Below are 72089 nucleotides of genomic sequence, written 5' to 3'. Positions count from 1 at the left end.
GATGACATCGTCATACACCCTACGCACCCCAGCAGATCTGCCAGGACTCTTCGCCTTCCTCGAGACGGACCCAGTAGATGTCCCGAACTGGCTCATCATCTTACCCCGTCAGCCAAACCGACAGCCTTCTGGGCCACACCGGGGAGGCTTTCCCCCTCGCCAGCAGAGATCCACCAGGAGGGCTCGAGATTCGTCCTCCATTGAGGGGTCACGTGAGTCATAAGCGCCCGGGCGCTACCTTGCCATGATGTTCTGCACTGCACGGATCTATGTTATGAGCCCCCCCTCACTAGATAACTGTTTGCTGCCAGTTGGCACCTGTGTCCCTTACGGCATTGACGTTGGGGAGCGCCCCCCCCCCCCCCGCGAATGCCACCCTACCCCCCCACCCCCTATTCGTAGCCGCAATGGCGGTGAAGCTCCCGGACGTGTCACCTAGGCCCTGAATTGCCCGCCTTACGGGACCCTGATGAGTGCGGTCGTTAGACAAGAACCCTAACTTTGACCCCACATCTGTGCGCCCACCTAGGGAACTGCTGTCACTCTGGTACCGGAGACCCCCGCTCGGCGGCGGCCGTTGATGATGACCCACTTTGCTGCCGTATCCTGACTTGGTCGCAGACTTAGCTACGTTTTTACTCTGGCCCTCTAGTTCAGGCCTTCTGCCGGGATGAGGCGTTATATGGGGGACACTGGGAGGGGGTGGCGAGGGGAGGTGGGATACCCTGTATGAGACCCTTACTGCCTTGACAGCAACTCTATTCTGCCCCCCATGAGATTGGGGGTAACATGCTCATGAGCCTAGAGGGATGCTTAACGGGCAGCCCCATGCGGGAGGAGGGAGGGGGAGGTTCGGTCGAATCTGAATGTTTAAGGTTTGACTATTCAGTTTGAATCTGTGCATTACTATCGTTTAAATGTTTATATAGTAGTGCTGGACTGCGGTCAAAATGTTCTATGCATGCATGCTACCTATCTGATTTATGCTATTACAATTTTCCTTGTCTTAAACCACAAAAAGCCGGGAGGGCTGGGGGTGGCCGGTGGACCTCTTGCTGGCTATCTCTTTCCAATCCCCCACTTAGGACGACACTCTAATACCAGCTTCTGTCCTGGTGAGTGTTCAGGCACAGTTGTGCCACCCTTTTAGTACTTCACACCTACCCACTTTGTAGGTCCTTTGGCTATCCTAGCTCCCCTCTGGAAGAGGCGTCTGGGTTCTTAGCCAACTCCTCGCTTTCTCTTCCTACCTTTTCACCCCAACTCCTCTACCCCCCCCCCCCCCCCCTCTCTTACCCTCCCCCCCTCCTCACAGACAGGGCGATGGACTCCATACGAGTACTATCTCTGAATGCCAGAGGCTTGAACACGCCTGAGAAGAGGCGTATGCTTTTAAATGATTTGAAAGGGTCTCGCACAGACATCGCCTTTATCCAGGAGACGCACTTTAAGCATGACAAATTACCCATTTTAAAAAGTAGGCTATTCCCACTGACTTATCACTCCACCAACCCCACAGCCAAATCCAAGGGGGTGACTATTTTAATCTCCAACAAAGTGCCATGGAAATGCCAGGCGGAGTTAATAGATCCCGGGGGACGATTTGTCTTCCTGAAAGGTCTGGTGGGAACCACGTTACTCACCCTAGCGACAATATATGCCCCGAACGACCAACAGGCCAAATTCATATCTCACATCTTGGATAGGCTGTCGGACTTTTCGGAGGGCCAGCTGATCCTCGGCGGAGACTTTAACGCCCCCTTGATCCCGCCCGCTGACACCTCATCTGGGAGCTCGGCAATACCCCCGACGCAAAGAAAAAGAATAGCCACTGCCTTACACAAAGCACGTCTGATAGATGTTTGGCGCCTACACCACCCCACAGAACGGGATTACACATTCTTCTCCGCACCCCACAAACTATATTCCAGGATCGACTTTTTCTTAATCCCACACAATCAGCTACACGCAGTATCCGACTCGTCGATTGGTCACATCACCTGGTCAGATCACGCACCCATCCACCTGACGTACACCTTAGATGGGGGCGTCTCGACTAGACCCAAGTTCTGGCGTCTTAATGAGAGCCTCCTCCAGACCCCGGAGGTCCTGGCGGATGTCTTGAGAGAGCTCCCCTTGTACTTCCAAGAAAACGACACCCAAGACTGCGACCCTGGGTCCCTTTGGGAGGCCCATAAGGCCGTCATGAGGGGTCTTCTCATCAGACATGGAGCGCGTATCAAGAGAGAACGTAACGCTCAACTCGATGCACTGCTGTCTAAACTCCATGTAGCGGAATCCCGACACAAACATAGGCCCACACCTGATCTGGGGACAGAACTGGAAACTCTTCGCAAACAAATCACGGACCTACTCCTCTATAGAGCGAAAGCGGCGGTACAGATATGTCGGAAAATAGGCTATGAGTCGGGCAACAAGTGCGGTAGGACATTGGCCAGAGCGGTTAGGGAACAAAAATCAGCAGCGTATATCCCTCACATTGTCGGTAAGGAGGGGGGTAAGGTCACGATGCCACAACATATTTCACGGGAGTTCAAGGACTTCTACCATTCACTCTATAACCTGCCGAGTAGAGACCCGCCGCAGGCGGACATCGACGAATACATATTGACCTCACAAATGCCCACCCTCCCCCCGGAAGCCCTAGAAGATCTAGAGGCCCCAATCACGGTGGAGGAACTCCAGTTTGCTCTAGGATCCATGAAGCCGAATAAAGCCCCGGGCCCGGACGGCTTCACCGTCCAGTACTACAAATCCCTTCTCCCGATCCTGGGCTCGCGTATGGTTTCCTTCTTTAATGCAATAGGCACGGGTTCGCAGTTTCCCAGAGACACTTTAAAAGCTCATATCACACTGATTCATAAGGAGGGTAAGGACGCGGGATCGTGCGGGAGTTATAGGCCAATTTCCCTTTTAAATACCGATTTAAAATTATTCACCAAAATACTGTCCACCCGATTGGCGCAACACCTCCAATCTCTGTCCCACCTAGATCAGGTGGGTTTCATCCCCACAAGAGAGGCCAGGGACAACACCATCAAGGTACTCAATCTAGTCCACCTAGCGAACACGAGCCGTACCCCTTGCGTCTTTGTTAGTACAGACGCCGAAAAGGCGTTCGACAGAGTCAACTGGAACTTTATGTTCTCTGTCCTCCGCCACATCGGAGTGGAGGGGAGGATGCTGTCATGGATAGAGGGGATCTATTCCAACCCAACAGCTCAAGTAAAGGTAAACGGACTCCTGTCGGACCCATTTCCTATTACAAACGGCACGAGACAGGGCTGCCCGTTGTCCCCGCTCCTCTTTGCCCTCTCCTTAGAACCCTTTCTATGCAGAATCAGACTGAACCCCGACATACGGGGTCTCATGGCGGGGACCCTACAGTGTAAGGTCTCTGCATATGCAGATGACCTCCTTTTCTCCCTGACGAACCCAATGATTTCTCTGCCGAACCTACTGAAAGAATTCCATACATATGGAGCCATCTCCAACCTTAAAATAAATTACTCCAAGTCAGAGGCAATGGGGGTGGCTATCTCCCCACAGTGTATCTCTACCTTCCAAGCGAATTTCCCCTTCCAATGGACGAACACGGCCCTTAAATACTTAGGGACTCTGATTCCGCCGGACCTGTCCAGGGTGTTTACTCTCAACTTCCCTCCGTTATTAGTGACGGCCCGCTCCCTGCTCGACAGATGGCATAGAGGAATGCATTCCTGGTTCGGCAGATGCAATCTTATAAAGATGTGCATACTCCCCAAATTCCTATACCTGTTCCAGGCTCTCCCCATCCAGATTCCTGTCTCCTTCCTTAAACAAGTACAGGGCCTTTTTACACGTTTCATATGGGCACAGAAGAAACCCAGATTGAACAAAATCCAAATGTCCCTACCCAAGCAGAGTGGAGGACTGGCCGTACCCGACATCAGACGCTATCAACAAGCCGCCCATCTATGTAGAGTTATAGATTGGAGACGCAACGTAACACATAAATTGTGGACCCAAATAGAGCAGTCTCAAACAGTGATCCCTTTAAAAAGTGCACTGTGGTGCTTTGACGATGTTCCCCCGAGGCTGAAGTCTCACCCACTGATAGGGTCCACGCTAAGACTAGGCTCCCGGGTGGCTGTGGGGACTCACCTGACGACCGTGCCCTCACCGCTGTACCCGATTATTGGGCACCCGAACTTCTCGCCAGGACTCCACCCGGCGGAATATTCAGACCTGAGGGAGAGGGGTCGGGAGCAGGCGTCCGGGTTCGTGACATCGGGACGCTGGGCTTCATTGACTGAATTGACAGACCCCGCGGGTGAATACAGCCTAACCTTTTGGAAGGCGGTGCAATTGCACCACTTTCTCCACTCTATCCCTGACCCACAGAAGTTCTCACGCCCACTGACGACTTTCGAGGAGTGCTGCTCGGAGGCCGGGCCGGCGTCACAGACTCTTTCACAAATGTACTCTCTTTTAAACTCACCCCCCACACAGCCTAGCTTACGCTGCTTAGAGAGATGGGAGTCTGACCTTAACCGGACTTTCTCAGTAGTACAGAAACAACGTATCATCACATTAGCAATAAAGTCCTCATCCTGCACCAGACTACAGGAAACCAATTTTAAACTCTTCTCCAGGTGGTACCTCACGCCCACCAGACTACACAAATGTTTCCCTTCTACCTCGGACCGCTGCTGGCGGTGTGGAGTGGACGCGGGCTCTTTACTACACATTTTCTGGTCCTGCCCAGGACTGACTAGTTTCTGGGCGGAAGTTCGCCGCATCACACAAACGTTCACGGAATATGAGATCCCGGACGACGCGTCATTTTTTCTGCTACACCTGTCGACGATGTCAGTTAAGTCCTACAAAAAATCGTTGGTTTGCCATCTAGTGAATGCCGCTAAGGCATGCATCCCCCTCCGCTGGAAGCAGCAGAGCCCACCGACGGTTGGGTGCTGGCTGCGGAAGGTGGAGGAAACAAAACAAATGGAGGATTTAATTTTCACCGCGCAGCATAAACATGAAGCCTTCACGGAGGTATGGGGTATCTGGAATGTTTTTATTTTTTCAGATGAAGGTGCTTCCCTACTTGGACATTGATGTCGCCCTGGTCGGGTTCGGAGTTGACCGCTCCCCACCCTCGCCCTGTCTGTGCTCACCCCCATTCTCCCCTCCTCTTCCCCACCCTTCTCCCCCCCCCCCTTCCCTCCTCTTCGATCTCTCTATACTTCACCTGATTTCACTCTAACTCCTATTTAAGATAAAAATTAAGCACGGGGAGGTTCCTGCCCACTGCTGTTATTCATACCTGATTAGAATGCAATGTACATGTCGTTGTGCCCCCTTTTCGCGTGAGATTCTGTACAGGGTCATGTTACGGTACTGGCTGGAATGTATAGCGACTCCTCTGTACTTGTTTTTTGAGTTCATGTACGTTTCTGCTGTAATGTTGGAATTTCTCCGCATGTGCTTTCTCAATAAAAATATATTTGTAAAAAAAAAAATAAGGTAAATAAAATAAGTGAAATAAATAAAATAAGATCCCCTTTGTTCACAAACTCAGAAGCGCCAATGCGCTAGCAACCAATAGATGTGTGTAAAATATATACAAATGCAACAAAACTATAAACGATCTAGATATATAATATATATAATAGTCCGGTATATTTGTGCATTAATTCAAAGTCCTCAAAGCATGTTTCCAGTATGTGCAGAAATTTAGTGCCTTGCTGCAATGAAATTCGTGACTTTTCCACCTTATATGCAAGTGTCACCACCACCTCTTATTTGGCTATGCTCTCACCAGATCCAAAAAGATAAACAGCATGTAAACATATGATGTACGGATCCACTGCTGGTCCAACTCTCTATGGGTTATTTTTTTGCTCCCAGAGAAAGAAAAATCCCATATGGTGTAGTACGTTTTGAACATTTATTCATAAAACATTAAGAAAGCAATAAATACACTCACATTCTCTTGTGCCTAAAGCTGGCACTAGCCTGTCCAGCGTCACTGCTATCTCCCCGGCGTGCGCTCCAAGAGAATGAGCTAAAAGAATTCATTGACCATATCAACACCTCCATTGTGGATTATGTCACACAAACCGACATACTGATTGGCAGATTTATGGACAAATGATATGGAAGAACTAAACTTTAGATATATGCATTCCCGTTCGTACGAATGTTATTTTCGTACGAAAATGTTCATTTTCGTACCCGCAGAATAATGTGTACATACGAAAAAATTAAAGCACCAAAATACGAAAACGTCTGACCAAGTTTATGGGGCTTAACAATAGTTAATTTGGATGAGCCGCGTGTTGAAAGTGCCGCGAATCCCGCGATATATTTACGAAAGTACAAAATGACGAAAATTCACGAAAATTATTGTCTAACAAGTAACGAACATGAATTAAACAGAATAACGAACCATCCCGCATGTACGAAAATAAAACGGTAACCAAAATACGAAACGATCGGTATACGAAAAAATCGCGTCGTACGACAAACGAACGGGAACGAACAGGAAAACGTGCGTCTTACGAAAAACGAACGGAAACGAACCTACGTAACGATACGAAACAGAACAAAAAAAAACTAAAAAAAATTCTGTGCACATGTCTACTAAACTTGAGAAAACCAGAGATATAGTTGGATTAATGGACAGGTGTAAAATATTGGAAAATAAAGGGACAGAGGGATGAAAGAAAGAATGAACTATCCTTTATAACAGGGTTTAACACAGAATACAGAAAATTTGAACAAATTATACGGAAGTTTTGGCCAATAATCCTGGAGGATCCACATTTAAGAGATATTGTACCTAGTAAACCAAGGTTCCTGTACAGAAGGGCGAAAAGAATCAGGGACACCATCGTAAGAAATGTCCCAGACCCCCCGAGAAAGATATCAACATTCCTGGACCAAAAAGGTTTCTTTAGATGTGGAAGGTGCAAACCTTGCCGCACAGTGAAGGGCCCTAGAAAAACCACGGAATTTAAATCAAATATAACTAATGAAAAATACAAAATAAACAAACTAATAACTTGCAGTAGCACTCATGTGACGTATCTACTAGAGTGCGAATGCTGTTTACAGTACGTGGGCAGGACCACACGGAAATTATCGATAAGATTAGGAGAGCACATCCGGAATATCAAAAAAGGGTTCAAATACCACAGCGTCTCAATACATTTTAGGGAAAAGCATAACCGAGATCCGACAAAATTAAAGATTTATGCAATAGACAAAATAGAAAAAAATTGGAGAAACAGCAACCTAAAAAGAGAAATTAATAGTATTAATAGTAAGGGAGAAATTTTAAACACACAATTTTTAACTTGCATTTTATATTTGTAATAAAGTAATTTTAAAATATCTCAAAGCAGGAAAAGCTTATATATTGCACGGATGTAAAGTTTGTCCATAGTCACCGCTATACCACATTAAAAATGGCGGCAGCGGCACTTCCGGTACTGGCAAAAATATAGTTGCCGTTTACCATTACCAAGATGGCGATAGCAGTGCTTCCGGTACTGGCGCCACTACTTCCGGTAACGAACAATCAATTAATCGGGCACAATAAGATCTAGGGTATAAATAGCAACATAAGGGGTACACCTACAGCTTCCTGAGGACGAATATGAGTATTCGAAACGCGTCGAGGCCTAGGGGTACCACGATTTTGTAATCACGTTGCACGGCTCTGACCTCCGCAACGACATAGCACAGGCACTTCCGCCCGTTGGAACACACCACGGCCGAGGCTTGGAGCGCACGCCAGGGAGATAGCAGTGACGCTGGACAGGCTAGTGCCGGATTTAGGCACAAGAGAATGTGAGTGTATTTATTGCTTTCTTAATGTTTTATGAATAAATGTTCAAAACGTACTACACCATATGGGATTTTTCTTTCTCTGGGAGCAAAAAAATAACCCATAGAGAGTTGGAGCGCAGAGGTCCGGGGACCAGCAGTGGATCCGTACATCATATGTTTACATGCTGTTTATCTTTTCGGATCTGGTGAGAGCATAGCCAAATAAGAGGTGGTGGTGACACTTGCATTTAAGGTGGAAAAGTCACAAATTTCATTGCAGCAAGGCACACAATTTCTGCACATACTGGAAACACGCTTTGAGGACTTTGAATTAATGCACAAATATACCGGACTATTATATATATTATATATCTAGATCGTTTATAGTTTTGTTGCATTTGTATATATTTTACACACATCTATTGGTTGCTAGCGCATTGGCGCTTCTGAGTTTGTGAACAAAGGGGATCTTATTTTATTTATTTCACTTATTTTATTTACCTTATTTTATTCATCCTATATGTGACCATATCACAATATATAATTTGTGGATAACATTTTTATAATATATAAGTTTGCTTATGATTGCTAAGGGTTGTTTAGTTATATATATTTATTTATATATTCATCTATTTTACTGAAGTCAGCGCAGTAGTACAACTGTACGAACACTTATAACAATTCACACAATTACACCACCTGGTGGAGTAAATCACAACTGCAGCAGACTAAACACTTTAATTATAATTATTAGCATTTACTCTAAGGCCCCATACACACCATAGAATCCATCCGCAGATAAAGCCCAGCAAATGGGTTTCAGTGGATAGATCCTATGGTGTGTACACGCCAGCGGATCTTTATCCGCGGATAAATCTCCCCTGGGATGGATTTCCAGCAGATGAAAATTTGCTGACATGCTCAACAAATCCATCTGCTGAAGTCCATCCCAACGGATGGATGCGCTGGTCTGTACAGACTCACCGAATCCATCCGTCCGAAGGGATCCCCCGCATGCGTCGCAATGATTTGACGCATGCGTGGAATTCCTTATATGACAGCGTCGCGCACGTCGCCGCGTCATAATCGCGGCGACGGCGCGACACGTCATCGCCAGAGGATTTCGGCGCGGATTTCAATGCGATGGTGTGTACACGCCATCGCATAGAAATCTGCTGAAATCCTCGAGAGGATTTATCCGCGGATACGGTCCGCTGGACCGTATCCGCGGATAAATCCTCTCGTGTGTATGGGGCCTGATAGTTCTTTGCGCCGGTATCACAACCCATACTACAATAAGTTGTTACTTGTTTATGGGCCCATGACCTAAGTCGCTGAACAGGTTCACCTTAACTTTTCTATGCTAAGGGTTGAAGGTATTTCATACCTACTCCCTTAGTGGCCTAATGCATTTCTTTATGTTAAAGTGATATGATGTAGAGAACCCCCAAACTCCTGTTCTCTGATTGGAGTGATGCCTGGGGTTCAGTACTGGCCTGGGATACAGAAGTGCATTGGAATCTACACGTGCATTGTAATCTTTTAACGCTAGGGGTTGGACGCACTTTGTAATACTTCCACCCTTAGTAGCTCAACGCATTCCTATATGTGAGAGAGAGATGATGCAGAGAACCCCCAAACTCCTGTTCTCTGATTGGAGTGATGCCTGGGGTCCAATACTGAAATCTCACATAGAGAGGTGCATTGAAATCCCTGCTAACCGCAGTTGTGGTTCACTCTCGTTCCCCATAGTTTGTGACACTCTAAGACTTTCTTAGTTTCCAAAAACAATGCTAGGTTTGTCCCCTGACCAGAATGGTATTTAAAAGGAAAGTAAAGCAATCTTTTTTTTGCATATTTTACTTACCTGGGTGCAGCATGGGTCCGATGCTGCATCTGTCCCCCGGCGCCTCTACACTGAAAACTGAGTGATCGAACAATGCCGATCACTCAGTTTTCAGAGCTCCGTGAGCAGAGAGCAGAGAGCTGTAGACTGTTACAGCTCCCTGCTCTCCTCCATTCTTGCTCACTTTGTCAGCACGTCATAGTGTTTTACGTCACCGCGTTGGACACGTCGGATTTTTGACTGATGGTGTGTAGGCAAGACCGATGAAAGTCAGCTTCATCGGATATCCAACAAAAAAATCCATCAGATTAGATTCCATCAGATATCCAATCGTGTGTACAGGGCATAAGTGCCCCATAAAGTGACCATAAAGTGACTGTAAAAGAAATCCCTTCAAGACAAGAAATAATTTAGGCACTAAATCCACAAAAGGCAGCAAGTAATACATAAAGGCAGTAAAGTCCATAACTGGCAGCTATAAGTCAATGAGGGCCCACAGGCTCCAGGCCCCACTGGGGACCCCAACTGCGCTCTCCCCCCATTAAGGGGTGATCCTTTCTGGCAGAGTAGCAGTTACATTTTGACAGTCTTTCTCTAAACAACCTCTCAGGGCACTCAGTGAGCCCTTTTTGTATGGCATGACCTTGTAGAAAAGAGCAGAAAAATATTAACCCTTCCTGCGCAGTCACTACCACCTCATCAGGTCAACCTGAGGACACAAAGTGCAACATCAAGACATTGTAACAATTTGTACCCAACTGACCTATTTAACTTGAGAGCGTTAACACAGCAAGAGAAAAACAGTTAATTCTTTAGTTCCTCTTGGAAACACTTGCTTACAAGGGGGATCAGTGGAATGGATTTTATGTTTTTTTTTTAATGCTTTCTTAGGTTCTCTGTATGTTATAGCCTAGAACATGGATGGGCAACATATTACATCTTGGGAAGCCTTTCATACAGCATTGACTCCTTCTGAAAAGCAGTGCATTCTATAAATTAAAATGTAATTTAGAACAGAATTTTTAGCCTGCATCTTAGAATTTTCTCCAGTCTGTAATGAGATATATATGTATCGTGAGGGTTCTCTTCAAGTGTAGACCTTCATGGACCAGCCAACGTGTGTTTTAAGGGCTTTTCATCTCCTTTAATTCAGAAACAAAAGTCCCTTCATAAGGCTTTTCCCACACAGGCCTTTTCAGCATCACACTGAACAACACAATTCAGTGTTCTGGCTATTTTTGGTCCACTCAGACCCTGCGTCTGTTTCCGCACAGACTGCATTGTTTCTCTCTGGGTATGGCCTGGCCAGTGCAGGCGGGAATAAACACTCTCCTCATGTCTGCACACACACAGCTGCTTTCTTACAACACAAGTATCTTCTGGGTTGGGAGGAGCAGAAAGCCTCAGTTAGCACCCAAATAAAATGCTTTGTGCACAGCTGACTAATAATGAGGTCTGACTGCCAGTTAAGATGTGAAACTTGGAATCATGGAGTCTTTACCCCACCCAAAGATCTACAAAGTCATGAGACACCAGGACCCAGACCAGCTCCAAAAAAACAAAGCTTGGTTCCTTGCTAACAGGCACAAATCCTGAGGTCTCTCCAACAGTGTAGGTGAGAAACCTAGGTGACACTTACTGTAACTACTGTCCAAACCCTTCCAACCAGTGACTCACACCATTTTAGATATGCTTCTCATATAACTTCTGAAAAAGCAGATTGAAAATCTGGGAAACATGTTGAGAATGATAGAAAAGGGGGAGAAGATTTCAATTCCCCCTTTTCTCATGGGAAAGCGGCAGGGCAGGTAGTTTCAAGGCTCCCCTTGAAGAAGCCTGCTTTGGCTCTCTGGGTATTGCCTGACACATGGCCTAGGAGAGCAGAAAACGTGACTTTCCCGGGCTTTCTGTGAACACCTGGTGCTCACGAGGCCTGGGAAGAAGTTACACGTGATTTTCCCGGGCTTTAGTGGTTCTGGGGACGGTTCCAGTTCTATCCAGCTAGGTCCAGTGCTAAGTTAGGGCTATAAAAGGAAGGGTTCCGTACCGCTGTTCAGTCGCCTCAGAGGACAGAATCTGTGGTGTCCCGTCCCCCCCCCTGTTTGTTATTTTTGTCGCGGCTGTAAATTATGTGGTAATGTCACCTTTTAAAAAAAAAAAAAAATATATATATATATATATATATATATATATATATATATATATATATATATATATATATATATATATATATATTTAATTAAAGGTGGACAAATTTGTTATGACTTTATTTATTTGTTATGGGTTATTTGGAAATCTGAAGTTTTATACAGCCTGAGCCGTAGTGGCTGGGTTTGTTTAAGTTTAATAAATGGTTTGTTATGGATTTAAATCTGTCTTAAAAACAATAATAAAGCAGCTGCTGCCTTATTTATTCCATACATTTGTCAGTATGTTATTTTATTTAAGGTTATTTATTAAGCTAAGTAAGGGGTCCTGCCTGTTTTTAGCCATCCATGAGGAGGGGTTTTTCACTGATTATGGTTTTTACATGTTTATCGTTCTGATCCCAATAAACGTCCTTGTTTTGATGCAATTAGCACCATTGGAGTCATTTACAGCTGACTTGGCGGTATTCCACTCTTACTTACAGGAGTCTGCATGTAGCGCTTTTCATGTAATTTATGTGGTTGCTTGCGATTAAATAAAGCCCAATTAAACCTTCAAGGTGTTCCAGTGTTCTTGGGTGCAAGAAAAGGGCGAGTCGTTATAGGTGCAGGGCAGCAGGGACCAAATATAAATACCAGCGGCTCCTGCGGGGTAGAGCGAGATTCGGCTGCTAGAAAGGTCCCAGGTAAGGTTAACGGTGAACTCGGTATCATTCTGCTTAGGACAGAAGCTAGTGCTATAGAGAAAGAATCAACTTAAAGGAGTTGTAAATAAAAACAGTTTTTTTGCTAAAATGACTGTTTACAGGGTATAGAGACATAATAGTTAACTGATTCCTTTTTAAAAACGATTAAAAATAGATAAAAATCAATCATATAATGTACCTGAATTTCTAGTTTCGTTTTTGCATGTTGTTTCCTGCCTCTGCTGTACAGAGCCACAGAGCCAATACAGGGCAGTGATGGTTTGGAAAACGAAACTGATTGGTGCTGAGGGGTTTTAGACACACAGTAATCACACCTCCTTGATTAGTGACCACAGAGAGAAAGCTCCCAGCACTGTGGTTATCAGGAAACAGACAACCAGGAAGTGTGGAGATCAGAGAAGAATTACGGCAACTTGAGAGCAAAAACGAACAATGAGGACATGAAAACAGCACTGCATTAAGGTAAAGGAAGCTATTCTTTACAAACCCTTTAAGCAGCTCCTGCTTCCTCTGTGGCTCCTTGCTTCCTCCACTGCCGGCTTCATGCACTAATGATCCCAGAGCATGAGGTTGCGGGCCATATCAGAAGGCTCCATGGGCCACAGGTTGAGCACCCCTGACCTAAGTATTTTGTTAATAATCATTAAGGCCACCAAATATTTTTTAACTCCCAAGGCAGAATCAACATTACAATGTATACAACTTATTATGCTCACAATTGTGTCAGTAATTTGATCTCAAGTCATTCTCTGGTTTACTGATATTTGGGGTTGAGTGGTAAAATGGTAAATCCATATAGCCCAAATCATGTTTAATTCATGTTAGAATAACACAATAAATCTACAACATTTATTTTGCCCTCACCTTTACATAATCTTTGTAGAGAATAGGCAGGAACTTGATAATAAATCAAGCTGATTCTTGATTTTCCGTGCAGACTTTGAACTGATAATTACTGGTTTTGAGCTCATCAAGTTGGTTCTATTATTGGAGAGAGCATAGCTACATATGAGAACTCCTGGTGCCTTTAGTGAAGTGGATGTATCCTGTATCCTACTTCTATTGGATGTTTCTAGGAAACGATTACAATAATGTAGAGGATGTTGATATAAGATCGCTTGGCTTTCTTTATTAAAGAGAGTGTATCCTGTACAAGGTTATCAGTCACCCGGGGAGTGCTGAGAAGGAGTCAAGTGGCATAAAGTAAAACATTTAATTTATAATATTAATGTATAGTGCTTAAAGATATGGACAACCGGGGGAAAGGCAACATGGCTCTATAGATAAGGGTATCCACCATGTTTTGTTTCATTTTGTTTTGGATAGAGTGGCGAAGATTTATAGGTTATCATATATTCATTGTCTTCTGGGCTTCTTATGGAGAAAGTAAATGAGGAAACATCTCCCTAATGGGTTAATATAAAAAATTAAAACCTTGAAGAAATTAGAACTCCCCATACCATCGAAGAAAAACAAAGTCAGGCTTTACCCTATTTTGTTTACAAAAGGTTTTATCGGATTAAAAAAAAATGTAAAAAGATAATGGGGGTTATTTACGAAAGGCAAATCCACTTTGCATTACAAGTGCAAATTACAAGTGCAAAGTGCACTTCCAAGTTTAGGCCTCTATATCGGAGGTCTAAACAGACCCCTGATGTCTCGATTTTAAGACTGAGATTCCCCAGTCCCTTCTTCTGCAGCCAAGCAGCAGGGGGAATCTGTGCAGCACAGCGTGATTAGGGTGTGCCTAGTCACACCTGGCACACCCTGTGTGCACACCTATGAAAGCAATAATTAAAATGCATGACCACCACTGACAACTCCGTACTGCAGTGATTTTCAAGGACGCAATGGGGTTTATTTACTAAAAGCAAATTCACTTTACACTACAAGTGCACTGCTAATGCACTTGTAAGTGTACTTGAAAATGCAGCCCTGTAAATCTGGAGGCGGGGGACATGCAAGGAAAATAAAAAACAGAGTTTTTGCTTGTACATGATTGGATGATAGAAATCAGCAGAGCTTCCCCTCATTTCAGACCTTCCCCCCCAGATCTACAGAGACTGCACTTCCAAGTGCATTATCAGTGCACTTGTAGTGCAAAATGGATTAGCCTTTAGTAAATCAACCCCAATAAATAAACAAAAAACTGCGCTAATAATAACACTAAAAAATAACACACTATAGGCAGCAGCTGGCGTGCGATACACAAATGACATAAAACAGTAAACAAAGCCGCGCCCTGAACACTTAAAACATATATAATAAAGATCTTAGAGGATAAGATATATTAAAGTCCATATACATGTATCTTGCACCATGGATCACTCTAAGATATATACAAGTCCGTAGGAAGGTATGGCATCACATTTAAGTAATTAGCATAGGACTCCTATTGATTAGATCTCTGCAGATAAGGTCCTAAAATTCCACACCACCAAGTGACAGGTAAGGCAATACAGGTGACCCTCCACCGGAATAAGAGGCCGCTTACCAGAGGGCAAGCAAATCTAGGAATTTGGCTATAGCCCAGCCGTGGCCTTTGATCCACAGGAACCCAGATTGGAATTGGTTAACAGCAGACACTCAATGGCAAACCAGGTCCCCCATTGAAAACGTCCTGTTGATGACGAAACGCATCTGGGAGGCCACGCAGTGACGTCACCACGCAGAGGAGGAGGGCTCCTTGTATGCCGACCGGCATTTTTTTGCTTTTACATGCTGTTTTTAATCTTCATGCTTGTGAGTATATCTCATTATTTTAAATAAATCTTTTTGTAAACGGAGTCACGCTATGGTACACCTTTTTTTTATGTCCTAACCGAATGAACTGGAGCTGGTTTGCCATCGAGTGTCTACTGTTAACCAATTCCAATCTGGGTTCCTGTGGATCAAAGACCGCGGCTGGGCTATAGCCAAATGCTTGATTTGCTTGCCCTCTGGTAACCGGCCTCTTATTCCGGTGGAAGGTTCACCTGTATTGCCTTACCTGTCACTTGGTGGTGTGGAATTTTAGGACCTTATCTGCAGAGATCTAATCAATAGGAGTCCTATGCTAATTACTTAACCTCCCTGGCGGTATGATTCTGTCTGGAATTACGTACCAAAAGCGGTACAATTATTTTGCAAGGAAATTTGGAGTTTTATACTGTAGGCCTGTAATTTTTAGAAATAACTCACTTAAATCTGACCAAGCAAGAGTCTTGTAGGCATCCCGGGTATGATTTTTTTTTTAAAACAAAATTATAAATTATAATATAATAAATAATTATAAATAATTATAACAAATAATAATATAATTATAATAAAAATTATTCAATAATGTAATCAACTCAAAATCACTGAAATTTGCTCAGTTGCAGAATTGTCGCTGTCATTATTTTTTTTTTTTTATGACGAATTTCCCCACAAATCGCTATCGCACATTTCTGCAAGTGATTATAATTTATTATCGCTGTTTTCTAGCTGATCTAAAACCATTTTTGACATAAAGGGACACTTTTGGACAATCTACAGTTTTTAGGCAGAAATTACATTTTTTATTTTATAAAAGTACATGCAGGGCACTGGGCAGACCACTAGGGACAAGGGGGGTGTGTATTTTTTACATACAGTACTGTAATCTATAAGATTACAGTATACTGTATGTAAAGTGTTTGTTTACTTTTTTGAATTTGGCGCCGTTCTCCGCCCCTGTGCGTCGTAACGTCGCAGGGAACGGAGATCGGCGGCACACGGGGACACTGTGAATCGAGCGAGGAGGTCCCGCTCGCTCACACAGCGGGGTGGCATCGCTGGATCCAGGGACAAGGTAAGTAACTTGCCTGTGGATCCAGCGAAAGGTAAGCCGCACCGCTGCACACTCTGCACGTCCACCCCGAGCGTGACTTGGGGTTTCCGATCCTAACATGGAAAACCAACCCCGAGTCACGCTCGGGGATACCGCTAAGGCGGTTAAATGTGATGCCATACCTTCCTACGGACTTGTATATATCTTAGAGTAATCCATGGTGCAAGATACATGTATATGGACTTTAATATACCTTATCCTCTAAGATCTTTATTATATATGTTTCAAGTGTTCAGGGCGCGGCTTTGTTTACTGTTTTAAATCAACCCCAATGTCTGTAGGCTTCAGTGAGCCTGAAAATACTACCACAAAAATCAAATGATAATGTCTACACAGGGCAACAAGAACTTTCATAGAGTTAAGCCCTTTTGGATTACCAGTCTAGGATCCTTAGACAACGATGTTGTCAGTTTTAGGTGGACTTATTTTTTAGAAATATACTACATTTAGTTAGAAGGTACAAATATTCGGAACCTCCCTGTTATGAAATTCTTAACCCAGTCAGCTACTTGTTTTAAAGCAGAACATCTTACAATAATGCTTCTCTTCCAGCACCTGTCCTTGGAGGAATTCAGTGGCGTTTCTTCTACTCTTAGTGAAACAATAAGAAAACCCTGTGTGAATTTCATTGTAAATTCACTTGCTGGAATGCTTCAGGTCTCTTTGCGAGCATAACCAGGGGAAAACACTGGCATTTTTAGAATGAAGTTTCCATAGTGATGAGTGATGTACATCTTTTGATGTTCTATTTTTAAATGATTGCGTTTTATTTATTAATAGGGAGATTCGAAAGGGAATAAGTAATTCAGCATCTGGAGGGAAGTGATTATAATGTGATGATTGCAGATAGGGTGGTGCTAGGTGGCGCTGCTGTGCTTATGAGATTTAAGACAATAGTATGACAGATCTACAAGGTCATCGTTTGTAACAATCCCATACTTCTTGCTGAACCAGCTGAATTTCAATCCATCTACGGGCAGGCTGATTGTACTGAAGCCGATTTATCTATCGACTTCAGTACAACCAACTTGTTGTTTTTTTTTTGTTTTTTTGTGCGATCACTGACAGCGGCTATAGCTCTCAGCAGTGATCATTGTATTCTGGTGGCGGGGAAACCTTCTGCTGTCAGAATAAAATAGCGCAATGGGAGGAATTCCTCCATCAACATTGACTGCATTAATGTACAGTGCCTTGAGAAAGTATTTATACCCCTTGAAATTTTCCACATTTTGTCATGTTACAACCAAAAACATAAATGTATTTTATTGGAATTTTACGTGATGGGCCAACACAAAGTGGTACATAATTGTGAAGTAAAAGGAAAATGATAAAAAGTTTTAGATTAAAAAAAAATATATATATATGTCAAAAGTGTGGCGTGCATTTGTATTCAGCCCCCCTGAGTCAATACTTTGTAGAACCAGCTTTCACTGTAATTATAGGTGCAAGTCTTTTTGGAGATGTCTCTACCAGATTTGCACATCTAGAGAGTGACATTTCTGCCCATTCTTCTTTGCAAAATAGCTCAAGCTCTGTCAGAGAACAGCAATTTTCAAGGAGCTCCGCTTAAAGTGTCTATAATGCCGCGTACACACGATCGTTTTTCGGCATGAAAAAAAATGTCATTTTTCAGTATGTCCAAAAAACGAAGTTTTTACAACTTCATCATTAAAAACGATGTTGCCCACACACCATCGTTTTTGAAAAATGATGAACAAAGCGCGGTGACGTACAACACATACGACGGCACTCTAAAGGGGAAGTTCTATTCGCCTTTTGGCTGATTTTAGCTGATTCCTTGTTAGTAAAAGACGATTCGCGCTTTTTTGTCTGTTACAGCGTGATGAATGTGCTCACTCCATTATGAATGGTAGTTTTACCTAAACGAGCGCTCCCGTCTCATAACTCGCTTCTGGGCATGCGCGGGTTTAAAACGTCTTTTTAGCCCACACACGATCATTTTTTACAACACGAAAAACTACATTTTAAAAAACGACATGAAAAAATGCAGCATGTTCGAAAATTTTTTGTCGTTTTTCAGAAGCCGAAAAACGATGTGAAGCCCACACACGATCATTTTAAATGACGATTTAAAAAACGTCATTTTTTTTCAATGATCGTGTGTACGCGGCATTAGACTTGTGGCACAGTCATTAAAGCATGTTTTGTGGGTAGAAGGGCTGCGGCGTGTGTTTGCTTTTTATACATTGAGGATGCTCAACAGGTGTTGCAATATTCAGTAGAAAGATCAGTGTGAATTGCTCGCTTCTAGATTTTATGCCAGATGTGTTTGAAGTGTTAAATAAAAGAAAAACTTTTGGCACTTAGGTGTACGCATGGCTGCTGCCTCCACAGAGAAACTCCACTGAGTGAAGTAATGTGATAAATAAAAGTGTAAGAGGTAAGTGGCGCTGCCACAAACTATTTGTAAAATTGACAGTAAGGGCCCTTTCACACTGGTGCGTTTTTGCCACGTTTTCGCGGTAAAATCGCAGTGTTTTTCTGCGATTTTAACGCTCCGTTTTTACCGCGGTTTTTAATTTATGGGGAGCGTTTTATGAGCGTTTTAATAGCGCTATTTTTACAGCAAAAACGCGGCAAAAATGCACCAGTGTGAAAGGGCCCTTACGGTCAGATCATGTGCTAAAGTGCATTCCTTGTTGATTATGCAACAATAATAACAAAAGAGTGCAGGTGCTATTGTTAACATAAACCAGTACAGTGGAACCTCAGACTACGAGCGTAATCTGTTCCAGGAGAATGCTCGTAACCCAAAGTACTCGCATATCAAAGCGAGTTTCCCTATTGAAGTCAATGGAAACGAAAATAATTTTTTCGGCATTGACTTCAATGGCATGCAATACCGCATGCAGCCAGAGGTGGGAGGGCACTGGAGAGCCTCATAAACACTCGGAAAGGCCAGAGGACACCTCAGCTGAACTCGGAAAACCCAGGAAAGGCTTTGGAACAGAGTATTTCTGAGATTTTCAAAGCATTTCCGAACGGCTCCAAACGGCGCCCCCCCAGGATTTTTTAAAATACAGTGCTCGTATTGCGAAACGCTCGTTAACCGCATTACTCGCAATCCGAGGTTCCACTGTATTTCATTTGGTAATGTGAGTCAATGGTCTAATATTGGTACTAAAGTAAGTTTCATTGCGTGAAAATACTACCACAAAAATCAAATGATGATGTGTAACATAATAAATGCATCATATAATGCAATGTCCTTTAACCGCTTCCCAACCGCCGCACGCCGATATAAGTCGGCAGAATGGCACGGGCAGGCAAATGGGTGATCAAATACCACCAAAAGAAAGCTCTATTTGTGTGAAAAAAGGACATCAATTTAGTTTGGGTACAACGTCGCACAACCGCGCAATTGTCAGCTAAAGTGACGCAGCGCCGAATCCTGGTCATAAAGGGGGTAAATTCTTTCGGGGCTGAAGTGGTTAAGTGATACTCCAAAATAACTGGTGCAAATAATGTCCTTATAAATAGTGACTACAAAGTGACTTGTGCAAGATTCCATAGGTGACTTGTACATAAAATAATATCTTCCGTGCAAAATAGGCGGAGCTTGATACGCAATCACATCACTTCTGGTTTCTGTATACCTGGTCTGTAGAACGCACGCCATCCCAGACCTACAGACTTGCTGTTTTTATTTGTTCCCAGCATGTTTTGGATTACACCATGAGTGTATATTTTTTCCATCCATCCATTCCACATACAGATATCCCAGGATTTGATATATTGTGGAGGAGACCATTCCTGTGGACATCAGGATTAAGGATAGAGCTGTTTACATGCGCTTTACCCCTGCAGGGGTGCATTTGTCTGATGAGTGTGGAAATGAGAGGGGAGCACGAGTGTTATTCACTATTTTGCACGGATGTGATTTTATAGTCACTTTAGAGTCAATTCGAAGAACCATTTATAAGGACGTTATTTGCACCAGTCATTTTGGAGTATCACTTAAAGCAGTGGTCTCAAAGTACCGGCCCGCGGGCCATTTGCGGCCCGCGGACCAGTTATAAATGGCCCTCAGGCAGGGTGGAAGTGAGGGGAGCAAAAAAAAAAAAAAAAAAAAATTTTTTTTTTTTTTTTTGAGCTGGTGCCATCTGGTGGTGGGCCGTTGGTATTACAAGTTATTACCACCAGATGTGAGCTGGCGCCATCTGGTGGTGGCCGTTGGTATTACAAGTTAAGCATTACAAGTTAAACAGCAATTCTAATGTCATTTTACACTATTTTCACTGCCATATTCTTCCCTCTAATTAGAACCCCCAAACATTATATATATTTTTTATCCTAACACCCTAGAGAATAAAATAGCGATCATTGCAATACTTTCTGTTACGCCGTATTTGCGCAGCGGTCTTACAAGCGCACTTTTTTGGGAAAAAATTACACTTTTTTTAATTAAAAAATAAGACAACAGTAAAGTTATCCCCATTTTTTTTAATATTATGAAAGATAATGTTACGCCGAGTAAATTCATACCCAACATGTCACGCTTCAAAATTGTGTCCGCTTGTGGAATGCCGACAAACTTTTTTACCCTTTAAAATCTTCATAGGCGACGTTTAAAAAAATCTACATGTTGCATGTTTTAAGTTACAGAGGAGCTAGAATTATTGCTCTCACTCTACCAATCGCGGCGATACCTCACATGTGTGGTTTGAACACCGTTTACATATGCGGGCGCTGCTCACGTATGTGTACGCTTCTGCGCGCAAGCTCGTCGGTACGGGGCGCGTTTTCTGGCTCCTAACTTTTTTAGCTGGCTCCTAGATTCCAAGCAAATTTGTCAAACCCTGACTTACACCAGTGCTGGTGGTAATAATTGCGCTCGCTGACACCAGTGCTGGGGGTTAATAATGTGTTCGCTGACAACAGTACTGTTGTTTTTGAAGTTTGAAAGTTTGCATGCGGCCCCCCATGGCATATGAAAACTTGTCATGTGGCCCTCAGGTAATTTGAGTTTGAGACCCCTGACTTAAAGGATATTCAGAGGTGTGTGCAGCCTATTGCAATAGGGTGTGCACCCCAAAACTCAAAAAAACATGCCTTTCTCTGCAGCCTCAGCTGCAAGGGGCAGCGAATGAATGGGAAGTGCTCTGGGCTGAGTGGCTTCCTTTTCATTCACAAACGGAACCATAGTAAACACATTTTACTATGGTTCAGTTATGAATGGCCACAGTGAGCAAATGTGTACATTTAGAAAAAGAAAGGGCTTGTAAATTTCATATTTACTAGCCCCTTTCCCTGCTCTCCATCCTGAAACATCCCCCACAGCAGCTGGGGGGAGAGGAGGGAAGCCAGCTGGACTGCAGAACCAACAAGAGGGGAGGGGAAGCCCGAACAGTAGGGGAAATTGCCACACCCTTTGCACGCCTATGAGCACATTCCATTATTTGATGCATTTATTATGTTACACATCATCATTTGATTTTTGTGGTGGTATTTTTTCCTTGCAATAAATCTTACTTTAGCACCAATATTAGACCATTGACTCACATTACCAAATAAAATACTGTTAACAATAATGTTAATGTTGACAATAGCACCTGCACTCTTTTGTTATTTTGTTGCATAATCAACAAGGAATGCACTTTAGCACATGATCTGACCGTAACGGTCTATTTCACCAATAGTTTGTGGCAGCGCCATTTACCTCTTACACTTTTATTTATCATATTATTTAAAGTGTTATTAGTGTTTATCACTGTATTCTTTGCAAGAACTATTGGGCTAGTTGGGTTGTATAAACAGACTGTATTAAAGTTGTAGCTAGTTACAAATACACAAATGATCTACTAATGGACAATTCCTTCTTGAATGTGTTTCTGGCCTTATTATGACTCTTCCGCTGCCAGTTAGGATTCTTAACACAGCTGCTGCAGAAACATCTGTAAACCACACCAATGTGACCATGCCCACTTTTTTGCTAGTGACACCCACTGCTTTGAACTGGGGTGCACTATGCATGCCACACTCTACTCCCATATATATTGTCCTTCTTTGTCAAGTTCAAAAGTTGGGAGGTATTCTCCCCTTTTCACCACCATGCTTAAAACCTTCCGACCATTGCCCCTTCATGCCACCTTCCCATACTATACCACGCTGACCCCCATACTCTCCCCCTACTCTCACTATCTCTCCCACATGTCCCCACTTCACTTGTGACTGCACCGATGTTTACCTTGGTGCTTGTAATCCACTGCATGCCTCAGCATTCACTGTCATTGTACTAATCAGGGCTTTTTTTTCAGCAGGAACCTGGGGGAACGCAGTTCTGGCACCTTCAGAACTGAATATACATAATGGCAAGGGGTGCTGGGGTGTGCTGGAGGGTCAATTGATGCTGGCAACTGGGGAATCTATTGTTGCTGTAGGGGATATGTTTTCATGGAGAAAGGGGGTCTATTGTTGCTGGGGTGGTCTTCTGTTGCTTATGGGGGATTTATTGTTTCTGGGGTAGGGCTTATGTTGCAGGTGGTTAAAAGTTGCTGGGAGGCATCTACTGTTAAGGGAGGGGTCTAATGTTGCTATGGCTGCTGGAGGATCTATTGATGCTTGCTACTTGGGAATCTATTGTTGCTGAAGGGGATATATTTTTGCAGAGGGGTCTATTGTTGCTGGGTAGGTCTATTGTTGCTGGTGGGGGATGTAATGTAGCTGGGGGGTGGGTCTTATGTTGCAGGGGGTCAATCATTGCTGGGAGAGATCTACTGTTGAGGGAGGGGTCTAATGTTGCTATGGCTGCTGGAGGATCTATTGATGCTTGCTACTTGGGAATCTATTGTTGCTGAAGGGGGTCTATTTTTGCAGGGGGTCTATTGTTTCTGGTGGGGAATGTAATGTAGCTGGGGGTGGGTCTTATGTTTCAGGGGGTCAATCATTGCTGGGAGAGATCTACTGTTGAGGGAGGGGTCTAATGTTGCTGGCTGCTGGAGGGTCTATTGATGCTGGCTGTGAGGAGTCCATTGTTGCTGGGGTGTACATTATTGCTGGATCTATTTTACTGCCTTTCTTGTTATTATTCACAAATTCCATACAGAATACTTAGCACCACAAAATGATACTTGGTTCTGTATTCTCTAAAAAGGGTGGTACTGGGAAATGGGTAAGGGGCTGAACAGAGTAACGGTGCTCAGAGGTGGGTAAGGGGCGGACTTCGGAAGGGAGGAGTTCCTGCACCTATTTTCTGAGAAAAAAAGCCCTGGTACTAACACACCTTTGCGTGTTCAGCCTGTCCAAGAATGGCCTCACTTTTGCTAGCATAAATAGTTATGGTACAGGTTAGTAATGAAAAAGGGCAGAGATGCATGGTGTTGCTATATATTTTTAGATATACTTGAGTATATATATATATATATATATATATATATATATATATATATATATATATATATATATATATATATATATATAAAAAAAACATCTTCCAGATTTAGCATCTCATCTTGAAGCAATTCAACTGATGCAATAAAAATGTGAAAATGAAATAGCAAATCAAAGATTGATGTGCGTAGTCACAATTTCTTTGAAGTATAGTTTCAATTTTGTTTACTATAAGCTATTCCCCAAATCATTTCCTATTGCGGATAATAATAAAAAAATATATATATTGTGGAAAATCCATTCGTATGCTCACTGTGAGATATGTTATATGTACGGCTCTTACAGGAATTGGATGTAAAGTAACACAAGCAGCAATTTTTTTTTAGCAAGCATTCATCCATCTGATGATAATGCTACAGCTGACTGGCATCACAAGCAAAAGGGACCACAGCACAGATAATAACAGTGGAAGTGTCAATTTGCAATATTTTAACCTGCTTGCTGATGAATGGACAATACACAGTTGAATATAATTGAGAGTTTCCATTCTGATTTTGTGTTATTCTTGCAAAAAATGTCCATGTTTTGTTATCAAAGGTTATGTGTATGGTTTTTGCACTACATTTTTTTATCTACAGTAAAACGAACTACAAACTGTATTTCATGCAAATGTAAAATTAGACATACTCTTTGCAAATAACAAAAATTATAGATCAATGTTGAATGTGTAATTTCTATTCTATAATTTCTATTAAAATTATCTAACAAAGCTCTGATGGCTACACAGAACAGTTGTATTTATACTTAGATTAAATTACACACAGGTGGACTCTATTTAGTAATTAGGTGACTTCTAAAGGCAATTGGTTCTAATAGAGTATCAGCGTAAAGGGGGTTAAATACAAATGTATGCCACATATTTATTTGTAAGAAGTTTTGAAAAACATTTATCATTTTCCTTTCACTTCACAATTATGTACCACTTTGTGTTGGTATATCACTTAAAATCCCAATAAAATATGTAGTGCATCCAAAAAGGATTCATATCCCTTGGAATTTGTCACATTTTATTATGTTATAGCTTATTTCAAAATAAATTGAATTCATTATTTTCCTCACAATTCTAAAAACAATACCCCACAATGACAACATGAAATAAATCTTTGCAAATTTATTAAAAATTAAAAACAAAAATAATCCTATGTACATAAATATTCACAGTCTTTTTGAGTATAATGCTACAAGCTTGGCGTACCTTTTTTTGGGCAGTTTTTTCCCATTCTTCTTTGCAGGACCTCTCAAGCTCCATCAGGTTGGATGGGGAGTGTCGGTGCACAGCCATTTTCAGATCTCTCAAGAGATGTTCAATTGGGTTCAAGTCTGGACGCAAGGACATTTACAGAGTTGCCCTGTAGCCACTCCTTTGTTATCTTGGCTGTGGGTTTAGGGTTTTTGTCCTATTGGAAGGTGAACCTTCGCCCCAGTGGAGGTCCAAAGTACTCTGGAGCAGGTTTTCATCAAAGATGTCTCAGTAAATTGCTGCATTCATCTTTCCCTCGATCCTGACTAGTCTCCCAGTTTGCGCGCTGAAAAACATCCTCACAGCATGATGCTGGCACCACCATGCTTCACTGTGGGGATGGTATTGGCCAGATGATGAACGGTACCTGGTTTTCTCCAGACATGACGCTTGCCATTCAGGCCAAAGGGTTCCATCTTTGTTTCATCAGACCGGAGATCTTTGTCTCTCATGGTCTGAGAGTCCTTCCGTTTTTTTTTTTTTTTTGCAAACTCCAGGTGGGCTGTCGTGTTTCTTTTACTGAGGAGTGGCTTACTGTATGTTTGGCCACTCTACCATATAGGCCTGATTTATGGAGTGCTGCAGAGATGGTTGTTCTTCTGGAAGGTTCTCCTCTCCCCACAGAGAAATGCTGGAGCTCTGTCAGAGTGACCATCAGGTTCTTGGTCACCTCCCTTCTCCCCCGAATGCTCAGTTTGGCTGGGTTGCCCGCTGTAGGAAGAGTCCTGGTGGTTCCAAACTACTTCCACTTATGGATGATGGAGGCCACTATGTGCATTGGTACCTTCAATGCTGCAGAAATCTTTCCATACCCTTCCCCATATCTGTGCTCGATACAATCCTTTCTCAGAGGTCTACAGACAATTCCTTGGACTTCATGGCTTAGTTTGTGCTCTGACATGCACTGTTAACTGTGGGACCTTATATAGACAGGTGTGTGCAGTGATGGGCGGTGGAAATTTTTTATGGGGGGTGGCAAACAGTATGCCACAGCACCCCCCTGGTTGGTCGAGCAGTTAGTAGCACTTACCCCATCACCGGCGGATTCCCCTGCTTAGTGTTGGCAGCCTACCATCCTCCTGCTCCCCATAGATCATCACAGTGATGGTGGTGGCGGCTTCCATTTCCTACCTCCTTTTTAGCGGCCAATCGGGAGTCTTCTCTTTTTGGCTAATTGGAAAACGGGTCTCACACCTGCTTCTGATTGCCCGGATTAAAGATCATTAAAGAATATTCATTCACTGTTGCAACACACCTGGGTGGGCTCCGTTTGCATTCTCTGCGACCCGAACCCATCCTATTTTGAAGCCTATTAGAGCCGCTGGCTCTAATCAGGTGCTTAAAAAAAACCTGGCCACCTTAATTCATGCACCTGGTGCCCTGAAAGGGGCCAGACCCATGAATAGGGGGTGACCGTGGCTGCCATGGATAGATTCATGCTATGCATGAATCTATCCAATGCATATAGGGTGTGGCATGAGAGAGGGGACGGTGCCTGGGTGCCCCTAATGGACGGGTCACCACTGGGTGTTTGCCTTTCCAAATCATGTCCACTCAACTGAATTTACCACAGGTCAATCAAGTTATAGAAACAGCTCAAGGATGATTAGTGGAAACAGGATGCACATGAGCTCAATTTTGAGTTTCATGGTAAAGGATGTAAATTCTTATGTACATGTAATTTATTTTTTAAATTAAATGTAAAAAGATTTTAAACAAGCTTCTTTCACGTTGTCATTATGTGCATTGTTTGTAGAATTTTGAAGGAAATAATGAATTTAATCCATTTTGGAATAAGGCTGTAACATAAAAAAAATTGGAAAAAGTGTAGTGCTGTGAATACTTTCCGGATGCACTGTATATATATGTATATACAGTTCGGTTCAAATATTTTTGGACAGAGGCACAATTTTCATACTTTTGGCTCTGTATGCCACCAGAATAAAATTTTAATGAAACAAGCCAAATTAATTTATGTAACGGCACTAGGGAACAGGGAGTGAACCACAACTGCGGATGCAAGGATTTCAATGCGCTTCTTTATGCGACAACTCAGTATTAGCCCCAGGCGTCACTCCTCACAAACAGGAGTTTGGGGCATCTCTACATCATCTCTCTGTCACATAAAGAAAGGCGTTGAGCTACTAAGAATGGACGCATTACAACATGCAACCAGAGCTTAGCGTTTAAAATCATGTACTAAAGGATTTCAATGCACAACTATACGCTAGTGATTATGAGTATTACATAGCATCGTACATTAGGCGACTAAGGGAGGATGTATAGAATTAGTCAACCCTTAGCATAGAAAGTTTTAGGCGAACATGTTCCGCAACTTCAGGGCATAGGCCCATATACAAGTAGCACTTATGTCAGCACGTAGTAACTAGGAGTTGTTGCGACAACTATTAGATGTGTATGAGACGCAATAGTGCTCAGGTTACAATAGTTGCATCTATGAGATGAATATTGCAGGCATAATAGTAATTGCATGTGAGAGGCAATATAGTTCAGGAAATTATAGTTGCATTTGAGAAGCAAATATAGCTGAGATAGTAATAGTTGCGAATGAGCGGCAAATATCGCACAGGTTATTTGAGGGTAAATGTCCCTTTAAGATAATCGTTAGCAAACAGTCCTTAGCACAACAGTATATCCCAAATAGTATGTTGATAGCCACAAGACATGATAAATAACAGCAATTGTTTTAGATGGAACACAAGCAGTAGCTTGGCACTACAAGTGACACAATAGCTACTTATCCGTTTGTAGGCTTCAGTGTAGAGGATAGGGATTCCATGGTGTAAGGTATTCAGCAAAGGCCTCAAGGTTGTCCCCAGCAATGTTGTGTAGTAGTAGGTGCAATAGCACTAGAGAGGTAGTTGTTGCCTGGAGCAGTGTTGTAGCATGGGGAGCGCAGGCCGCCTGGACTCAAAAAGGCTCTGATGCTAGATGGCCATAATGTTGCCCCTTGTAGTAGCGTGGCCGGAACTGCTGACAATAATAGAACACGGCAGAATACGGCTCCGATCGAGTTTCTGGCTGAATTCTGCCGAGAAACTCGGTCGTGTGTACGGGGCCTCACCCTTTGGGAAATACAACAAGGATCAAGGAAAATAAATAATAGTGTGTTCAAAGACACAGTTTTCTGGAGCTTGGCGTAGAGGAATAAGCTCTGAATCATGCAAGTAGTCAGCCGACATTTTTCCGATGTTGCATAAGTTCAACTGAGCTAATATTTAAGTCTTTTTAGACACACCACTACGCACATGTCCTGAAAGCATTTTAAAGGGAATGATTCAGTAGCCTTTGAACGACTTCTGGATCGTTGCACGGTCCCAATGTCCATTCCTTCCTCAAAAGGGGGTAGACTCAGTTCTTGAGGTGTTGGGACAGGTGCTGTGGCAATTGATGAACATCTCTCTCTTAACCTGCAATCTATTGTGATCGAACGCTGTATGGTATCATTGAGAGATTGGGGGAGCTCTGTTCTGGCCAACTCATCCTTGAGTACTTTGGAAAGGTCGAGACGAAAATGGTTACGCAGTGTAACATCATCCCATTCAGTCTCAATGGCCCACCTCTGAAATTGCGCTATGTAGTCCTCAACAGGTCCTGTACCTTGTTTGAGATTCCTAATAGCATTTTCCGCAGTGAGTTGCTTGTTGAAGTCATCATACAGCAAGGACATAGTTGCGAAAAACTGTGGACATTAATTTAGGATCGGATCCTCCTTTTCTAGGTAGGTATTTGCCCATGAACGTGGTTCACCACGTAAATAGGATATGAGGGTAAGTACCTTAATCCTGTCATTGGGGAAGGTGCGAGGGCATAGTTCAAACATTAATTTACATGCATTAATGAATTCCCTGTAGGTCTTTCGATCACCAGTAAAAGGTGCAGGTGGATTGACCTTAGGTTCAGGGGGAAAGCAAGGCACATTTGGATTTTGCGCAACTAAATCCTGCAATGTTTGGTTCTGCAATTGCAGAGTATGTACAGTTTGAGCGAGAGCATCTACCCTTTGAGAAAGGGTGACAACTTGGTTCGCAAGCTCTGCTGGGTTCATTTTTAGGGTTCTATTATTCTGTAACATCACTGGTGAACGGAGTGAACCACAACTATGGTTAGCAAGGAATTCAATGCGATTCTCTATGCGACAACTCAGTATTGGGCCCCATGCAAGTGATTATCAGTAAGGGACCTCAGGCGTCACTCCTCACAAACAGGAGTTTGGGGGTTCTCTACATCATATCACTTTAAGCATATGGGGATCTATCAGGCTACTAAGGGAGATGCTATGAGATAGCATCAACCCCTAGCATAGAAAAGTTAGAGTGAACATGTTCAGATAAGTAGGACAAGGCCTATAAGCAGTTTATACTTCTGTCAAGCACGTCGTAAATATGAGTTGTAGTAACAACTAATAGTTGCGTACGAAAGACAATACTTTGAGAGTACACGTAGTAGTGGCAACTAATAGTTACATATGAGAGGCAGTATAGCTCAGGTACTTTGAGAGTACATGTAGTAATACAGAAGTTGTAGTGGCAACTAATAGTTACATATGAGAGGCAGTAGACCTCAGGTACTTTGAGAGTATAAGTAGTAATACAGAAGTTGTATTGGCAACTAATAGTTGCCATTACAACTATAGACCTGATAGTTTAACTTCTATAGTCAGGAAGATACTGGAGAGTTTAATAAAAGACCACATAGACAAGCTCTTGCTGGAAAAAAATATTTTAAACAATTGACAACATGGATTTACGAAAGACAGAAGTTACTTGGTAAAGACTTTGTTCCCTTTTAGAATATAGGCACCACATTGGTCCTACCCCAAATCAGTGGTACCATTCCCGTCATTAATGAGTCCCTAACAATTAGAAACAATGGCTTTGAAATGACAGAGCTCAATTCTTTTAGGATCTGTGGGTGGATGCCATCTGGTCCAGGGGCTTTATCCACCTTTATTCTGTCTAAATATTTCTTGACCATATTACTTTTGAGCCATTGTGGATTACTTGCAGTGTGTTTTTGATCATTGGCCATCTGTACTGTGAAGCGCCGTCCAGTCAACTTTACTGCATTTGGCTGATCCTGGGCTGACAGTATATCTCTAAACACTGCAGAATTCATTCATCTGGCTGCTACTGTCTTCTGTCACATCATCAATAAACATCATCAATAAACATCAATGACCCAGTGTCACTGGAAGCCATGCATGCCCATGCAATTACACTGCCTCCACCATGTTTTACAGATCACATTGTGTGCTTTGGATCATGAGCTGTTCCAAGCCTTCTGCACACTTTTTTCTTCCCGTCATTCTGGTACAGAATGCTTTTTACCAATTAAGGACCGCCTCCTGCACATTTACATCAGCAAAATGGCACGGCTGGGCCTTTAAGTGCCCAGCCGTGGGTCGCGCCCGCGACCCGGTCCAAAGCTCCGTGAACGCGGTCGCGGGACCCGCGGACCCGATCTCCGCCGGTGTCCCGCGATCAGTCACAGGAGCTGAAGAACAGGGAGAGGTGTGTGTAAACACACCTTTCCCGTTCTTCACAGTGGCAATGTCACTGATATAGGGAAAGGCGATCAGTGACATCACACGCCCCGCCCCCTACAGTTAGAAACACATATGAGGTCACACATAACCCCTTCAGCGCCCCTAGTGGTTAACTTCTAAACTGCAATTGTCATTTTCACAGTAAACAATGCATTTTATAGCATTTTTTGCTGTGAAAATGACAATGGTCCCAAAAATGTGTCAAAATTGTCCGATGTGTCCGCCATAATGTCGCAGTCATGAAAAAAAATCGCTGATCGCCGCCATTAGTAGTAAAAAAAATAAAAAATATTAATAAAAATGCCATAAAACTATCCCCTATTGTGTAAACGCTATAAATTTTGCGCAAACCAATCGTGAAATGCTTATTGTGATTTCTTTTTACCATAAATAGGTAGAAGAATACGTATCGGCCTAAACTGAGAAAAACAAATGTTTTTTTATATTTTTTGGGGGGTATTTATTATAGCAAAAAGTAAAAAATATTGTTTTTATTTTTCAAAATTGGTGCTCTATTGTTGTTTATAGCGCAAAAAATAAAAACAGCAGAGGTGATCAAATACCACCAAAAGAAAGCTCTATTTGTGGGAAAAAAAGGACGCCAATTTTGTTTGGGAGCCACATCGCACGACTGCGCAATTGTCAGTTAAAGCGACGCAGTGCCGAATCGCAAAAACTGGCCAGGTCCTTTACCTGCATAATGGTCCGGGTCTTAAGTGATTAAGATGTTTTTTGGCAAAGTCTAATCTGGCTTTTCTATTCTTCAGGCTTATTAATGGTTTTCACCTTGTGGTGAACCCTCTATTTGCTCTTGTGAAGTCTTGATATTAGACTTTGACAATGATACGCCCACCTCCTGGAGAGTGTTCTTCACTTGCCTTGCCCGGATTTTGTCAATGGAGTTTTCTTTACCATGTCTTACGTAGACATCCTGGCATTTTTTTTGTTGCTGAGCTCACCAGTGCATTCTTCTTTCCTTGAAATGTACAAAACTGTTGATTTGGCCACTCCTAATGTTGCTTCTATCTCTCTGATGGATTTTTCTTTTTTTCTTTTAAGCCTTACAATGGCCTGTTTCACTTGCAAGGACAGCTTCTTTGAACGTATGATGTAGTTTCACAGCAATATATTCCAAATGCAAATACCACACTTAGAATCAGTTTCAGACATTTTACCTGCTTAATTGACAAAGAAATAGCAAAGGAGTAACTCATGAAACAGCTTTTTATTCAATTATCCAATTACTTTTTGCCCCTTGAAAAAGGGAGATGGCTATTCTTAAGAGCTGTCAATCCTAAACTCTTTCTCTGATTTGGATGTACATACCCTCAAATTAAACACGAGAGTGTGCACATTTAGTCCATATCCATTATATGACTATAACTTTAATATGTTTTGGTAAATGCCCATGTTAGTGTCCAAATATATATGGACCTAACTGTATATACTGTATATATGTGTGTGTGTATATATATATATATATATATATTACAGTGCTGTACTTTGGTTATGTTTACAATGCATTCCCCATGTGGCTATTTGTTTTCCAGTGTTGATAGGGAGTAGAAAAACATTGAAACCCCTGATAAGTTTTTATTTTAGTCTATATCTCCACTAGGTAGATTCACCCTTTCCATTTCACCTGTTGACCATTGTCACAGAGACAGAATGGGATTGCAAATCTCAAATTTTACAATTGTAACCTGAACAAGAGGCGAAGGTAAATCTTTTAATGAAAATACCTGATACAGTGGCAAGTGCCAAAGAGGGTAACTCCTATCACTTTGTAGAGATTTCCTTTCATCTAGTAGACAACAATAAAAGCATAAGGGGTACTCATCCTTCCCTACTCTAACTAGAACTTAAAACAACTTTGTGAGTATATCAGTTTATGGAATGCTACAAGTTGTACCAAAAAATGATGATTGTTTTTTTTACCAGGTCTTTAAAGAAAACAGTGAGAACAAGAACTGTGGGAGATTTTTTTATTTTAGAAATAATTTCAATATTGGAATATCATATTAACCAAAAAGTAAGTATGCATATATAACTATAGTTAATTATATAGTTACATAGTTGAAAGAAGACACAAGTCCATCTAGTTCAACCAACAGAAGGGAAAAAAAATTATATGATCCTGTATACACAATCCTATGCTCACAGTTGATCCAGAGGAAGGCACAAAAAAAACAAAAACAATAAAGAATGATCCAATTTGCTCCAACATGGGAAAAATCTCTTTTTGATCCCAGAGAGGTAATCGTATTTTCCCCAGATCAACTTTACCCATATCTAACTATGTACACCTTTATAAAATATCACAAAATGGTTTTCTAGTAATATATGTATTGCTTTTTTTTCATTCATTATCTCTTTCTATTTGGAGGGCATTTCCTAAACCTTGCCAATTGCTTTAGGTAGCATCACCGCTGCTTTATGTGAAAGCTCCTAACATATGCTCTGTAATTGGATTCTGAATCCCAAGAGCAGTGTGACTTACAGTTTCTTTTCTCATTTGAGCCTTTCTCTATCGCATAAAAACTTTCCACATGTATGTCTTTTATACGAACCAATGTGTAGGGCACAAATGCATTCAGGCATCTTTTAATGTTTACTAACCTGCACAAAAATGTCATCTAGATTGCCTGCTAGTGATAATACAAACACATTCCTCTAACTTCTAAAATGTTTGCTCTAATTTTATAAGTTGCTTTCAAAATATATTTTGAGGTTTGGAGGAGAAAATCTATTTTATGCCTATTATTGGCTAACATTTCATATTCCTGTTGTACCATGTACTTGAGTTAAAAAAGTATCCTGTTCTCTTTTTATTGATTCTTGTGTGTGAAATCCATGGTGTGCTTGCCAGTCCCCTACTTTCCTATTTCAAACTGACCACACCAGTCATGAGAGCACATCCAAACCATCATGGTCAGTTTAATGGCCATACTGGGAGCTCAGCTTACCTGTCCTCCAATGGTCAAGACTTGTGCTGAGATTATGTGGGCGAACAGACATCACTTATGTGATAAAAAATTAAATACAAATTTATTTATAAAGTATATATACAGTACACAGTATATACACACAAATATTATGCCTTTAATTTCTAATTTTAACTAAATTGGTTGTTTTACATGGTAAAGGTTGACATATACTTTACAATTTGAAAGTATATCTAAACCCAAGAACACAAATGTAATTTATTAAAGCTTCCCATTTCTTAGATGTGGTGGCTGCATGTGTTTTTTTTCTCCTTTATTTCTGCTTGGGATAAGCGAACTAGGCAACGTTTGGTTTGTTGGACATTCAGTGAGCTTGGCTGGAAGTCTACAAACCCCCAAACATAGCAACGAAAGCCAGTGAATCTTGATTTTTTTTGGCCTTTTTAAAAGCTAATTTGCAGGCTTTTTTTAAAAAAAAAAAAGTGCATGCTTAGCTGGGCACTGCCATGGGGAACATATACCAATGCAAAATTAATCCTTTGCCCTGCTTCACACTGCCACTACTTGTCACTACTTGCCATGCAACTTGAGAGTTCAAAGTCGCATAGCAACTCACGCCCCATTAATGGAAATGGAACCTTTCTAATCGGTGCTACTCAAGTCAATCTAACTTAAAAAAAGGTTCCTGTACTACTTTGGTGCGACTTTAGCAGGACTTGCATTGACTTCTGTCAAAGAAGTCGTATGCAAGCTGCGAGAAAGTTGCACAGGGATGTCGGATTCAAAGTTGTGTGACAAGGATTTTAAAAGTAACTGGTTTGTTTACAAACAGTGGCCAGAGATCTGTATTTTTTAGCCATGGTAGCCTCAGAAGCATTGTTCACACTAAGTCATAAAGGAGCCCCCTTATTCCAAAGATCCTAGAGCCTAATAAGTCCCCCTTGCAAGCCCTCACATTCTTTTGAGGAACACATGTGGGGATGAGGTCCTTGTCACCTCAACATGGGGACAAGGTGCCTAGCAAGCAGGGTAAGCTTTACCACCCCCCTTCCCATGTAAGATACGTTAAAGGCATGTGGCCTGGTATAATTCAGGAGCAGGTAGGCACACCCTTGCTGTGCCCCTTTCCTGGCCACCAAGGTTGTATGCCTGGTTACAGGCAGATCCCCAGCCAGTTTGTTTACATACAGCAGCTGGGGATCTGTCCTGATAAATTTGGCTAATTTGTTCATCGGTTTGCCAAACTGCAAACACGTTGGGTTCAGATTGAATTTGCATTGAACCTAAATCTGAAGCTCCCCTCTAAGTTTTACTTTACGGTAACAGCTTCGACCCTTGGTGTAAGAGCACTCACTTATTGTACTGTATCTATGGAGAAATAGCAAGGTTATAGTTAATAGACCAAAAAAGAGCAAACAATAAGTTTGTTTATCAAAGTTTGCACTCACTTTAATGCTGCAAACTTTAGAAGAATGCTTTTTTGTCAAATTATTATCTATCTATGGCCGGCTTAATGTACCGGGTGGGATCCAAACACAGATGAAAGAGTAGCAAAGAGATACAATAAAATTAAACAATTTTCTTTCTGAAACTTTAGAACAGCACAAGCGGTTTTAAGCACATTTCAGCTAATATGAATAGAACAAGCTGCTGTAAAATCATGGTAAATGATCATTTAACAAGAACCAAAATGTTCACCTTCCAGTTGGCCTCCACAGCATACTATAGTCACCTTCCCTTTGCTTCCATACTACACTATTTGACAATGAAAGTGAAGAAAAATGCGCAGTATGGAGATCATGTGACAGCCAGGTTCTTGGTGATTGGCCCATCACTGTCACATGGTATGGGAGAGAGTCCTCAGCCTTATGGAGGCTCCAACTGAGATCAACCCAGAGTTTACACAGAATTTTTTCTTTTCATGCCACCTTCAAGATCAGAAGCTAAAATGTTTCTGCAAAATTGACTTCTATTCACCAGAGAAGCTGTATCTCATCACTGGAGATCCATCAACTCTCTCAGAGAATTGCCTGACATTCTTAAAAAACAATCTCAAGCAAAAATATTTAATATTTAGCGGAGGAGAGTAAAAAAGTTACAAATACATTTTTTAGATATATTAACAATAAAAGGGCAAGATCAGAGCACATTGCCCACAAAAAAGACGAGGATGGTTACAGATGAAACAGAGAAGGCAACTGTACTAAATGCCTTCTTCGCCTCAGTTTTTACGTAGTAAAAGGAGGAGTATGATTTACACCTGAGAGTCCTCAGAGAACTCAGTCAGGTTATAGCCAAACCATTGTACCTAATCTTTGCTGACATCATACTGACAGGAATTATACCAGCTGATTGGAGAAAAGCGGTACCAATATAAAAAAAAGGCAACCACAATTCCCTGGAAACTACAGGCCAGTCAGCCTAACATCAATAATGGGTAAATTATTGGAGGGGATGATAAGGGACTATTTTTAAAAATGTACTGAAGAAAAAAGTATCATTAGTAGTAATCAACATGGGTTTACAAAAGGTCATTCTTGCCAGACCAATCTGCTAACATTCTACAAGGAAGTGACATACCATCTAGACAGGGGAAGACCTGTGGATTTAGTGTATCTGGATTTTGAAAAAGCATTTGATACAGTTCCCCATAAGCGCTTAATTTACAAGCTGAGGTCTGCAGGCATGGACCATAAGGTTTGGGTAAAAAAATGGTTACAGGGCTGTGTCCAAAGGGCAGTGATAAATACCATGTACTCAGACTGGTCTGGAGTGGTTAGTGGGGTACCCCAAAGTTCTGTCTTGGGACCAATTCTATTCAAATTATTCATAAATGATTTATTTATACATGTTGATCATATTTCCTCTTAATCTCCGCTTCCCAAAAGCAAATAAATTCAGTTCCTTTAATCTTTCCTCATAGCTGAGCTCCTCCATGCCTTTAATCAGTTGTTTGCCCTTCTCTGCACCTTCTCCAGTTCCCTGATATCAGGTATCTTTGAGGCAGCTGCAATAGGCGAATGAGCAGTGGGGGTTTTTAAGTATCAGTAGGTCAGAAGAACCTTTTTCTTAATACGATTTTATTGAAAGTTTCAACTCGGAACAATAATGCATAATTACATTCAGCAATAGAGTACAGTGTCATTACATGTTCATTTGATGTTCAGTTATTTTTCTATTTCAATAGCCCAGCTAGACTACGTTTTTCACCACATATGACAGTTTAGTCATTTAGCATTAGCATAAATTAAATACAACAGGATAAATGTTTTTCTTTGAAACTGAGCCACAATACCCATTAACCACTTAACCCCCGGACCATATTGCTGGTCAAAGACCAGAGCACTTTTTGCGATTCGGCACTGCGTCGCTTTAACTAACAATTGCGCAGTCGTGTGACGTGGCTCCCAAACAAAATTGGCGTCCTTTTTTTCCCCACAAATAGAGCTTTCTTTTGGTGGTATTTGATCACCTCTGCGGTTTTTAGTTTTTGCGCTATAAACAAAAATAGAGCGACAATTTTGAAAAAAAATATTTGTTTTGCTATAATAAATATCCCCCCAAAAATATATAAAAAAAACATTTGTTTTCCTCAGTTTAGGCCGATACGTATTCTTCTACATATTTTTCATTAAAAAAAATCGCAATAAGCGTTTATTGATTGGTTTGCGCAAAAGTTATAGCGTTTACAAAATAGGGGGTATTTTTATGTCATTTTTATTAATATTTTTTTTTTAATCGTAATGGCGGCGATCAGCGAATTTTTTTCAGTACTGCGACATTATGGCGGACACTTCGGACACTTCTGACACATTTTTGGGACCATTGGCATTTTTATAGCGATCATTACCGCCATTACTAGTAGAAAAAAAAATCATAAATCTATCCCCTATTTTGTAGGTGCTATAACTTTTGCGCAAACCAATCACTATATACTTATTGTGATTTTTTTTACCAAAAATATGTAGAAGAAAACACATCGGCCTAAACTGAGGACAAAAGTATTTTTTTTTTTAAATGGGATATTTATTATAGCAAAAAGTAAAAAATACTGTGTTTATTTCTAAATTGTCAGCCTTTTTTTGTTTATAGCGCAAAAAATAAAAACCAAAGGAAAGCTCTATTCGTGGGAAAAAAAGGACGTCAATTTTGTTTAGGAGCCACGTCGAACGACCGCGCAATTGTCATTCAAAGCGTGAGAATGCTGAAAGCTGAAAATTGGCCTGGGCAAGAAGGGGGTGAAAATGTCCGGTATTGAAGTGGTTAATAGAGTACCAAAAAAACATTAAGACAAGCAATCTTCATTTTTTTAATACCATGCACCTAAACACACAGATGGTTCTGGTCTGGTTATTGTTGTGCGCCAAAATCCACATGTGTTGAGTTGCACAGCCAAGGTGTGTTGGATGCCTTTCAAAATTATTGGCATTAAACTGCCCCCCCCTCCAAAAGTTAAAAGCCACTTACCTGTCCAGGGATTCCGCAATGTCAGCACCCCAGCCGATTTTCTGATAGCCTCTTAGGTGCTGCCGCCGATATTCATGCTTAGGGAAACCTGCCGTGATGCCTTTCAGCTTTACGGCTGGTACCCTACTGTGCATGTGCGAAGAGCGCTGTGCTTTCTAACTGGCCTGGCAACGGAGGAAGGAGAAGGGGGCCAAACTTTCAGGGGACCTCGTCGCATCTCGCTGCAGCCAGGTCTCCCGGAAGTGGGGACACGGATACCTGTCAAAAACAGGTACCCTTTCCCACTCCCCCCAGAAAGGTGACAAATGTGGCACCAGAGGGGGGGAAACAAACAGGCGGAGCTTCCACTTCCACTTTTGATTATTGGCTGTCCCAATCTATAATCTGTTTTTTTTTCACCTTAATGCATCATATGAAAAAAACTTCTGACACTGACTGGCCCCCTAGCCCCCCTGTTTTACTCACCTGATTGGATAGATTGATAGCAGTGCAGCCATTGGCTCCCGTTGCGGTCAATCAAATCTACTGACGCGGGCACCATGTCTCTGTGTCTATAGACGCAATTACTGGACTCAGGAGCGCCCCCGCAAGATAACCCTCAGGGAGAGCGCTTCTTCCATGGGGTTTACTGATGCGAGGATGATCCGCGAGCGCCACCGGGGGACCTCAGAAGAGGATGTTCGGGGCCACACTGTGCAAAACGACCTGCACAGTGGAGGTAAGTATGATATGTTTGTTATTTAAAAAAAAAACTTTAAGTTCACCCAGTAGGCAATCTAATTTTGCAAATAAAAACTCCCCCTGTAAAGAAAAAAAATAATAGTTTATCTGTTGAATCAAATAAATCACTAGCTGAAGTCTATGCAGAAACTGACAGTTCTGGGAGTTTTGATTCCTTGTGTCCTCTCCTGCACTCAGGTCATACAATTTTCGTTTAGTCAGTATAGTTGTAGTCCGAAAATATAATACAAATACAATACATGACATCATTTTTTTTTTTCTGTCGTACGAGAATTTTCGGGTCTTTAGTAACCTATTCAATTTCTACTTGTGCCTATTAAGCAAACATGTTGGACTATCTGTCGTCCGATTTTTGGATTGTGTGTACGGGCCATTAGTCACCACTCTACTCTCTGCTCCTGCAGGGGTGGGAGCAACTGGCTCCGGCTGTCAGTTGTGTGCTGTCAATCAGGATGCTCCCTATAGCCCCCCAATAGGGCACTATTAGTGTAGGTTTCTGTGCACCTTGTGGGTCTTATGTACAATATTTACAGGAATTAATCTTTTGTTAAATGGATGTGTGGTTTTTAGATGTTTGTTTGTTTTTTTGTAAACTGTGAAATACATTTTTGATTTATTTTCATTTACTGCTTTGTGACATCTATTAGCTGACTCTGAATCACAAAGGAGCAAAAGTAAGTGCACTCCTGTGACCCACAAGAGCAGTATGGCTAAAAAAAGCTTCTCTTTTAATAAATAAAGCCATGGCAGAGGGTGCTTCAGCATAGAACTAGAGTAACAAGGGTTAAGGTAAGTAACAACAATTTATGCTGCCAGCTATCTTGTAGTGCTGTTATGTTAAGACCCTCCCCTATCTTTTTCTTTAGTACCAGTCCACACTTGTGTGTCTGCTCTGGATTCTAGACAAACAAAGACTTGGGGGGCACACCCTAAAAATTCATTACATTAAAGGGGTTGTAACGGTTTGTTTTTTATTTTCTAAATTGGTTCCTTTAAGCTAGTGCATTGTTGGTTCACTAACCTTTTCCTTCGATTTCCCTTCTAAAAAAAATGTTTTCTTTGTCTGAATTTCTCACTCCCTGTTCCTCATCAGTAAGCTTGCCCCCATCATCCAAGCTGTTCTGGCTGGGGGTTAGTCAGTGTGCTCGGCCCCTCCCTTGGGACTACATTCCTGCGGGGAGACGATGTGTTCGCTTACTGAGGAGGAACAGTAAGTGAGAAATTCAGACAAAAAAATAACATTTAGAAGGGAAATCGAAGGAAAAGGTAAGTGAACCAACAATGCACTAGCTTAACGGAACCTATTTAGAAAATAAAATACAAACCTTTACAACCCCTTTAAAGATGGTAAAGCTATAAGACCATATAAGCAGGACAAAAGATTACAGCATGCACATACAAAAATGACATTTAAATCCTGCAAGGCTTTTTAAAACACCTGAACATATTCAGCAAATAAGCAAAAATATGGGGATTTGGTTACACCATATGGCCATATAGTGCATAAGCTCACTACTGCATCAAAGTACCCCATTATCAGTGGGACCTACACTATTCATAAAATAAAGGACCTGCTTCTCAACCTGCGGAGAAATACACACCTCTTTATGGGAGAACTAAAGGAAGACTCCTATAACACAGGCGAAAACCTTAGAGGTAATGGTGGGGGATGGGGAGCTCCAGCCCAAGGGATCTGGTCAGCATCCCTTGGTCTGGCCATATGACCATATGGTGTGACCTGACCAAATCCCCATATTTTTGCTCTTTTGCTGAATATGTTCAGGTGTTTTAAAAAGCCTTGCAGGATTTAAATGTCATTTTTTGTATGTGCACACTGTAATCTTTTGTTCTGTTTGTATGGTCTTATAGCTGCACCATCTTTAACCACTTGCTTACTGGGCACATAAACCCCCTTCGTGCCCAGGCGAAATTTCAGCTTCCGACACTGCGTCGCTTTAACTGACATTTACGCGGCCGTGCGACGTGGCTCCCAAACAAAATTGACGTCCTTTTTTCCCCACAAATAGAGCTTTATTTTGGTGGTATTTGATCACCTCTGCGGTTTTTATTTTTTGCGCTATAAACAAAAAAAGAGCGAAAATTAAAAAAAAATACATATTTTTTACTTGTTGCTATAATAAATATCCCATTTTTTTTTAAAAAACAATTTTTTTTCTCAGTTAAGGCCGATACGTATTTTTCGACGTATTTTTGTAAAAAAAAAAAAAATCTATCGCAATAAGCGACTGGTTTGCGCAAAAGTTATAGCGCCTACAAAATGGGGAACAGAATTATGATTTGTTTTATTATTATTTTTTTTTACTAGTAATGGCGGCGATCTGCGATTTTTATTGGGACTGCGATATTGCGGCGGACGTATCGGACACTTTTGATGCAAATTTGGGACCATTCACATTTATACAGCGATCAGTGCTATAAAAATGCACTAATTACTGTATAAATGTGACTGGCAGGGAAGGGGTTAACACTAGGGGGCGAGGAAGGGGTTAAATGTGTATCCTGGGTGTGTTCTAATTACACACAGAGCTCGACACATACCTGCTGTTTTACCGACGATCGCGTGTACCCGGCGGACATTGCGGCCGCCAGGCACATGCATCGGCTCTTCAGCGATGCGCCGGGACAGTGTTTACCCGCTGCGTGCCCTCCAGAGGCGCACGGGTAATGCACTTTAAAAGACGTCCAAAGACGTCCACTTGGCACTTGAGAGCCGCGCTGTTGACGTCTTTTGTCAATAGCGCGGGTCTCAAGTGGTTAATGTAATGCATTTTCAGGGTGTGCCCCCAAAATCTTTGTTTGTCTATTGTATGGGTCCTGACCAGATCCCTTGGGCTGGAGCACCCCATCCCCATGCCATTACCCCTAATTATTGTCCACCTGTGTTATAGGAGGAGTCCTTTAGTTCTCCCATGGTTGAAAAGTAGGATCTTTCATTCTATGAATAGTGTAGGACCCACTGATAATGGGGTACTTTGATGCAGTAGTGGGTTTAAGCACTATATGGCCATATTTTGTGACCAAATCTGCATATTTTAGCTTATGTGCTGAATATGTTCAGGTGTTTTAAATAGCCTTGCAGGATTTAAATGTTATTTTTGTATGTGTGCGCTGTAATCTTTTGTTCTGCTCTGGATTCTAGGCATTGCAGTATCAAAGGGAGCTTATTCTTGTGCACACTATGTAAGAATATATTTTATAGCATTTCCAGAAAAAGACATAGGCACTGAATGAAAAATTACTAAACATACAAAACAAAAATCATAATAAAAAAAACAACACATTAGGAAATTTATATTAAATTTTCTCCCCTGCAGCTTTATGACAATTTTGTAGCTTTCTCTGTAATACAATCATAGCTATCAAGAGAGTTAGTAGACTGTTTGTTAATAATCTGAAAATTAGATTGTAAAGTTCAGAACTGGAGACATGAGATTATGTTTATCAATCGAAATACAAGACAACGACATTACCTAAATTTATGAATTTATAACTTAAAGTATAAATGACCTTCCTTGCATTATATTGCTTTTTAGGGACTCTGGAAATATCAATTGAATATCGGGAAATGTTCAAATTTGGCGGCTTGCCATATAGATACTTCTATACATATTGAGAGCCATAGTGAGAAGTGCATTTTTTAGAAACAAATGTGCCTGCATTGTCTGAAAGGTATTGTACATTTTCAAATGTTTGTGTTCTTTTAACTAAGTATTAGTGCAGTTATATTCCTTGTGTTGTTTGTTTGCCTTACCTTATAATTAATGATGGGCTCACATGTTAAAGGTAAGGTTTGTAGTGTCATGGCTGATAAATTTCTCCTATGTCCATTTATTCATTCACCTAGCTTATCCCTAGTCACTAAAGGGACATGCATGTTTTTGTTCTGTCACACCACATCCAGTTTATGCCTTTTCTATTTCATCTGTGTTGCATCACAAGTGTAGGAGTGCTAATGTGATGAAACACTGCATGGTGACCTCTCTGTTAAAGTGGATGTAAACCCTCACATATACCCAGCAAAGTAAACAGCCTCAGATGATACACAGAGATTAAACAAATCTCTGTACATAAGCTTTACATGTATATCTGCTGTCTTTATCTTTATATACTGTTTAGAAAGTTGAGATCATGTTAGGAGATTTTCTCTTACTGTTCAACACTGCAATTAAGTCTGGGCATACAGCCAAGACAGCTGATTGGAGCTGTCTTGGCTGTACACAAATATCTATTAAATTGACATCAAATGAAAAGAAAGTTACAATAAATAAATTAAACTACCCTAAATACACCCCCTCCCAAAAAAATAAATACACCACCTAAATAAAGTAGAACAATTTTTTAAGCAAGTTTCACTTAAAGTGGAGGTCCACCCTAAAAACTAAATTTTACCATTAGACTAAGCATACTAAGGACATTTACTTTCGGCAGGTTTTTTTTTTTTTATCCGTACATTCCTTTATATTCTGATTTGGTCCAGGGCTTCCGCATTCTGATGACTGCGGGACTGGGCGTTCCTATGCCTGCCTCAGGGTTCCGATGACTGCGGGAATGGGCGTTCCTATCCTTCGGTTCGATGATTGACGGTTTGTGAAACAGGTGACCTGACACACAACGCGCGTCACCAGATTTCCGGAGATAGCCGAGCTGCGAGTCGGCACTATACACCTGCCGTGTAGAGCGGACTGCGCAGACGCCGTATAGTCTGGTGACGCGCGTTGTGCGACATGTCACCTGTTTATCAAGCCGTCAATCATCGAACCGAAGGATAGGAACACCCAGTCCCGCAGTCATCGGAACCCGGAAGCCCTGGACAAAAACAGAATATAAAGGTATGTACGGAGAAAAAAAAAATTACCTGCCGAAAGTAAATGTCCTTAGTATGCTGGCTCTGCTAGATATAATGTTACTTTTTTTTTTTTGGGTGAACCCCCACTTTAAAGGGGTTGTAAAGACAAAAATATTTTCCTCTTAAATTAAAGTCTTACAGTAGCTGATAAAGTAAAAAGTAATGTTTTGCATTATAACTAGTTTGATACCGGTTGAAATCGAGCTGTTTTATTCACCTCCGTCACTCCTGAATCATTATTCTCACTGACTTCCTGGTTTGCGGTGCGTATTCATTCTTGCTACATCACGGCCTAATGGGAACTATAGTTCCCATTAGGCTTAGCCTCCATGCCTGTGAGGGATAAGAGAGCATCTTCATGCAGGGCTGTAGTCATAGGGAGGGGGTGAGCACATTCTGCTTTCCACCATGCAAAACGGCTCAGATGCTGGTGGAAAGCAAGAAGAGGAGAGACAGGAAATGGCATTTTCAAACCTGGATTACTGTATTTTCGAGGTCAAAAGGAAAAACGAGGTAAGTGATATTTAAATGCTCTAGCTTACAGCAATCAATTGATCTAATAAAAAACAAACCTTTAGTGTTCCTTTAAGCAATTTAATGAGCTAAATTGAGAGTTCCCAGTTTTAAAGGCTAAATTGCAAATTTTGTGCTGAAATCAATTTCAGTGTACCCCACTCATCCCTAATGGTGAAGTTAGGGCAAGTCTTTGGTGAGTATGCCTTTTTAAATAGGTTCCTAGGTGTTTTTAAAATGCATATAGTATTTTAAAATAGGACTGCTGAAGACAACATTTGCAGGCTTATTCAGTAAGGCAAATAGCAAATTGAAAAGTCTTCTAACTCATAGGAAATAATCAGCATTAAAGGGTCACTAAAGGAAATTTTTTTTTTTGCTAAAATGACTGTTTACAGGGTATAGAGACATAAAAGTTAACTGATTCCTTTTAAAAATGATTAAAAATTGAATTTAATCTATCATATAATGTGCCTCTAGTTTCACGTTCGGTTTTAAAGGTACATACATGAAGTTCCGGGTGAGAGGTGAGTTGGGAAGACTCACAGAACAAAAACAACAAATCCAGGGCAGTGTTTTGTTTTTAAAATGAATCTGATTGGTTCTGAGGAGTTTTAGACACACAGTAATGATAGCTTAGACCACCGTGAAAATCTCCCAGTACGATGGTTATAAGGAAACAGGCAACCCGGAAGTGTGGAGATCACAGCAGAATTACAGCTACTTCAAAGCAAAAACTAACAATGAGGACATGAAACCAGTACTGCAGTAAGGTAAAGGAAGCTATTTAGCTAAAAAAAAAATCCTTTAGTGACCCTTTAATGTCCATGCATTTAACCTGGGGATTTGCTATAACAAACAAAGCTTTGCTCTTTCCAGTATGTTACTGAGTAGCCATGGCTGAACTAGCAAAGAGTTAAAATAGGGAATTCTTGAGAGAGGTAGGTTTGGCTTATAATGTATTACTGATGATCCGCTGTATTAAACTACAGAGGAATAGTCTTCTGGACAATAGATAGCATTATGAACATTGATGAATGATGTTCATGTTGTTTATTTTTATGTCTTTCACTTTCAATATCACAAACGGTGAGCACACATTTTCAGGATGAGGATTTTAACACCACATTTCATTTATTAATGTTGTGATGAGAGAGGACTCAGCATGCAGCTTCTGCATCATTAAAAAAGAACAAAGATGCAGTCTTAGTCAGAGCTTCAAGGACTTTTACATGATATGATCAGCATAAGCTGGATGGTGGAAAGAGCAGTTCCTCTGTTTTAATAAATTTAAAAATATATATATTTTGGATAATTCAGTGTAGCAGGTCCTGCAGCAAGGATTTATCTCCTTTATGTTTAATACACTTCAGAGAATCAGAGAAAGAAAAGCCAAAATCTTGATATAAGATGACACTGTCCTCTGCCTATTGCAATTCCAGTGCCTAACTGTATTTTTTATATTCAGTAGTGGACATGTCACTGGTTCCAGCTGCATCACTTCTTATGACATTCCCATTATTGATTTATATTATAACATGCCATTCAACATTCCAACACCCTGTCTTGGCTTTCATTTCAAAACACAGAAAGGGGGCCTTTATGCTCACCTAGGGATAACTGCCATTGTTTCCCAATAGGGGTTTCCTTATGGGCATTTTTTTGTGCTACTGGCTGAACCAGTTCCTGTTCACTAGGCTTGTAAACTTAAAGTGTTTCCAAACCCCTTACCCCGCATTCACTATATCTGGTCTCCCACAATACACAGAACATTTTTTTTAGTAAATATAAACTGCTAAATACCTTTTCTCAGTATATAGCAGTCTTATGACCTCTATCAGTGTCTGGTTAAAGCTTGTAGAAGGAGTTTTCATTCTACTCTGACTGTCCTATGGGGCTGCATGACCCCTGACCCTCTGTCTGGACAGTGCTGATTGGCCCTGTGCTGATCTCATGCACCCTCCCAAGAAAGAAAAACAACTCTCTAGCAATACACACCAAACTGAGCTTGTGCAAAGTGACCCAATGCTCTGTTCTATCAGGAGATGCATAGGGGACTGTGGAAGAAGGGGAAGATCAGAGATGACAGGATCAAACAGCCTTTTTACACAATGCATAGGATTAACCCCTTAGGCTCCGCAGTGAGTATTACAAGCTTGCTTTACTACATAAACAGACTGATTTTACTGTTGTGGGTTTGCTAACACTATATATGATGTGCCAAAATTGGACAGGATGAATCCATAAGGGGCTTCAAGTGACTGCAGCAACATGACTTTGAGTAGAATAAGCTTTCTCTGCATGTTCTGGTAATGACACAAAGATTTGTAATACTGCATCACTGGTAGTTGAGTATATCGGGTTTCATTAAGGCTGCTTTCACACTGAGTCGCTTTGCAGGCGCTATTGCGCTAAAAATAGCACCTGCAAAACCCCCATGAAAGAGCCGCTCCTTTCTATCCAGTGTGAAAGCCTAAGTAGGAGCGGTGAAAATATCGCTCCTATAGTGCCCCTGCCCATTGAAATCAATGGGGCAGCGCGGCCGTACCACCTGCAAACTGCCACTGAAACTGCGTTTTGTGGGCGGGTTTAACTCGTTTTCGGCCGCTAGCGGGGGTCAAAATCTCCCCGTTAGCAGCTGAAAATCGCAGCAAACGCGACGGTAAAGCACCTCAGTGTGAAAGTACCCTAACTGTTTTGGAATCTATTTTATTTGCTTGAAGAATTATGTGGGAATAAAGAATTATTATTATTTTGATTTCCTATAAAGATTGCAGGGCGTTGTCTTATTTTTAATGACAGATCTATGTGTGTAGTGTACAGGAGAGGTTTTGTCTGTTTTGATACAATTGTTAGTATATGGAGTTAAGCTTTATTCAGTAGGTGTTACATTCACCTGTTCCATGCTCCAGCGCTAGGTCTTTCCCTCTGTGTGCAGCCGTAGGCTTTTGGCCAATCACAGAGGGGGGTGATGTCTAATGGGCCGTACACACGACCGAACATGTCTGTTGAAACTGGTCCGCGGACCAGTTTCAGCAGACATGTTTGGTCGTGTGTAGGCCCGAGCGGGCAGGATTCCAGCAAACATTTGCCCGCCGGGCCTTTTTCCAGCGGGCAAATATTTCTGGACTTGTTTTAAAACAGCCCGCTGAAATCCTGCCCGCTCGGACATGTTCGGTCGTCTGTACAGACCTACCGTACATGTCCAAGCGCCCGCCATCCCTCGCATGCGTCGAATGACTTCGACGCATGCGTGGAAGCATTGAACTGGCAGGGCCGCCCACGTGTCGCCGCGTCATTGTCGCGGCGACGGCGCGGACACGCCCCGCGTATTGTTTACGCGCGGATTTCTGTATGATGGTGAGTACAGCCACCATACAGAAATCCCCGGGCAGACATGTACGGTGAAAACGGTCCGACGGACCGGTTTCATCCTACATGTTTGCTCGTCTGTACCCGGCCTTAGGAGGCTAACATGCAGGTTACTCTGTGTGCACATTGGAGCAGTCAGACTTCCCTGTGTTCTCATCAAGTGTTTCCCTTGTGATCCTTATGCCGCGTACACACGGTCGGAATTTCCGACAACAAATGTGAGCTTGTTGTCGGAAAATTTGACCATGTGTATGCTCCATCGAACGTTTGCTGTCAGAATTTCCGACAACAAATGTTTGAGAGCTGGTTCTCAATTATTCCGACAACAAAAATTCTTGTCGGAAATTCTGATCTTGTGTACCCAATTCCGACGCGCAAAAATCCACACATACTCGGAATCAAGCAGAAGAGCCGCACTGCCTATTGAACTTATTTTTTCTAACATTTGTGTGACTGTGTGTATGCAAGACAAGTTTGAGCCAACGTATAGTTTCTAGCCTTACTCCCAGCCTGCTGCCAGCCTTGATCACAGTATGTCCCAGCCTTGTACCCCTCTACATGTATCCTGTTCTTGTTACTCTATGCACTCTAATGCCTTCTGTCTCATCTAATTGCACTTCAGTTTATTTGCTTCCCAGTACCAGTCTGCCCCTGTGAGTTCCAGTCAGCCTTGATATCAGCACCTTTGCCTGTATTCCTTGTGCAATCTCTGGCTATTTCCCTGTGTACCCTACTGTCTGTTAAGTTGAGTTTCTCAGAGCTGCAAGAGAGTCTTACCTGCTCAAAGTTTCAGCCTGACACAGTGTCATACAGGCCACATATCTATTGGAGGCCCTCTCGAATGCCCTGTTTCAGGCTTATAAGGTTATTCTACTATGGTGGAAATCAGAGACGGAATGTTCCAATTGCGCAATAGGGCTCTTTCATATGGGCGTTCCGCCTGACAGACTGAGCAGGGAATGACAGGTCCGTCTCCGTTCACTCTGCAGAGAGGGACCTGTCAGAGCCCCACTCTCCTCTATGGGGAGATTGGGTGAAAACGACCGCTTTTCCATTTTCATCCGATCCTCCAGTTGGATGGAAAATAGGGTCACCATCCATCTGAATTTCACGGACAGGATCAGATCGAATATCGCCACTACATAGAAGTGAATAAAGTGCTCGATAAGGTCCGCCTGAAAAACTGACAAGTGTGAAAGGGGCCATAGACAGAAAAACAGGCTGTCCACTAAACAAATGTAGGATGGTAATATTCTGCCGATTCCAACCAGTCACACAATCCAAGTGAATTCTTAGAAACTGGAATTTAGGGAGAGAACATATAGCGTAATAATGATGGAAAATATCCACTTCAAACCAGCCACGTGAGTAATGTGCCACTCTGTGTGAAAAAGTGCTTCAAAACAACAGGCTTCACTCGCCTGCAATACACACTAACTGCCTTTTTTACTGCCAAATCAATTTGCAGCATATACAGTTTAAGTGATGGTAATAAATGCAGACATTAATCTGAGGAAACCTCTAGTCTTTCAATCACATCCTTCAGACGGCAACACTCCATTTATTGTTCCGTATGCACCATAGGGAATAAATGAAAAATGCCATATAGTGTAGTCATTTATTTAAAGCGGTTGTAAACCGCATAAACTTTTTTTTTCCCCCCCCCAAACCTGCAATGCAAAAGGCATAATAGGCTAGTATGCACCGCATACTAGCCTATTATGAAATACTTACCTCGGAACGAGGTGTGTACCACTTACCTGGTCCACGCCGAGCAGGATGTCATCTTGCTCCGGCGTGTCTTCCGGGTATCGCCGCTCCAGCGCTGTGATTGGCTGGAGCGGCGATGACGTCACTCCCGCGCGTGCGCGCGGGAGATTTAAAATCGGCAGGGTCCGGCGATGCCGGTCCTTCAGCCGTGGAGTCCCCCCTGCGCATGCGCCGCCCGCATTGCGGGGGTAATATCTCCTAAACCGTGCAGGTTTAGGAGATATTCTCCTTACCTACAGGTAAGCCTTGTTGTAGGCTTACCTGTAGGTAAAAGTCCAAATAGTGGGTTTACAACCACTTTAATAAGGAACAGTAGCAAGAGAATACATATTAAAAATTGGACCAATCCAAATGCATAAAAACAGGAAAAATCAGCCTTTAAGATTTACATCGATCGCTGCCATTTTGGGCTCCAATGTGGCGGCGTGAAGTCACTCCACAAGCTCTATCCAATATTTGTGGCATTCTCAGGGGCCTCTAGTGACTTACATCAGGCTGCTGAGCCCTGACACAGTGGTCAGTTTACGTGCCTCTGTCATCAGCAGCCTGCTATCTGTTCTCTTATCTGCTCCTGTGTCTTCCTCCACCCTCCCTGTCTGTCTGTCTGTGTGAGCCGCCCCCCCCCCCCTCCTGCTGCTCTCATAACACTAACCTGTATACACCATCAGCACTGCCTCCTATTGCAGTATGACCCTCTGTGAATGATTTATAAAAATAAATGCTGTAAATACCTCATTTAAGAGGCCAAGATTGCAATCACATAACCAGCCAGTTCTCTCCTCCTCTCCTCCTCCCCTTCAGAGTGACATCAGCAGAGGGATCTCAGCCCCGCCTGCTGCATCTCTCAGGGGAGGAAAGGAGAAAGCTGGCCAGTCATGTGATCACAATCTCGGCAGTAAAATTAAGTATTTGCAGCATTTATTTTTATAAATCACACACAGGGGGAGATACTAAAATAGGAGGCAGTGCTGATGGTGTATACGGGTTAGAGTGGCTTAACAACCACTTTAATTATAAGGTCATATGACAAAATGTGACTTGATCTAGAAAGCATAAATGGCACCATTTATTCTATTCAATTTTTTTTTTAGATTGAGTCACATTTTGTCATAAAATTGATTAAAAAAATAATTAAGGTTAATTACCTAGGTGCATGGTTAGTAAGCTTATACATTTATATTCGGGATGGTGTGTGTGACAGAAGCCACTGTCACTGTGTGTTTTGGAAGGGACTGTGGGCTGGCCTCCTACCCATAAGTTATGGCCCAGAAGAGACTGAGAGACTTGGGGACAAGCTGGCATTGAGATAATGTAATGTCATGCTACATCCATTCTCCCCCCCCCCTCTTGTTGCTGTGTTTACTTGTGTTTACTTGTGTTGGTTCATGGCTCATAGACAATGGTCTGGACTGGAGACATCTCTCCGCAGGGAATGTGTATTGAGGGGCTGCCTGCTTACCATAATCCTTTGTTTAACTGTAGTCTGTTTCAATGTACAAGTGTTCAGTTTCCATTGGTTCTTCCTTGTCTGCTACCCCCTCCCCTCTATGACAAGGCTAAGGGGAGTGTCCCTAACTGTGTGTATAGGTGTATGTCTTGTATTTAATAATCAGTTTATGCTCTGCATGTTTAACCCTCAACACCTGTGTGGCTTGTCTCATGATTGAGGGGTTAAGTGCTGGTTATGGCGAATCTGCAGGCTGCGGGTGCGTTTGGAGGACAGGAGACACAGGTCTGGCGGATGTGTCCACCTGGGGTATCCGAGATCCGTCACAGTGTGTATATGTTGCTGCATTGTTAAAATAATCAGTGGAGGGTGGCAGTCACATGATTGAGCAAGATTTACAAGACTGTTCAGTAAAAAAGGGAATGACTGGTCTATGGCTTCTGATCTGTCAGGAGATGAATGTCTAGAGAACTAGAAAAAGTTTTAGCTGACTACTTGGCAGAAAGTCACTACTTGCATATTTATTGCAGGTGCAATTTTTTTGGCCAGGTCAAAATAATAAGAGTTAAGCTATTTATGATTTGAAAGGTATTTCCTTGTGCATAATGCACATATAATTAACCACTTAACGCCCGCCGCACGACTATTTACGTCTCGCAAAATGGCACGGACAGGCAGATGGGCGTATATATACGTCCTCTGATCAGGACCCCCTCCGCTGCGTGCGGCTTACCTCGGGGAGCGATCCGGGACGACGGCGCGGCTATTCTTTTATAGCCGCTCCGTCGCGATCGCTCCCCGGAGCTGAAGAACGGGGAGAGCCGAATGTAAACACGGCTTCCCCGTGCTTCACTGTGGCGGCGCATCAATCGTGTCATCCCCTTTATAGGGGAGACACAATCGATGACATCAGACCTACAGCCACACCCCCCTACTGTTGTAAACACACACTAGGTGAAGCCTAACACGTTCAGCGCCCCCTGTGGTTGACTCCCAAACTGCAACTGTAATTTTCACAATAAAGAATGCAATTTAAATGCATTTTTTGCTGTGAAAATGAGAATGGTCCCAAAAATGTGTCAAAATTGTCCGAAGTGTCCGCCATAATGTCGCAGTCACGAAAAAAATCGCTGATCGCCGCCATTAGTAGTAAAAAAAAAAAAAATTAATAAAAATGCAATAAAAATATCCCCTATTTTGTAAACGCTATAAATTTGGCGCAAACCAATCGATAAACGCTTATTGCGATTTTTTTTACCAAAAATAGGTAGAAGAATACGTATCGGCCTAAACTGAGGAAAAAATAATGTTATATATGTTTTTGGGGGATATTTATTACAGCAAAAAGTAAAAGATATTGCATTTTTTTCAAACTTGTCGCTCTATTTTTGTTTATAGCGCAAAAAATAAAAACCGCAGAGGTGATCAAATACCACCAAAAGAAAGCTCTATTTGTGGGGAATAAAGGACGCCAATTTTGTTTGGGAGCCACGTCGCACGACCACGCAATTGTCTGTTAAAGCGACACAGTGCCGAATCGCAAAACCTGGCCTGGGCATTTAGCTGCCTAAAGGTCCGGGGCTTAAGTGGTTAATGCAATATACACTGACACATACTCACCTTAAAACTGAACTCCAGGATAAGAAAATTTCTTCTAAAAACAAGAGACATGCATATTATTACTGGAATCTTGGTGTATTTTGTGTATTTCTTTCCGATCTTTCCAGTAATCCAGTGCATAGCACAGTAAAGCCTTTTAAAACAGAAAGTATTCACATGTCTCATTTTATCAAATCATTCCTCTATGCACCACAATTCTCATTCAGACCCTCTGGTGTATAGTGTAAATATAGCCTAATATTATAGAGCCATTTGATTTGAATTGCATATAACTGTTTCATTGTCCTTCTGTTTTAAGAAGACAGACTATACTAAATTAGAATGCACATTTATTTACTCATATTTCTACTGCTGCATAGCAGACAAAAGCTAGGTCCTGGAGAAAATGAAATATTCACATTTGAAGAGTTTAAACTTCATATTAATTTTTAGATGAGGTTTGAAAGAAAATGTCTTCCACTCAGGATGATAAACTGTGTAAATTCCACAGAATTTGGGAGCCTTGGATCACAGTTTTCATCAGATTTTGATGGCACCCTTCCCACTATTTAAGCTTATCCAATGATTGATCTCTTAGCCCTATCCCAGTGAGCATTGGCTACTCCCCCCCCCCTTTTATTTATGTTTCCTTCTTTTTTCTTCCCTTACCTCCCTGCTGTCCATTTGTCTCTTTGTCCTCCCTCCCCCTGATCTTCCCCGCTGGTCCAACTTTTGCCCCTTAGTTGCCCACCACATAGGTGTTCCCATTAAAGTTGTTTTGCTCCCTTACTTCTAGTTTACATTATGGATGCTGAAACAGACTAATGACTGGATCATTAAAGCGGAGTTCCGGCCACAATTTCACTTTTTAAATATAAATACACCTGTAATACACAAGCTTAATGTATTCTACTAAAGTTAGTCTGTAAACTAAGGTCCGTTTTGTTAGGTTGTTACAGCATTTAGACACTTTATAAAATAGAAATTGACTGGGGCCATCTTAAGTGTGGGCATCATGAAGCCAGACTGTATGACTTCCTGGATTTCAGCCTTGCAAATCTCGCACATGCTCAGTGCTGCACAAGCAGTGTAATAGGTTTCAGATCAGGTTTCAGCACCTGTACTGTCCAAGTCACATGATTCTTCGAGACTGGGGAGTGCACAGACTCCTGGAAAGTTACACCCACTACATTCCCAGGAGTCTGTGCGGTGTAGGTTAGGAAGCTTAACCACTTCCATACCAGGTACTTACGCAGCTTCCCGCCCAAGCCAATTTTCAGCTTTCAGCACTGTCGCACTTTGAATGGCAATTGCGCGGTCATGCTACACTGTACCCAAACAAAATTGGCGTCCTTTTTTCCCCACAAATAGAGCTTTCTTTTGGTGGTATTCGATCACCTCTGCGATTTTTTTTTTTGCGCAACAACTAAAAAAAGGCTGAAAATTTGGAAAAAAAATTACGTTTTTATTTTTTTCTGTTAATTTTTTTGTAAATAAGTTTTCTCTTTCAATTACGGGCACTGATATGGCGGCACTAATGGGCACCGATGAGATGGCACTGATGGACATCGATGAGGTAGTACTGACGGGCACAGATGAGGTGGCACTGATTGGCGGCGCTGGTATGCGACACTGATGGGCACACATAGGCGGCACTGATGGGCACACATAGGCGGCACTGATGGGCACACATAGGCGGCACTGATGGGCACACATAGGCGGCACTGATGGGCACACATAGGCGGCACTGATGGGCACACATAGGCGGCACTGGGCACTCATGGGCGGCACAGATGGGCACTCATAAGCGGCACAGATGGGCGGCACTGATGGATACTTATGGGTGGCACAGATGGGCACTGATAGGTGGGCACTGGGCATGAATGGGCACTGTGGGGTGGCACTGATGGACACTGGGGTGGCGCTGATGGACACTGGGGTGGCGCTGATGGACACTGGGGTGGCAGCACTTATTTTTGCCAGGTTGCCAGTCAGTGCCCATTTGTGGGCACTGACTGGCATCTTTTTTCTTTATGCTTTTTTTTTTTAGACTTTTTTTTTAGACTTTTTTTTTTGCCATTTTTTTTTTTGCCATTTTTTTTTTTTTTGCCCACCCTGGTGCTCCAGGGTGGGCATCCCTGGTGCTCCAGGGTGGCGATCCGAGGGGGGGCTGCGCTGATAAACAATCAGCGCTAACCCCCCCTGTCAGGAGAGCCGCCGATCGGCTATCCTCTACTCGCGTCTGTCAGACGCGAGTGAGGAAGAGCCATCGACGGCTCTTCCTGTTTACATCGTGATCAGCCGTGGTTGGACACGGCTGATCACGTGGTAAAGAGTCTCCGCCGGAGGCTCTTTACCGAGATCGGAGATGCAGGGTGTCAGACTGACACCCCGCATCACCGATCGCCGCGATGCGCGCCCCCACGGGCGCGCGCGGCATGAAATCCTGCAGGACGTTCTAGAACGTCCTGTCAGGATTTCATAACCACTTCCCGGACGTAAATCGGCCATAGGCCGGGCGGGAAGTGGTTAAGCACCTAGGTGCAGGAAGTGGGAAGATTAACTATTCTGCCTAGCAACAACACTTTGAAGGCATCTAAAAAAAAAAATGTTTTTCTTAAAGGACTAATGACATTTTTTTAAAACTACTGATGTAATGTTATATTTATGGGTGGAACTCCACTTTAAGTTGCATGGTGTCTTTGGTTGACTGGTTTGAGTTCTGACCTGGCTGAATGTGCTAAATTCTGGCTTGTAAATTTTTTAATCCTTACTTTATTCTTACTACTACAGCTAGTTACTTTTTTTATGAAACTTCATCTAATTACTAAATTGAAAATAAGGAGGTTAAAATTAATTTGTGCAATTGTAAATTCTGGAATGTTTTTGTGTACTGTACGTGTCAAAATCCATTTAACCTAGATGCTTAGACCAAATTTAGCAGCGTCAGCATGTGTCAGTATGCTTGATTATAACTCAATAACTAATTTACCTACCTAAATTACTTTATGTAGTAGCGTGTATAAGGCTTTTATTTGGTATATTGTTTAAAATCCCTTGCTTTTGTATTATCAACTGCCAAATTGACAAAAAAAATACAATTATATGCTTAACAATTCATAATATTATCTTTCGTCCTTTTGAATAAAACTTTTTTTCCCTATTTTTATTTTACTTTACCAGCTGCCTTTTCTCTTTAAAACAGCTGAGCTGGCATGTCTGTTTTGTAAACAAGGCCACATGAACACTATGATTGGCTGTCATGGTGATCACGTGATTGGGGAACAATTAGAGTGATTTCCAATTGTTAGTGTATGACATGAGCCACCAATGATGAGGCAATGCTGTTGGCTCCTAGTTTTATAAATTAACACAGTTTAAAGCTAAATTCCAGATATGGATTTTTATGCATACTGTAGTTATTACATTGGTCCAACTTGGACGAATGTAAATATGCATATGCCTTATCTTGCCAATCCTTTGGAAGCCTAAAATTCACTTAGTAGTCACTGCTACTACAGTGATTGCAGCTAGCCTCCTAAGCAGCTGCCCTTCTTCTTAGTGAAAAGTTGTTGCTTGGTTGACACAGACACCATTTATAGAACAATGCATTTCCTCAGGGAATGTAATGTATTCTAAGTCTTTATGTACACCTGAACTACAGCCATGGGAAAATGCAAAAAGAGGCAAAATTGTGATGCGTCCCACGGTCAAAATGTTCCTATTCTGAATGTGATTCTCGCGTTCAGGAGAAGGAAGTTGATGGAGGTTGAGCCTCCCCTAACCGCAGAAGCTCCTATACAATCCCAAAAGCCTATGTATACATGGACACATGGGCCTTTAAGGAGTTGAGCTTCAGCAAAGAAACGCCAAAAGCCCCTAAAATTAAGTTTAGGAGCTGCTGTTGTACATGGAGCCGGAGAGTGGTGCCAGTGCCAAGCACGCAACAACCTGTTCCTACAAATTTGTGTAAATATATTTGGTCCTTAGGGAAAAAACAAAACCTTAACAAGTAAGACATTTATTCTGTATGGAGGCAGCTATACATGAATTAAGTTTCCTTTAACAAAGGAAAAAAGGTCACACATCTTTTTCTTTTCTTGCTAACAATTCATTTTTATGACAAGCTTTTCAAAGGTAAACTGTCTTTGGAAGGTCAAGCAGTACCGAATGTCCCTCTCAAATATTCCCTGCTCATTTCATGTTTCTATAGTGATTTCTTTAGTCATATGTTTGCACTTCTCTCAGATCTTTGTCTTTTTGACCTGAGAGGTAAAAAATGGAAAATACTAGGTGACATGATAATATAGAAGAAATCCTATATGTGGTTATTAATCAGCAAGCCTAAGGCCCCATACACACCATAGAATCTATCCGCAGATAAATCCCATCAAATGGGTTTCTGCGGATAAATCCTCTTGTGTGTATGGGGCCTCAGTCGCACATATTTTCTTCTTCAGTTATCCTGTTTTATGTTCTTAAATAAAGAAGTTGTTATTATTAAACTAGGAAATATGTTTTCTGTTTATTATTATAAATTTATTTTACATAAAGATTTGCTACATTGTTCTCATTTTTTTTTTATCAGCCTCAAGGGAATATCTCACTTTTGTATCAGAAGTGTTAAAATAAATGTAACTTGAGAACATGAGACAAATGCACTGTCTACTTCCCATACCTTACTTCACAAAGGAGGAAGGGGGATATTAGGAAGGACCCATTCTTATTTTTTTTAAGGGTTTTATTGTAGTGTGAAGAACAATGTTTATTTTCAGAACACCCAGTTAGTAATCTTGGTAAATTAAATTTACAGAATGCCATTGCGTGGAAGGATGGTGTGAGTGTGTGAGCATGTGACGTGGTGGGCAGGCTCTCCTTTTGAATGCTCTCAGCGGCGTGAGACGCCAAGCTCAGCCGAGACATCGGATCCCTTTCCGGATGCAGATTTAGGTGCTGCACTGTGGCTGATTACCAGTTGCAGATCTCCTGCTTCGTTGTTCCAGCCTCCAGCTCCCGCTCTCCCCGTTGGTCAGACAGTGTTTAGTCTGGGACCGTGTTTGGTTGCGGGTCTCTCCAGACCTAGGATTGGGGAGCTTTGTCCGCTAAACAAGGAGACGTTGACTGATCCCCCCCCCCCCAGTGGGGGATTCTGGTGATTCTGGTAGATGGTGGCGGAGAGGCAGAGGAAGGCGTGGCGGTCACACAGAGCAGACTGAAGTCCGTTTAAACTGAAGAGTTCACAATAGCAGGAGAGGAGACAGTGAGGGGGTGAGTATTACCGAGCTACCAAGAAATGGGGGAAGGGGGAAAGGGGGAGGTATGGCTGCGGCACTAAAAGGTGTACCAGACCATAACAGATATAGAAAAAAGGGGTAGTGCTGCGCTGTATATAGGGAATGGAGTAAACGTGTAGAGGAAGTGTAGCAAATAATTATATGTGAAAAGATAGAGTCTGACTATTGATCATAATGACAATATAGTGAATATAACATCAAATAAAAAATGTAAAATATAAACGTGCTAGGGTGCAGCTATATCTAGCTGACAAGAGTAAAGACAATTCAAAATGACAGTGCTGGTATAATAAAGTGTAGTACAATAATGCAATAGTGTACTGTTAAGTATACAGCGTGCATAACACAACACACATCGGTGACTGAGATAGGCTGAGTTAAATGTCCATGCAACAAAAGCCTATCGACCTGGCAAAGAGAAGAATCCAAAATAAAAATAAAAATAACAGTGCTGATGTAAATGCTAAAATAACGTGAAGAAAAGTAGGTTTCCAGTGTTCTCTTCAAAGTAAGTGAGGATGTCCCCTTACCTTGCTGCTGTAAGGTAACAGCATATAAACCCAAAGCGCACGTTCTGGTCGTATCCATATACAGTGTCATCCAAATGGGCTGTAACTGAAGACAGATCCCTCTCGGTAGTCACGTCCAAAAAATTACAGTGACTCGCACCCAGGGAGATAAAGTGCCAATAGTGCAGTATTGTTTAAAAAATGTTTATTGACAAAATAATACACTAGGGTACTCACATAGCTGTGATAAAATCAGTGCGTTCGCCGACGTCACCTCCGGTACCTCTTGGTGGACTCTTTATTGCACTCGTACGCGTATTCGTCACTTCTCGTGACTTCTTCAGGAAGAATTAATTAAAAATTGATAACGTTAAAAAAAGCCTGGATACAAAAAGCATATCATGCCACCTACTCATCTTATGCTAGAGGGGTATCAGTCTTGGTAAACAAATCCGTTCCCGGAGAAATAGAAAATGTTTATATAGATTCACAAGGGAAATATGTAATTCTATTGTATACATTTGGGCAACAAAGATGTATTATAGGGGCAGTATATATCTCACCTCCTTTATCTGTGGGAATCCTGAATGAGATAATGGAGAAAACTATTCATTATCTCCCAGCAAAGTTGCTGCTTATTGGAGATTTCAATTCGATTATGTCTGCAGAGCTGGACAGACCAAGACCTCCGAAGCAGCACTCAGCTGACCTATATAATTGGGTCCAAGCGACAGGATTAACAGAGATATGGAGATGGAGAAATCCGGAAAAAATAATGTACTCCTGTTATTCTACTTCTTATAAAACGGCATCTAGAATAGATTTGGCATTTGCGGACACTACAATGTTAACAGATATCGCATATGCTGCATATTTACCAAGTGGACTTTCAGACCACTCCCCTCTATTCCTGTCAATACGCACTCTTACTTCCAGAAATACATTGTTGTGGAGGCTAGCTCCACAATGGGTGCTATACCCAGAGATTGCGGAAGAAATTTTAGTTCTAATAAAGGAATATTGGGAAAACAATGAGGGATCAGCCTCGGTAGATTTGGTTTGGGAAGCTTTCAAGGCATATCTACGAGGTCAATATATTTCAAATATTGCAGCGGTAAATAAAAAACAGAAGGTTAGAGCACAGGAGCTACAAATACAGATAGAATGTAGTAAGGAAAAGTACGATCAAGATTCTGGTACTATTAATTTTGATTTAATGATGGGAATTAAAACTACATATGGAAAAAATAACAAGGTTGGAATTATACAGAAAGAGACAAAGCATATTTGAATAAGGGGATAAAAGCGGGAGAATTTTAGCGAAACTGGCACAACAAGAGTATCAAGCTACAACTATAGCAGAGATAGAAACATCAGAGGGAAAGAAAGTAAAGGAACCAGGGGAGATTTTGAAGACCTTTAGGGAGTATTATGGTAGGTTATATGCCTCTTTTCTCCCCCCCCCCCCGACTTCCGCCCGAGGATCATGTTGGACCTATTGAACCGGGTGGCCCTCGGGTGGTTGACGGATAGAGAGAGGGATGCACTGGTAGGCCCAATTACAAATGAAGAGATTATAAAGGTTATAAATACATTTCCAGGGGAGAAAGCACCAGGCCCAGATGGAATTCCTGTTGAATTTTATAAAAAATATAGAGTTCTATTAGCCCCAAAATTGGCAGAGGTATTTACAAGCGGGCTATTGAGGGGGATATTACCAGATTCAATGAGGCAGGCACATATAACTTTAATATATAAAGAAGGGTAGGACCCAAAAATATGTTCCTTATGTAGGCCGATAGTATTTTGAAATCTATATTTAATAATGCTAACAAAAATATTAACGTTAAGATTACAGCCATTATTAAAAACTATTATAGATGCAGACCAGACAGGATTTATGCCACAGAGAACAACGGATGTCAATTTACGAAGGTTATATATGAATATACATACCCACCATAATTGTGCAGGATCTAGGGCGGTGGCCTCTTTAGACATATAGAAGGCCTTCGATACAATCGAATGGCCCTTTCTGTGGGAATTTTTTAGAAGAATGGGATTTCCATTAATATTTTTTAATTGGATACAAATAATCTATAGAAAACCCATGTTGGCAGTTAAACTAGGAGAAAAATTGTCAGCTTTCTTTCAGTTGTTTAGAGGCACAAGACAGGGCTGCCCTCTCTCTCCGGCCCTCTTTGCAATAGCAATAGAGCCAGTGGCAGAGACTCTGAGGACTTCGCAAAATATTCAGGGACTCCGTGTGGGGGGACTGGAGGAGAGGGTAGCCCTCTATGCCGTTGATATGCTGTTGTTTTTGAAAGATGCAGGACCATCATTGAGAGGAGCCCTAGAGTTATTGAATACATTTTCACTATTTACAGGGCTTAAAATAAACTGGAGTAAATCTTTGTTATTTGCTATTGTAGCGCTACCCCCGGAGGAGCCGCTGGTTAGATTTGGGATCGGCGTATTTAAGTTACCTCTATACTGTGTCTAGGGGTGATGGTGGTGTTGAGAGTAGTAATAGAATGTCCAGACCGTTGGTTGACGTTTTCAATGCTTTATTCTATAGTCAAACATGACCAACATGTCAACTTGATGTAGACAGGATAGATTGGTGAAGGAAGAGTAACTTCACAGAATCAGGCTATGGAGAGTAAAGGCAGTCCTGCCTTCTGTAATTATATTCGTCTCGTCGCCACTCCAGCCGGAGTGGGTAAAGTGCCCCTGGACAGACCTCTCTCACAGGCCTGGCAGCCAGAGCGCCACTTAGAGTTTCTGGGAGGAACAAGTCTCTGCCACCGACTTGGCTCTGATTAAATTGGGATATTAAGGTGAGACCTCTGCCACAGGCCTAGTGCTTGAAGTTTGAACGATAGAGCAAATCCTCCCAGTTTGTCTTTAGGGGTCACCGACTGACAGTTTGCATGTAACCTGTCAGTATCCGGTCACCCAGATCCCCGGTGGTTCGTTCAAGCCCTGTTGGATTACCTGCCTCCGGGTTCTCCTCAGACCGAAACCCCATCGAACAGCACCCAGCTTGGGATCTTCTCAATAGGCACGGGAACCCAGTAAGTCACTGGGGTCCCCTGGCAGCATCAGTTGCTCCGGGCTATGAGAGCCCAAAGTCAGAAACTCCACGTAGCACGCGACCCCGGCCTGGTAGGCCATAGTGGTGGGGCCCGTGATGTGCTCACACCCTAAAGGTGGGTGCCGGACCTGGAACCAGGAACCCACGAAGAAGAAGAAGAACCCCGAACAACGGCCTCCGCCACAGAAATACCCCTCCCCAGCATGCCCCACGAGGGAAAACTCCTCCAATTGGCTGCTGGGAAGAAGCGGCTCCGCCTGGACCCCCTCTGGCACCATCTGCCGCCAAGAGATGAGGCTGCATCTCTGGGGCACAGACTGACCCACAAGACAATCCAGATTTGGCGACAGCCAAATTTAACAAATCAAAGAATTAGAGCAACATAACTCTCTCATTCCCCCACTAAATTTAAACATAGCACCTGTACGAAAATTACACAGGCGCTACACTATCGACCAAGGAGCAAAGGATACAGCGGCCATTAAAATGGGTAACAGAATTTAAATATCTGGACATAATAATATCTCGGCAGGTTGAAGAATTTAAAACATTGAATCTAGATCCAGTGATACAAGATTTTAGGAAAAAACTAAAGATATGGGAGGCGCTCCCTCTGTTGCTACTGGGACGTATACATTTTATTAAAATAAAATGAAGATTCTTCCTAAATTGCTGTATTTGTTTAGAAATTAACCACAAGCTTCTTTACTCAGCTACATGGTATGTTATCTTCATTTATATGGCAAAATAAGACAGCTAGAATAAAATTAAGTACACTCATGTGTCCAGTAACACAGGGGGGGCTAGCCTTCCCAGACTTACAGTGGGGAAAACAAGTATTTAGTCAGCCACCAATTGTGTAAGTTCTCCCACTTAAAAAGATGAGAGGCCTGTAATTGTCATCATAGGTATACCTCAACTATGAAAGACAAAATGTGGAAACAAATCCAGACAATCACTTTGTCTGATTTGGAAAGAATGTATTTGCAAATTATGGTGGAAAATAAGTATTTGGTCAATATCAAAGTTCATCTCAATACTTTGTTATACAGTATATCCTTTGTTGGCAATGACAGGTCAACCGTTTTCTGTAAGTCTTCACAAGGTTGTCACACACTGTTGCTGGTATGTTCGCCCATTCCTCCTTGCAGATCTCCTCTAGAGCAGTGATGTTTTGGGACTGTCGCTGGGCAACATGGACTTTCAACTCCCTCCAAAGGTTTTCTATGGGGTTGAGATCTGGAGACTGGCTAGGCCACTCCAGGACCTTGAAATGCTTCTTACGAAGCCACTCCTTCGTTGCCCGGATGGTGTGTTTGTGGTCATTGTCATGCTGAAAGACCCAGCCACGTTTCATCTTCAATGCCCTTGCTGATGGAAGGAGGTTTGCACTCAAAATCTCACGATACATTCATTCTTTCATTTACACGGATCAGTCGTCCTGTTCCCTTTGCAGAGAAACAGTCCCAAAGCATGATGTTGCCACCCCATGCTTCACAGTAGGTATGGTGTTCTTTGGTTGCAACTTAGCATTCTCTCTCCTCCAAACATGACAAGTTGTGTTTCTACCAAACAGTTCTACTTTGGTTTCATCTGACCATATGACATTCTCCCAATCCTCTTCTGGATCATCCAAACGCTCTCTAGCAGAGGGACACATCTGGCACTGCAGGATCTGGGTCCCTGGCGGTGTAGTGTGCTACTGATGATAGCCTTTGTTACGTCGGTCCCAGCTCTCTGCAGGTCATTTACTAGGTCCCCCCGTGTGGTTCTGGGATTTTTGCTCACCGTTCTCGTGATCATTTTGACCCCACGGAGTGAGATCTTGCATGGAGCCCAAGATCGAGGGAGATTATCAGTGGTCTTGTATGTCTTCCATTTTCTAATTATTGCTCCCACAGTTGATTTCTTCACACCAAGCTGCTTGCCTATTGTAGATTCAGTCTTCCCAGCTTGGTGTAGGTCTACAATTTTGTTTCTGGTGTCCTTCGACAGCTATTTGGTCTTCACCATAGTGGAGTTTGGAGTGTGACTGTTTGAGGTTGTGGACGGGTGTCTTTTATACTGATAACAAGTTCGAACATGTGCCATTAATACAGGTAATGAGTGGAGGACAGAGGAGCCTCTTAAAGAAGAAGATACAGGTCTGTGAGAGCCAGAAATCTTGCTTGTTTGTAGGTGACCAAATACTTATTTTCCACCATAATTGGCAAATAAATTCTTTCCAAATCAGACAATGTGATTGTCTGGATTTGTTTCCACATTTTGTCTCTCATAGTTGAGGTATACCTATGATGACAATTACAAGCCTCCCTCATCTTTTTAAGTGAGAGAACTTGCACAATTGGTGGCTGACTAAATACTTTTTTGCCCCACTGTATAAAAATATTATTTATCAGCACAGTTAGTGACAATAGGGAGATGGTTGAACCCAGATAGATATGATCCTACCACAATGTTGGAGGCGGCAGTAGTCTAATCGGTGGAGGCGTTACAGGCTTTGCCATTCCGTGAGTTAAAATATAGATGCGATTTGACTCCATCGATGATAACAGCAGTTAAAGTATGGAAAGTATCCATAGGAAAGGAGGATAATGTGAAAACACATATATCTCCAAAGACTCCGTTATGAAGAAATCCTGAGCTTACAAATATCACAAGTAATAGATGGAGGAAAAATATCCTCATTTATAGAAATAAAAATGGAAGGTACCTGAGAATTATATCTTTAGATACATGCAGCTGGTGCACGCCCTGTTAGCTCAATTCCCTGAGGGTATTCCACAATCAATAGCATCAGGATTAGAACAAGTGGCAAGGAGAAGAAGGGGGAAAAAGATGATTTCAATTCTATATACCTATTTATTAAAGACAGAATGGTCAGACATGAACAAGCTATGTGAATGCTGGACAAGAACAGTAGAAAACTGGGTGGAGATATATGGATTTCCATTCCAGATTTTAGTCTCACTTTGAGATAAATTAATCCAATTTAAAATAACACATAGGAGTTATTATACACCATATAAGTTGTCCAAAATATTTCCATCAAACCCTCAAAATTGTTGGAGATGTGCAAATACTCTGGGAGATTTTATCCATATATTTTGGTCCTGTCCGAAGATAGTGACATTCTGGAGAGAAGTCTTGAAAGTGATTGATACAGTAACGTCAGTCTCATTGGACCAAGAGACAGGGATCTGTAAATTAGGACTAGTAGAAGATAATACGATCTCTATAGAAAGGAGAACACAGGTGGGCCTACTACTCTTCTATGCAAGAAAGGCAATAGTAATAAATTGGAAGAAGGTTGAAGCTCCATCGCTAGTACACTGGAAAAATCTAGTGAATAGTAATTTATCATAATATAGGTAGACATACTGTAAGGCCCCGTACACACGACCAAGTTTCTCGGCAGAATTCAGCCAGAAACTCGATCGGAGCTGAATTCTGCCGAGAAACCCGGCCGTGTGTACACTTTCGGCTGAGGAAGCCGACGAGTTCCTCGTCGAGCCAAATAGAGAACATGTTCTCTATTTCCTCGTTGTTCAATGAGGAAAGTTGGCTCGCCGAGATCCTCGGCGGCTTCACACAGAACTCGACGAGCAAAACGATGAGTTTTGCCCGTCGAGTTCCTCGGACGTGTGTACGGGGCCTAATAGAGGAAGTGGGGAGAAATATGAAAGAGCATGGGTAAATTGGATAGAGAATGCTATGACGGCTTCAGGGTAAGGGGATATAGAAATGGGATAAATTACACCACCGGAAGCAAGGGTTAAGGAAGGGTTAAACAAGTGTTTTTATATGTTTTATATGTGATTGTGATGAAATAATTATTAAGTTGATTTTTTTTCTATGGAAGCTCCTGAGTGAGTGGATAAATCTACGATGTGAAATGTATAATTGAAAAACAAAAGAGAAAATCAATAAAGAGATTTAAAAAAACAAAAAAAATGTATAGAATGTCTGTGTATTTTTTTTAAATTTCAAGTGGGATTTCAAGTGGATGAAATTTAATTTCAAGTTGGTTGTCCATCAGTCATTTATTTCCATCTGTGTCTTTATTAGGATTGGATTTATAGTAAATCTGGTGCTTAGTGGGTGTTTTACAATCACTTGCTCTGAAACTCTGTTGCGAGATGAAGAGCTCATTACAAATGTAATTTTTATTTGGTGTGGCTTTGTGTTGAACCAACTGCACTGACCATTGCAGTACACTGGTTCTCATAGTCTCCAGTGGGGGGACACTGAGTGCAAATAGGTAGTATGCGCCCTGGATACAGTTCTTCATCCAATGCCCAAATGTATAAGTCCTTAAAGCGGATGTGCCACTAAAAAAATATATTAAAAGCCAGCAGCTACAAATACTGCAGCTGCTGACTTTTAATATAAGGACACTTACCTGTCCTGGAGTCCAGCGCCGATCGCAGCAGATGACGAGCGATCGCTCGTCACCCTGCTGCTCCCCCCTCCATCCACGGTGAGGGAACCAGGAAGTGAAGCGCTCCGGCTTCACTGCCCGGTTCCCTACGGCGCATGCGCGAGTCGCGCTGCGCCCGCCGATTGGCTCCCGCTGTGTGCTGGGAGCCGAGTGTTCCCAGCATACAACGGGGGACGGACGGGAAGCGGAGAAAAAACCCGTCCTTTGCCCGTATCGTAGGGCCGGAAGTGGGTGCAGATACCTGTCTGTAGACAGGCATCTGCACCCCCCTCCCCCCTGAAAGGTGTCAAATGTGACACCGGAGGGGGGGAGGGTGCCGATCAGCGGGACTCCACTTTAGAGTGGAGATCCGCTTTAATATAATTTCCCCTTACTTAGTGCTATACTGTCATTTGAACGAATGGAGGAACCCCAAAAATAGAGATCCAAGCAACAGTAAAACAGTTTTAGTAGGACGAAGAGTTATTTAACCCTTGCCATTTGCTGTCTTCAAGGATGTTTCTAGGTTTGTAATTTTACCTGAGGAATGCTAAGGCATGAGGAAATATGTAAATATAAATATTATGTTATGTACTTTAGCAGAATGTAGGTGCAGCTATGTAGCAACAGAGGCCCGGATTCAGATACGAGATACGACGGCGTATCTCCTGATACGCCGTCGTATTTCTGAGTGCGGGTGGTCATATCTATGCGCCTGATTCAGAGAATCAGTTACGCATAGATTTCCCTAAGATCTGACTGCGTAAGTGTCTTACACCGTCGTATCTTAGGCTGCATATTTACGCTGGCCGCTAGGTGGCGCTTCCGTATAGTTACGCAAGGAATATGCTAATGAGGTATTTACGCTGATTCAGAAACGTACGTCCCGCCGACGCATTTTTTTACGTCATTTACGTTAGTCTTTTTTCTGTGTATAGTTACCCCTGCTATATGAGGCGTAGCTAATGTTAAGTATGGACGTCGTTCCCGCAGCGAGTTTTGGAAATTTTACGTCGTTTGCGGGCTGGACGTCATTTACGTTGACATCAAATCCAATACGTCCTTGCGGCGTACTTTGGAGCAATGCACACTGGGATATTTTACGGACGGCGCATGCGCCGTTCAAAAAAAACGTCAAAAACGCGGGGTTAAGTGAAATTTAAATAAAACACGCCCCCAACATCCCCATTTGAATTAGGCGGGCTTACGCCGCAACACATACGTTACGCCGTCGTAACTAAGGGCGCAAGTTCTTTCTGCATACGGAACTTGCTCCCAGAGTTACGGCAGCGTAACGTATCTGATATACGTTACGCCGGAAGAAAGATAGAGCATTCTATCTGAATCCGGCCCAGACTTTTTACCTATGGCTGTTGGCACGGTACTTATATGGAAAGTTTTTTATTCCTTTTACATAGAAGACCAGGTTTAAGACTCAGAAAGTAGGAATATGGTTAAATTGAGTAAACATATATATGTACATTTTGTTGACTTCATTCAAATAATAAATATCAATAAAATTCTGTTCTGATCTGAATACAATAGTGAGTCCCCCACCTATATGCAGCTTTACTTGTCCCATATGTAAAAAGACTGCTATGTGTAATTTTCACATCTGCAGAAAATATAATATTTCCCCAATAGAACACCATATAATACTTCATATACTGTATAGCGAAAATACCCTAGCTCATATACAGTGAGGGAGAAAAGTATTTGATCCCCTGCTGATTTTGTATATTTGCCCACTGACAAATGATCAGTCTATAATTTAAGGCTGGGTTCTCACTTGAGACTGCAGCGGCTCACAGCAGGGGTCCGGTGCGTCTCCATTCATCGTTTCAGGTCCGATTTCAGCACGAATCTTGGGCTGAATTCAGACTTGAAAGATGCACAGGTCTCCTGTGCAATTTACACCAGAGCCGCTGTAGAGATGTGTGAACCGGCTCCATAGAAAGCCGGTCACAATCTCCTGCTATGCGAAATGGATGCAGAGAAACTTGCATCCAATTCGTAATAGTGTGAACCCAGTCTTGAAGCAGAGTTCCACCCAGAAGTGGAACTTCTGCTGATTTGTCTCCTCCGGTGCCACATTTGGCACCTTTCAGGGGGGCAGATACGCAGATACCCGTCTTTGACAGGTATCCTGTTCCCACTTCCCAGAGTCCAGGCCGCGGCCCATGATGTCACCGCTCGGCTCCCTCCTCCTCCCCCTGCCACTGGCCCAGTAGGAGAGAGGAGTGGAGCCTCGCACATGCGCAGTAGGGTTCCTGGCGTGAAGTCGTAAGGCTACACTGCTGGGTTCCCTTACCTGCAATGGCGGCATCATACACCCAACATCTGATGGAAACATCAGCTGCAGTGCTGACATCGTTGTACTCCAGCAGCTGCAGTATGTTTAGCTGCTGGCTTTTAATTTTTGCGGCGGTGGGCAGAACACCACTTTAATGCTAGGTTTATTTTAACAGTGAGAGACAGAATAACAACAAAGGGAATTTAAAAAAGTTATAAATTGATAAGCATTTTAATGAGTGAAATAAGTATTCGATACCCTATTAATCAGCAAGTTTTTTGGCTCCCAAGTATCTTCTATATAATGAATGAGCTGAGATTAGGAGCACTTAAAGGGACTGCTACTAATCTCAGCTTGTTACCTGTATAGAAGACACCTGTCCACAGAAGCAATCAATCAGATTCCAATCTCTCCACCATGGCCAAGACCAAAGAGCTGTCTAAAGATGTTAGAGACAAGATTGTAGACCTACACGAGAGGGTTTGGCGAGAGGGTGACAACAGTTGGTGCGACTATTCGCAAATGGAAGAAACACTAAATAACAGTCAATCTCCCTTGATCTGGGGCTCCATACAAGATCTCACTCGTGGAGTTTCAATGATCATGACACCGGTGTTGAATCAGCCCAAAACGACATGGAAGCATCTTGTCAATGATTTACGGCAGCTGGGATCATAGTCACCAAGAAAACAATTCGTAACACACTATGCCATAAAGGGTTGAAATCCTGCAGTGCCCGCAAGGTCCCCCTGCTCAAGAAAGCACATGTACAGGCCCATCTGAGGTTTTTAAAATGAACATCTAAACGATTCAGAGGAAAACTGGGTGAAAGTGTTGTGGTCAAATGAGACCAAAATCAAGCTCTTCTCACTGTGTTTGGAGAAGGAGGAATGCTGCCTATGACCCCAAGAACACCATCCCACTGTCAAACATGGAGGTGGAAACATTTTGCTTTGCGGTGTTTTTCTGCTAAGGGGACAGGACAATATCAAAAGGACGATGGATGGGGCCATGTACCGTCAAATCTTGGGTGAGAATCTCCTTCCCTCAGCCAGTATATTTAAAAGGGTTTTGGATGGGTATTCCAAAATGACAATGATCAAAAACACATGGCCAAGAAAACAAAGGAGTGGCTCGAGAAGATGCACATTAAGGTCCTGGAGTGGCCTAGCCAGTCTCCAGCCCATAAAAAAATAAGTGGAGGGAGCTGAAGGTTCGAGTCACCAAACGTCAGCCTCAAAACCTTAATGACTTGGAGAGGATCTGCAAAGAGGAGTGGGACAAAATCCCTCCTGAGATGTGTTCAAACCTGGTGTTGGGACCTGGGCTTGAATCTGGGACCTCTGCTGTATCTGGCAGTGACTCTGCTTGCTAAGCCACCCGGAATGCTGGACAGCTCCTTTGACAGTTCTTTGGATAGTTCCTTAGACAATTCCTTGAATGATCTTGTCTTGAATCTTGTTTTCCTTGAACCTTGAACTCTTTGCTTCTCCCATGAACTTCCAGATGTAAGCCATGTCTCTGCACTTGCTGGTTGCCAGAATATTGTGCGTTCACCAGCCAATATCTTGCTCCTGTCTCTCCTGCTGCCGACCGTATCTTCGCTACCATTCATTACCGACATTTAGCTTGTTCCTCAAATACGCTTCTGCTGAATCCCAACCCAATGTTACCGACTTTTGGCTTGTTTATCGACTACACTTCTGCTTGATCCCTACCTGCTATATCTGCTACCGGACCTCGGCTTGATCACATCCTCGTGGGGCTATCCCGAAGACTGCGACCTGGTACTAACACACAGCAAAGCCCATTTCCACCATCAGGAGCTCTGGTGAATACTGGTTAGTGCGTCTGACCTCTGTGATTGCCAACAAAAGTTAAGTTTTCCCACCAAGTACTAAGTCATGTTTTGCGAAGGGGTCAAATACTTATTTCACTCGTTAAAATGCATAAACATGGATTTTTTTGTTGTTATTCTGTCTTTCACTATTAAAATAAACCTGAATAAGAGCTAGTGGTTTGGGCTTTAAGGGCACACAGTACAATTTGTATGAAAAAGCTAGAAAATGTATTGGTATGAAATATCATAAAATCAGTTATAAACATAAAATCAAATTAGAAATCAAGCGAATAGCTGGTTCTACAGAGGTTATCACAAAAATTATATGATCTAAGTATACAGAGGCTTAAATATAAAGCAGAGTTGTAGATACAATCTTTTATTGTGTAACCCAAGTAGTATTCCGGAGGATATGGAGGGCTTGCTCTACATGTTGCGCGCTTGAACTAGCGCTTCCTCAGGAGCATAGATATTTGAATAGATAGGCCGTGTTGGGGGTAGACATCAAACGGCCATGTGTTATCCCCACAATGGCTGTGTATTCAGATTAATACTGATCCAGCCTAGTGTAGGGGTAATGTCATAAACACGAAAACAAGAAAAATGTGTAAGGTGGTAAGGCAGTCGATTGCTGGTAAGCAATGAGTAACAGATCCAGGTGTATAACCATACGGTGGTTATATGCTAGATGAGATGGGCTGAGCAGTAGTGGGCAGATGGATAAATCTACCGAACCCGAGGCCAGCCTGAGGGATCCCCAATCAATGAAGAGGGGGAGGTTATAGGCAGCAATAACAGGGCCCAAGAAGAATCACGAGCATCCGCACAGTATCCCCTGGAAAAAGAAATGACGCCGGTACACTTATATATCGGTGCATTCGTAGCATCACCCTGCGACTAATGCACGTTAAAATAGGCCCTCTGTTTTCTCAATTAAAATAAACCTACCATTAAAAATATTGACTGATCATTTCTCTGTTAGTGAGCAAACATGGAAAATCAGCAGGGGATCAAATCGTTTTGTTCCCTTACTGTAACATTCCTTTACCATCCCTCCATCTGCAGGAATTTTCCCTTTAATTTATTATCCCCTATAAAACTCACATTACTGTAATCCATGCAGTACTGGGTCTGTTGATCCCAACCTTTTCCCTTTATTAAACAGATGCACTCCTACATTGCACAAAGCCAACTGCCTCTTATGACCCCATATTGCAGGAATCTAATGCATACCCCTGAAATAGTACAGAGCCACCATCTATCAATCCTAATAGACTTGCAATATGGTAGAACTGGTAGACGCAGGCACATGCATGAACTTTTCACTTGTGTTTTGGTGAATATTTATCTGCATGAACTTGATATTGATATATTATGTTATTTAAAGTCTGGTTTGTATATTATTGTGGTTAAGTGGTGCAGAACCAATCGACAGACAAGACAGACAAGAGCAATGACTTGCAGCCATAGCTAAAGAAAACAGGAATTGTCTTGTAAAAGGAAAAAATGTTGCTCTGCTACTGATTTATATCCTCGGCACTCATCAACACCAGGTCACATTTGCACATAAACATCTGGAAAAAAAAGTCACACTTTTTTATCTATTTGGTGCAAAGCAGATCGCCTAAGCTCCTCCTTCCAACACATTTCACTAGGTAAAATCGTATTCACTGAATCTACTGTACAAATAAGTTGTTCCATATTAGATTGTAAGCTCTCAGCAGCAGGGTCCTCCTAACCCTCTTATATTGAATGGTACTGTAACTGTGCTGTATCTTTTTAGTGCTGTTGGTGCTATATAAATCCTGTATAATAATAATAATAATAATCAAGTGAAACACATCAGAGGGAGGAGTTCAGACTATCTGTTTTTCCTTTTGTTCATTGACACGAATATACTAAAAAGAGGAAATAACAGCAATGAGATGTAAAAAAGGATGAAAAAGGAGAAAACTGTTATTTTGTAAAAAAAAGGGCATATGAGCACATTGTGAATGCTTTTTATGGAATGTTGATATCAGTTACTTCCATTACTCACAGGAACATTGCTTATCTTATCTAATTGCATTTAACTTACTGCTGTGGCTCTCATCACTAGCAATGTCTCAGTGGAGTCACCACAGCATGCATGCTCCCTACTCTTCTGCTTATCCTCTCTTCTATGTTGACACACTATATTAACAAAAGTAATTGGGGACACCTGCCTTTCCACGCACATGAACTTTTAATGTCATCCCAGTCTTAGCCCGTAGAGTTCAATATTGAGTTGGCCCACCCTTTGCAGCTATAACAGCTTCAACTCTTCTG

The sequence above is a fragment of the Rana temporaria genome, chromosome 5 (assembly GCF_905171775.1).
Source record: "Rana temporaria chromosome 5, aRanTem1.1, whole genome shotgun sequence".
In the NCBI taxonomy this organism is placed as follows: Eukaryota; Metazoa; Chordata; class Amphibia; order Anura; family Ranidae; genus Rana; species Rana temporaria.
The sequence above is the reverse complement of the archived record's forward strand: the minus strand, read 5'-3'. Positions refer to the sequence as shown.